Here is a 72089-nt window from a genome sequence, read left to right as displayed (position 1 = left end):
TTCCTCAATCGTGGCTTCCAGTTACGGACAATATACAAAACGCTGCAGCCATTGGTAAACACTGGAACACCACGCCTTTCATCTGCTGCAGTCCGACGTCTTCATCTTGAATTCGGCCCAATTCCTCATTAGTTCACCCTAATGCCTTGGGTAGAGCACGGGCCTCCCCACTTGACTGTGCCACGACTGCTGGGGGGTAAGAACCTGCGGAAGTCTGAAGTTTCAACCTTTTCTTTTTGTTCATCAAGATCTCCTACTGGAATTTCAAAAGTAGCCCTGGACAGACCATCGGCATTAGTGTTCTATGTAGCGAAGCGGTAGCGGATCAAGAAGTCATACTTTGCAGGGCGAGCTGCCCAACGTTGCTCCAGGGCTTCAAGCTTGGCAGTATCCAGATGGAAAAGGGGGTTGTTGTCGGTCCGTACAAAGATCTTAGCCCCTGTCAGGTAGCCCGCAAACTTGTGTGTCATGGCCCAGACCAGGGCAAGGAGTTCCAGTTGGAAGGAACTGTAGTTGTGAAGATTTCGCTCTGTATCCCGCAAGTGTTGAGGTTGATTATAATGATTCTGATTGTTGATCAATCTATCAATACTTATATGCTATTTCTAATGCTGCAGAAAAACATTGTTACCCTTATCCAATATATCAGCTTATGCTAAGTAATAAAGATGGAGTATGCTTCATGAACAAGACCTGAGAAGCAAGAAGGAAAATTTTACATTATCCAAAAAGGAGAAGTTGGAAAAGAACATCTAAAAAAATATACGAAGACGGTGCAGAATAACGGATACATCTGGAATTTTCTGTTAGAACAGGGAAATTGCAACATAATGACATATGATTAAGAGTGAATAAATGCTTAAAATAAAAAACTTACGCATTATAAAGATGCACATACTTAACCCCTTCAGGACGGAGCCCATTTTGGCCTTAAGGACCGGAGCGTTTTTTGCACATCTGACCACTGTCACTTTAAACATTAATAACTCTGGAATGCTTTTAGTTATCATTCTGATTCCGAGATTGTTTTTTCGTGACATATTCTACTTTAACATAGTGGTAAATTTTTGTCGATACTTGCATCCTTTCTTGGTGAAAAATCCGTAAATTTGATGAAAAATTTGAAAATTTAGCATTTTTCTAACTTTGAAGCTCTCTGCTTGTAAGGAAAATGGATATTACGAATAAATTTTTTTTTGGTTCACATATACAATATGTCTACTTTATGTTTGCATCATAAAATTAATGAGTTTTTACTTTTGGAAGACACCAGAGGGCTTCAACGGTCAGCAGCAATTTTCCGATTTTTCACAAAATTTTCAAACTCAGTATTTTTCCGGGACCAGTTCAGGTTTGAAGTGGATTTGAAGGGTCTTCATATTAGAAATACCCCATAAATGACCCCATTATAAAAACTACACCCCCAAAGTATTCAAAATGACATTCAGTAAGTGTTTTAACCCTTTAGGTGTTTCACACGAATAGCAGCAAAGTGAAGGAGAAAATTCACAATCTTCATTTTTTACACTTACATGTTCTTGTAGACCCAATTTTTTTATTTTTACAAGGGGTAAAAGGACAAAATTTTTACTTGTATTTGTAGCCCAATTTCTCTCGAGTAAGCACATACCTCATATGTCTATGTAAAGTGTTCGGCGGGCGCAGTAGAGGGCTCAGAAGGGAAGGAGCGACAAATGGTTTTTGGAGAGTACATTTTTCTGAAATGGTTTTTGGGGGGCATGTCACCTTTAGGAAGCCCTTATGGTGCCAGAACAGCAAAAAAAAAACACATGGCATACCATTTTGGAAACTAGACCCCTCGGGGAATGTAACATGGGATAAAGTGAACCTTAATACCCCACAGGTGTTTCACGACTTTTGCAAATGTAAAAAAGAAAAATACATTTTTACCTAAAATGCTTGTTTTCCCAAAAATTTTTAATTTTTAAAAAGGGTAATAGCAGAAAATACCCCTAAAAATTTGAAGCCCAATTTCTTCTGATTCAGAAAACACCCCATATGGGGGTGAAAAGTGCTCTGCTGGCGCACTACAGGTCTCGGAAGAGAAGGAGTCACATTTGGCTTTTTGAAAGCAAATTTTGCTCTGGGGGCATGCCGCATTTAGGAAGCCCCTATGGTGCCAGGACAGCAAAAAAAAACCCACATGGCATACCATTTTGGAAACTAGAGCCCTCGGGGAACGTAACAAGGGGTTAAGTGAACCTTTATACCCCACAGGTGTTTCACGACTTTTGCATATGTAAAAAAAAAAATTTTTTTTTTACCTAAAATGCTTGTTTTCCCAAAAATTTTACATTTTTAAAAAGGGTAAAAGCAGAAAATACCCCCCAAAATTTGTAACACAATTTCTCCCGAGTACGGCGATACCACATATGTGGCCCTAAACTGTTGCCTTGAAATACGACAGGGCTCCAAAGTGAGAGCGCCATGCGCATTTGAGGCCTAAATTAGGGACTTGCATAGGGGTGGACATAGGGGAATTCTACGCCAGTGATTCCCAAACAGGGTGCCTCCAGCTGTTGCAAAACTCCCAGCATGCCTGGACAGTCAACGGCTGTCCGACAATACTGGGAGTTGTTTTGCAACAGCTGGAGGCTCCGTTCTGGAAACAGTGGCGTACCAGACGTTTTTCATTTTTATTGGGGAGGGGAGGGGGGTTGTATAGGGGTATGTGTATATGTAGTGTTTTTTTACTTTTTATTTTATTTTTTGTGTTAGTGTAGTGTAGTGTTTTTAGGGTACAGTCGCATGGGCGGGGGTTCACAGTAGTTTCTCGCTGGCAGTTTGAGCTGCAGCAGAAAGTTTGCGGCAGCTCAAACTTGCAGCCAGATACTTACTGTATTCCTCCGCCCATGTGAGTGTACCCTGTACGTTCACATTGGGGGGGTGGAACATCCAGCTGTTGCATAACTACAACTCCCAGCATGCCCGTTGGCTGTCGGTGACTGCTGAGAGTTGTAGTTTTGCAACAACTGTAGGCACACTGGTTATGTATCACTGAGTTTGTGACCTAACTCAGTGTTTCACAACCAGTGTGCCTCCAGCTATTGCAAAACTACAACTCCCAGCATGTACGGTGCATGGTGTACGGTAACTGCTGAGAGTTGTAGTTTGCAACAGCTGGAGGCACACCGGTCGTGAAACACTGAGTTAGGTAAAAAAAAACTCTGAGTTTCACAACCAGAGTGCCTTCAGCTGTTGCAAAACTACAACTCTCAGCAGTCACCGACAGCCAACGGGCATGCTGGGAGTTGTAGTTATGCAACCAGCAGATGCCCCACTACAACTCCCAGCATGCACTTTAGCTGTTTGTGCAAGCTGGGAGTTGTAGTTATACAACAGCTGAAGGTACACTTTTCCATAGAAAAAATGTGCCTCCAGCTGTTGCAAAACCATAAGTCCCAGCATGCCCATAAGGGAATGCTGGGAGTTGTGGTGGTCTGCCTCCTGCTGTTGCATAACTACAGCTCCCAGCATGCCCTTTTTGCATGCTGGGAGCTGTTGCTAAGCAACAGCAGGAGGCTGTCGCTCACCTCCAACGATCCACGCCGGAGAGTCAGTCCCTCGTCGTCGCCGCCGCCACCGCTGCTCCTGGGGCCCCGATCCCAACATTGACGCCGGGGATCGGGGTCCCCAGCACCCGGGGTGCACGTCCCGCACCCGCTCACGTCCTCCGGAAGAGGGGCGGAGCGGGTGCAGGAGTGACACCCGCAGCAGGCGCCCTGATTGGTCGGCCGGTAATCCGAATCAGGGCGATCGTGAGGTGGCACCAGTGCCACCTCACCCCTACAGGCTCTGGCTGTAATTCCGAACAGCCAGTAATTCCGGGTCACCGGAGACCCGATTGACCCGGAATCGCCGCAGATCGCTGGACTGAATTGTCCAGCGATCTGCGGCGGTCGCCGACATGGGGGGGCATAATGACCCCCTGGGCGATATGCTGGGATGCCTGCTGAACGATTTCAGCAGGCATCCGGCTCCGGTCCCCAACCGGCTAGCGGTGGGGGCCGGAATTCCCACGGGCGTATGGATACGCCCTCGGTCCTTAAGGACTCGGGATGCAGGGTGTATCCATACTCTCTATGTCCTGAAGAGGTTAAATAACCAATCAAAATATAACACAATGATTTTGATGTGATAACTAACCTCACCTTTTTGTCAACTATAAAAAAACTATGTATTTCCATAAAATAAACAGAACTCCTTGGGACAGCTCCTCAGCCAGTGTGAGCTAAACTTCTGCTGAGAAGGAGATTTATACCAACTCTTTGTCTGGGGTTTATTTCTTGTGTCAAAACTCAGCAGATCCTTATTTGGACAGTGACAGTCACTCACATTTCAAGGCCTAACCAGCAGCCAACCCTTAACATTAGGACCGACTGGTATAGGCGATACATTTTTCATGTCCATCTTGTACCTGCAACAGAACCTTCCAGAGTCCGTAGAGACTGCCATCAGTAGATAAGAGGAATGGTTTGTCGAAATCGGCATAAGCCAAGATTGGGCCAATGTCAGGGCCTCTTTCAAGGGCTGGAAGGCCTCCTCCTGCTTCTGTCCCCAGGGGACACTTTGACTCTTGGGTCTCCCAGCTGTTCCTCTCAACAACTTATTCAGAGGTCCCGCTATATTTGCCCTAGTCCTTGATGAATTACACACAGAAATACAGGCTACTCTCCTCTATTATGATCCTATCTGATTCCTGCTAACCGGAACACGTTTCTATAACACTCTGCCTAAAAGGAGGCTGCTCTATGCCCTACCACAGCTTAGCACCGGTGCACAGTCATAGTTCTGTGATAGCCTAAGGGGTGTAGGGTATGGGGTGTGTAGCTGTGCGGGTATCAAAGGGTGCTTGTTAACCCTTGCTATTCGTGATGCCAAGGTGAGGGCTCCTCTATAAAGCTTTTCCTACTGCCGCCCTTCCCAGGAACGATAGGGAGGTAGATGATGATAGGTTTGAGGTAGATGATAATAATGGATTGTCCACAACCGGAAAGCTTCTGTAAACTGTGTTAACTTTACTGAAGATTTTCTGTACACTTCATTAACATAACAGTCTCTTATCATAACAATGCGCCCCTGAGGAAGTCACCAAGAGTGACGGAACGCGTGGGGACTAAGGGTTTTTGGGAGACACCCGCTCTCTACATGACAGTGTGATGTATACGTATTTGCTCCTTTGATTATATCATGTGACTTGGTTTTTTGATTTATTTATTGTTGCAGCTGCAGTGTATGGATTGTTTAGCATTGTTGATGTAGAAATTGCACTTTTTGCAGTAAGACTGTATACATTTTTGGACCCATAAGAGCTACTATCTGTGTACCCTATATTATACTGTGTTGGGGCCAGAAGTCACAGGGGGACTATTGCACTTTACTCTTGAGACATTTAGACATTAGACGGGTGTCTTTGTTTGTGGGGGGAGTACCAGATTAAGTCTGGGATCCTTCCCTATGGCTTTAGGTTGGTCCGAGATGTTTTGTGGACCTCCTTTTTAAATGTTTTTAATTATATATGGCTATTTTTTGTACAATAAAGATTTATTTTGATATATATACATTTTTGGTGTGCTATCATTTTCTGCTTTTTCCTTTCTATTTATGGTTGTTCTTATCATAACAACAGCTTCCTTTGGAGATTGACAATGGTTGGGACTTTAGCATTAGAAGTCTTTTAGTCTATTGCGGTGTTCCACTGGATTTAGGGGAATTAGTTGCGGTCCAGTAGTCAGGCTAGTGTTAGCGGGAATTAGAGTAAAACTCACGATTTTTGGTTCTGCTGAGGGCGTAGGTTTTGAGGCCTAGCGTGTCATTGAAAGTTGCGTAGCACACCGTCCTGTTAGTCCGGCATCCACGAGAGCAGCCACCCAAGAGAGCGATAATTGGACACAGCTCCCTTATATGGGCAGGGGCTGGACTAACGCTAATTGGTCCATACTAATGTCAATCACCATTACAGAGATTTGTGGGTAACACGTGACCCAAGGACCTCCTAAGGTCCTGCAACATACCATAGAGGTTACTTGCATGGCCACATGACCGAAGGTCCTGCGACGCTGAACAAGGTAAGTACTATACATTCCTATACAATATAGCTATAATTATTAATATATACATTTATTAACAGGAGAGGCAACCAGGGGCTGTCCCACCTGAGGAACCCTACCTGAACGTAGTTACTCTGACTTTGGGGACCTCTGCACTAGGTACTGCAATCCTGTACCGGGACACCACAGTTCTATATGTAGCTGAAGAGCTGCTTGTCTTGGTCTGGTAAGTCTGTTTTTTGGATGTGTAGTTTGCTTGTCTGATATCTTTTCCTTTCTCTCTCTCTCTGGTTTGCAGGCGCAGTCTGGAGCATCACAGTTCAGCTCTGCCTCCCCTGGCACGGTCCTGCTGCTCAGTCTCTGGATTACACAATCTATATTCCCTCTCAGGGACACTTTTTACAGTCTCTTTCCTCAGCACAGCCATAGAGAGCCCCACACCACAGACCCCCAGGAACTTCCGGCTCCTCCTCCTCTGAGACAAACTTATATCCTCTCTTAAAGCAACAGCGACATCTTGTGGCTGGAAGAAGCATGGCAGTCTGTGTGGAACATTATCACTAGAAATACAGTGCAATGTAATATGGTAATTCTAGGGGCTGAACCCTACATATCTATATCTATCTCATATCTATCTGTCTATCTATATCATATCTATCTATCTATCTCATATCTACCTGTCTATCTATCTCATATCTACCTGTCTATCTATCTCATATCTATCTATCTATCTCATATCTATCTATCTATCTATCTCATATCTATCTGTCTATCTATCTCATATCTATTTATCTATCTATATCATATCTGTCTATCTATCTCATATCTATTCAAAGCAGGCACAGCAGCACTCCGTTTAGTGAAAAAGTAATGGCTTTTATTCACCAAAAAATGAACAGCGACGTTTCGGCTTGCTCTCCAAGCCGAAACGTCGCTGTTCATTTTTTGGTGAATAAAAGCCACTACTTTTTCACAAAACGGAGTGCTGCTGTGCCTGCTTTGAATATTTAAGACGGGACCTGGGACCAAGGTCTAACCTCAGCCTGCACCCATTGACTAACTTCAGTGTGCTGCTCCACCTGCTCGTTTACTTATCTCATATCTATCTATCTATCTATCTGTCTCATATCTATCTATCTATCTATCTAATATCTATCTATCTATCTATCTATCTCATATCTATCTATCTCATATCTATCTATCTCATTTCTATCTATCCCATATCTATCTATCTCATATCTATCTATCTCATATCTATCTATCTATCTATCTCATATCTATTTATCTCATATCTATTTATCTCATATCTATCTATCTCATATCTATTTATCTCATATCTATTTATCTCATATCTATCTATCTATTTATCTCATATCTATCTATCTATCTCATATCTATCTATCTATCTCATATCTATCTATCTCATATCTATTTATCTCATATCTATTTATCTCATATCTATCTATCTCATATCTGTGACACTCACCGGAGAAGACTGGAGGTGGATCCGCTGAGCACCGCGTGGCAGATGTAGAGAGCCGCACCAGGGAGCGGAATCTAAAACGCCGCTGGTCTTTACCAGAGCCCGCCGCGAAGCAGGATGGACTTGCTGCGGCAGGCGACGTCCAGGTCGCTTCCGCTGGTATGATTCGACCACGCGGGCGGCCAAGGTGGTACTTGGCACAGAGAGGAGTCACCGGGAGGTAGGGAGCGGCCAAGCTGTCGGGCTGATGGTAGGTCGTGGGCAGGGTAAAGCTAAGGTCTGAGGCTGGAGACTGGGTGCGTAGTCAGGGACGTAGCAGAAGGTCAAGGGCTGGCGGCTAAGGTACGAAGTCGGGGAAGTAGCTTAAAGGTCAGGTAGCACAGGTAGTCAACAGTAGTGGTACGCTTTCTCTAGGGCAATAGCACAAAGATCCGGCAGGGAACAAGGGAAGTGAAATGCTTAAATAAGGTGGGACCAACTAAGTGACAAATAGAAAGGGTACTGTCCCTTTAAATCTCACAGAGTGGCGCGCACGCGCCCTGGGGGAGAGACGCGCGCGCACCAGCACTGCAGGAGGATGCACGGGAGATGCGCCGAGAGAAGCCCAAGGACGTGGCTCCCGTGCGAGCGGGACGAGGATGCTGCCCAGCGGGAGTGACAGAGGAGGAAGGTAAGTGGCGGGGAGGAGAATGCCGGGGCACGGGCACACAGGAGCGGGAGAGGAGGCGCAGACGGCCCCGCGCAGGGCACCGGGACACGGAGCGGGCCGTGACAATATCTATCTCGTATCTATCTATCTCATATCTATCTCATATCTATCTATCTCATATCTATATCATATCTATCTATCTCATATCTATATCATATCTATCTATCTATCTCATATCTATATCATATCTATCTATCTATCTCATATCTATATCATATCTATCTATCTATCTCATATCTATCTCATATCTATCTATCTCATATCTATCTATCTCATATCTATCTATCTATCTATCTATCTCATATCTATCTATCTCATATCTATCTATCTCATATCTATCTATCTATCTATCTCATATCTATCTATCTATCTCATATCTATCTCATATCTATCTCATATATGTTTCTATCTATCTCATATCTATCTATCTCATATCTATCTATCTCATATCTATCTATCTATCTCATATCTATCTATCTCATATCTATCTATCTCATATCTATCTATCTCATATCTATCTATCTCATATCTATCTCATATCTATCTCATATATGTTTCTATCTATCTCATATCTATCTATCTCATATCTATCTATCTCATATCTATCTATCTATCTCATATCTATCTATCTCATATCTATCTATCTCATATCTATCTATCTCATATCTGTCTATCTAGACTTCATATTTATCTATTTTTCCGGACAGAAATATCAGTTAGCAGATTTTATTTTATTTTTTAAATAAGAATAGAAGAATTAATTTAAGGATATGGGGCGTATGAGCAATATTTTCTGTCCGAGGTGTGGAGAAGAGTGTGGAGGCTTTCTGCATTTAACCCCTTCCCAGCCCATGACATGTACGCCATGCAGATACTGGCCGCTACTCGCAGCATCCTGCTGTGCCCGGTAAGATGGTGGCTATCACTAATATCCAGCCATCTTGCCTCGGGACCTAGGGGGCTTTCCTCCCCCCCCCCCCCCCATCACAGCGATCACTCCTATCAACTAATCAAATCTGACTAACTGATGGCAGCGTTTCGCACATAAAAATCCTGAGCAGCGCAGGGTGTGTGTCCCCATCACGGGGATCGGAACACACACACTGCTCTGCTAGGACTCCGCAGTGTTCCTTACCTGTCCCTCTTCTCCGGTGTCCCTTAACCGTCCTGAGCTGCCGGCGCTGTGCCCGCTGTGCATGCTTCACTTCCGGGTGAAGCAAGTGCAGTACATTTTTTATTTTTTTTTGTAACGAGCTGTTTAGTTGTACAACAGCTCCCCCTAGTGTCCTAAACATGCTACTGCATCTTTTGTGCACTAGACACTAGGGGGAGCTGTTGTACAGAAGTTAAAAATAAATAAATTATATGTATATATATATATAGAGAGAGAGAGAGAGAGAGAGAGAGCAGGAAAGCAGCACTCCAGGGTAAAAAGGTGCACAGGTGCCTACTGTGCCAGGTCCAGGTTGGGGATCCCTCCAAGATACCGAAAAATTGAATAAACAGTGGCACACCAAGTGTCAAAAAAAGAAAGGGGATTTATTCAAAAAAATGTGTTAGGCAACGTTTCAGCTGGCTCACCCAGCCAATCTCCTTTCTTTTTTTGACACTTGGTGTGCCACGGTTTATTCAATTTATATATATATATATATATATATATATATATATATATATATATATATATTCAAAATTTAATGGTTCCCCCCCAAAAAATTTATTTTGAACTTTTGTGGAAAAAGAAAATGCTCTTAATAATATAAGCCTTCCTTCTAATGTCGTAAAAAAGTAAAAGAATGTTTAAAAAATGATGCCAGCATAAAGTAGACATGTTGTGGATGTGAATTAATAACTACATTTATTTGTATTTCCAATTTTCCAGAGTTTTTCCACAAAAATCGCTTCGTGTATTAAAGGGGTACTCCGGTGCTTACACATCTTATCCTCTATCCAAAGGATAGGGGATAAGATGCCTGATCGCGGGAGTCCCGCAGCTGGGGACCCCTGGGATCTTGCACACGGCACCCCGTTTGTAATCATTCCCTGGAGCGTGTTCGCTCCGGGACTGATTACGGACGACCACCGGGCCGGCGGCGTGTGACGTCATGCCTCCGCCCCCGTGTGACGTCACGCTCCGCCCCTCAATGCAAGCCCACGGGAGGGGGCGTGACAGCTATCACGAACCCTCCCGTAGGCTTGCATTGAGGGGCGGAGCGTGATGTCACACGGGGGCGGAGGCATGACGTCACACGCCGCCGGCCCGGTGGTCGCCTGTAATCAGACCCGGAGCGAACACGCTCCGGGGACTGATCACAAACGGGGTGCCGCGTGCATGATGCCAGGGGTCCCCAGTGGCGGGACTCCCGCGATCAGGCATCTTATCCCCTATCCTTTGGATAGGGAAAAAGATGTGTAAGCACCGGAGTACCCCTTAAACAAAAATTTACCACTAATACAAGTACAATATGTCTTGAAAAAACAATCTCTGAATCACTTTGCCAGGTAAAAGCCGTTCAGAGTTATTAACACTTAACAGATTAGAAAAAACGGACTGGGTCATGAAGGCCAAAACTAGCTGGGACATGAAGGGGTTAATTTGGGAATGTGTACAAATAAAAAATTCTGGACAGAAGTTATCACTTGCATTTAAGAGAGATACAAATTGTAGTTCAGCCAAGGGAAACCATATTGGGTGACATTGTGAAAGAGCAGAAATTTGGTGAACTATTGAAGAATTTTATTTTTTTGGCAAGACTAACGATTTTGAGAGATTGGTATAATCCTGCTCCACCACGCAAAGACGTCAGAAGATTAAGAATTATGAAGGTTTTAGGAGCAGAGAGCCTAATGGTTTAAAAATACTTGGGCATTGTGGGCCTAATGATGGTAGTAATTTAAAATTATTATTTACTTTTTTTTCCTCTCAGATGGGCACAGGGGGGGGGGGGGGGTTGTTAATTGTTTATAATTATTGTTAAATGGAATTATATGAGTATGTACCGTATTTTTCGTCCTATAGGACGCACCGGCGTATAAGACGCACCCTATTTTTAGGTACAAAATCTAAAAAATTAAAGATTTTGAACCCAATAGTGGTCTTCAATCTGCGGACCTCCAAATGTTGCAAAACTACAACTCCCAGCATGCCCGGACAGCCAACGGCTGTCCGGGCATGCTGGGAGTTGTAGTTTTGCAACATCTGGAGGTCCGCAGATTGAAGACCACTGCACAGGAGGTAATACTCGCGTGTCCCCGCCGCTCCGGACCCGTCACCGCTGCCCTGGATGTCGCTCCATCGCTGTCGCCATGTCCCCGTCGCTCCGGAACGTCTCTGCTGCCGGCCGGGTATCCTCGCTCTCCATCGCCGTCATCACGTCGTTACGCACGCCGACGCACGTATGCGACGACGTGATGACGAGGAAGGAGAGCGCCGGCCATACAGGGGATCCCTGAACGGAGAAGACACCGAGGAGGCAGGTAAGGTCCCTCCCGGTGTCCTGTAAGCACTAACCCGGCTATTCAGTCGGGCTGTTCGGGACCGCCGCGGTGAAATCGCGGCGGTCCCGAACAGCCCGACTGAACAGGCGGGTTAGTGTCACTTTCCCTTCAGACGCGGCGGTCAGCTTTGATCGCCATGTCTGAAGGGTTAATACAGAGCATCACAGCGATCGGTGATGTCCTGTATTAGCCGCGGGTCCCGGCCGTTGAAGGCCGCAGGGACCGCCGCGATAGGGGTGTATTCGCCGTATAAGACGCACCGACTTTTTCCCCCCAGTTTTGGGGAAGAAAAAGTGCGTCTTATACCGCAAAAAATACGGTAAATTCGTAATGGAAAATAAAGAGATTCTATTTTGTAACGACATCAGTCATTTTACCCAACAATCTACGGAAAAAGGAGAGACAAAAATCATTGTGCGACAAAATTGAAGAAAAAACTCAATTTTGTAACTTTTGGGGGCTTCCGTTTCTACATAGTAAATTTTTCAGTAGAAATGACACCTTATCATTATTCTGTAGGTCCATACGGTTAAAATGATCCCCTACTTATATAGGTTTGATTTTGTCGTACTTTTGGAAAAAATCATAACTACATGCAGGAAAATTAATGCGTTTAAAATTGTCCTCTTATGACCCCTATCACTTTTTATTTTTGCGCGTATTGGGTGATATGAGGACTCATATTTTGCACCGTGATCTGAATTTTTAATCGGTATAATTTTATAATTTTTTATTTGATCAGACTTTTTTGATAGCTTTTTTTTTTTTTTATGGTATAAAAAGTGACCAAAAATACCCTATTTTGGACTTTGGAATTTTTTAGCGCGTACGCCATTGACCGTGCGGTTTAATTTACGATATATTTTTATAGTTCGGACATTAACGCATGCGGCAATACCACATGTTTATTTTTATAATGTTTTAATATTTTTTAGATGGAATTTTTGAAAAGGGGGGTGTTTTAAACTTTTATTAAAGAAGGGGTTAATGTGTGTGTTTTTTTTTTGTTTTATTAAACCTTTTTTTTTTTTTTTTTACACTTTATTAGTCCCCTTAAGGGAATTTTAGGAGGAATTATTTAGTTCCTCATACAGATCAATGTGTTTCCATAGAATTACATTGATCTGTGTGATCTGCACTCCATTGATAAAGCCAGGTCCTACCAGGCTTTATCAATGCGAGAGCCGGGACAGATCGCGCTGTGGGGGGGCGATCCACCCCATTGGACCAGCGGCGATCTAAAGGAGTTAATAGCCGGCCGCGGCGATCGCCACATGTCGGTTATTAACGCCGGCCCTTGGCTATAAGAATCAGCTGGGGGCCAGTCGGTATGACGCAGGCTCGAGTGTGGAGCCTACGTCATACCTGGTTAACAGCCATTGGATGAGTATACACGTTAACCAGTTAAAGTAACAAAGATATATGCCCATTAAATTATCTGTTTTAATGTTAAAGGGGTTCTCCACCATAAGGTAATTTTAGTAGGTACATGGCAGGCAGTAATGGACATGCTTAGGAAGGATCTGCGCTTGTCTTGGGGCTAAATGGCTATTTCATGAGATTACCATAATACTGTGGCTAGCTTTTTAATAACTAGTATTTCCTGTTTGAGTTTTCTTCTTTTGCCTACAAATCCCATAATTCCATTTTCCTCCCTCCCACACATCAGCCACCCCACCCATTGAAGTGTAAATGAGCTGCATCCATTCAAAAGACCTGTGGTTTTCTATCAGGGTTCCTACAGCTGTTGCATTAGTTGTAGATTGATCTCTGTCCCACCAAGCGATCGCTCCACCCATTGAAGCAGACAGGCTCCCTGTCATCAGCTGACTAGTGATGTCAGGTCTCGGCCGCATTGCAAGCTGGGAAAAATCAGAGACAACAGTCATTTTGTATGCTGTTAAAAATAAATATTGAGGTGAAAATCACAGAAGAAATGTGATAAAACCGTCACACACAGGTACAGACACTATATTATGAACTACACTAACTTTACAGCCCCTGTAGCATAGTCAAATAAAAAAAGAATCCTGGAATACCCCTTTAAAAAATTTTTTTTGAAGAATTAAAATAACTACAATGATATAGAGGGACATTATTATAGTTCATTAATATTACTTTGTCATGAAAGAGAAGATTCTGGGAGTTTGCACTGTGTTTGAGCATTTATTGCCCCCAACTACTTTCATAGTTTGTTCAATTCCACAACATGTAGTAAGACAAACCTGCCACATGATGGCGATAAAGTACAACTCAAACATCTCATGTGTCAAACTTGGTATAATTTAACATCTTTTCACATTAAAAATAAATATTATTGCTTTATATCGATGGTTATTTGAAATGTCAATGCCGTTTTTTTTTCTTTTGACTAGAGTTTATAAAGACATATCTGAGCTTCCTTTAGATTTCCAGCATCAAGATGATCGATAAGGTGCACCAGATACATGTATTGCACTGGAATTTGCAAACTGCATTGGCTTAGAATTGTTAGCAGACAAGACATGATAAATACAGGGAGGAAATAGTCCATGAAGGTCCCACGGTCCAGTCAGTCCCCTCTTTACATTGAAAAGGGTTTTCTCCTCTGCTCATTGTTGCCCCCTGCTGAGTAAATATCATGAGCTGCAAAGTGGAGTTGAGTGAAGTCACATCTGCCCTGAGAACCCTAGAACATATAAGGTCATCTGCATCAGCCCTTGGCCTAAGATACCTATCTTTATATTGATAATACTGCCCCCCTGAGGGCAGGAAATCAAGAAGTTAAAATCCAAAAGTGACCTTTATTGTGTCTTTTTGATCACAAGTCTTCGAACTTATAATATTTTGCAGGAAAAGACCCAATGTTAAGACGCCTGAGTGAAGGACATGCTGATGATGTTCTCCAGAACTTCCAGTGGGGGGTGAATGACATCACACGCATAAGCAATGCTCATGTCCAAACCATCGACAAACCCAACATTCATCCCATGGAAGATATCTCTGAGCAGCAGATACTGGACATATCCATGGAAGTCACTGAACCTCTCCATGTCGATGTCCATGTCCCGGGCATTCTCCTCCTTGATGATCACCTTGGTCCTAGGGCTACGGATGAAGAGCCTCTCTACAGCCTTGCGGACATTGATGGCCGACCTGATGAAGACTCGTAATGGGAAAGGCCTGAAGTGTTGTCCTAAAGTGAGAACAATGATCGTGTTTTCCCCTCCACCGATCCGGTCGATCTGTCGGGCCATGTACGCATCTTCTTTAATGGAGTAGAAGGTTTTGCTCACAAATGGAAATGTATGTTTCTTCCACTGAATGTAGATAAACTTTTCTTGGTTTATTGCTAGAAGAGTCTTCTGCCAAGATTGCATCTCATCTTCTGTGTGGTTGAAATAATCCACAACTAAAACAAACCACATAAAATAAATAGGACAAATATGAAATAGAGAGTTTGTGGTACTGCAATGGGTACCTTCATCAACCCAATGTATTAGGCATTACTAGAATTATGAATAAATATGAGATAGATAGACAGGTTGATAATCCAAAGCAAAGAATTTCAGCAGCACAACCATTAGTTAAAGTGCAAAAAGTGGGATTTTATTGACCCATATCAGATGCAACGTTTTGACGGCATCCCGCCATCTTTTTCATGCTTGAAAAAGATGGCAGGATGCCGTTGAAACATTGCATCTGGTATGGGTCAATAAAATCCCACTTTTTTGCACTTTAACTAACAGGCGTGCTGCGGAAATTCTTTGCTTTGGATTATCTATGCAGTCTGTGATTGGGACTGCACTCCTCTGCCTGCACCCCGGGACTTTCCAATTTTTGTGGTAGTGCTGCCTACCTTTGGATAGACAGGTTGATAGATATGAGAAAAATAGATAGATACATAGTATGGAAAGTGAGATTAATAGGAAAGAAAAAAAAACACAAAGGTTTTCTATTAACCAGGTTTGTGATACTGCTATTGTTATTTTCATCAACCCACTATTTTGAGCACCATTATAAATACTAATAAATATGAGATGATAATTGGATAGATAGATAGATGCAAGATAGATACTGGCTATATTGATATACGGCAAGAAAGAATGTTCTTTCTGCACTTAACCACAGAGGTTTGTGGTACCACAAGGGGTACTTTCATCAACCCACTGTAACCCACTTGGGCAACACTATAATTAGGAATAAATATAAGATAGATCGATAGATAGATATGAGATAGATAGATATGAGATAGATATGAGATGGATATGAGATAGATAGATATGAGATATAGATAGATAGATATATATGAGCTAGATAGATATGAGATAGATAGATAGAGATAGATAGATAGATATGAGATAGATAGATAGATAGATAGATAGATATGAGATAGATAGATATATATGAGATAGATATATATGAGATAGATAGATATGAGATAGATAGATATGAGATAGATATATATGAGATAGATATATATGAGATAGATAGATATGAGATAGATAGATATGGGATAGATATGAGATAGATAGATGTGGGATAGATAGAGTATATAAATAAATCTCTCCTTCAGAACAAAGGAAAATATCAAGTACCACCTATAGGTAGCTCCCCTGTCATTCAGTGTCTGATAACTTAAAGGGGTACACCGGTGGAAAAAAAATATTTTCAAATCAACTGGTGCCAGAAAGTTAAACAGATTTGTAAATGAATTCGGGTAGAAAAACAGACATAGCGCACATCTACAATCTTGTATAATGATCTGATTGCTTCTCAGCATAATATCAAAAACTAACAGGTTGTTAGTATACATATTGATCAAAAAGTACAAGCCCACTCGCCACGTCAAGGCCACCTATTCAGAGTGGGTCCCTAGCAGAAAATGGCGCAGCACCGGGCGGCGACCACCACCGCCGCAACACCAATGCCCACAGGGGGGAACGACCCACTGGCAGAGCAGCCCCAATGCCACTCAAACCAGTCTATGGGCCGCACCCCCCCCCCCCGCAGACACAGCGCCACGGCAGCAACGGACACCGCACAGCACCACACCAGTGTGAACAGGGATGTAATAGCTCACTTACCATACTCTCCCAGTCAGACTGGGAGGCAGCTAGGAAAGAAATGGCCCATGTGTAGCTAACTACTACTTATATAGGGTTGGGCTGAGGGGGTGGGGAAGAGTGCAGCACATGTTAAAACAAAAAAAAGGAGGGGATAGAAATCACAATGTGAATTCGGGTAGAAAAACAGACATGGTGCACATCTACAATCTTGTATAATGATCTGATTGCTTCTTGTTTGCATACATTTTTGATCAAAGCTATTACACCTTGTTCACACTGGTGTGGTGCTGTGCGGTGTCCGTTGCTGCCGTGGCGCCGGGTCTGCGGGGGGGGTGCGGCCCATAGACTGGTTTGAGTGGCATTGGGGCCGCTCTGCCGGTGGGTCTTTCCCCCCTGTGGGCACTGGTGTTGCGGCGGTGGTGGTCGCCGCCCAGTGCTGCGCCATTTTATGCTAGGGACGTTAGGGACCCACTCTGGATAGGTGGCCTTGACGTGGCGAGTGGGCTTTGTACTTTTTGATCAAAAATGTATAATAACAACCTGTTAGTTTTTGATATTATGCTGAGAAGCAATCAGATCATTATACAAGATTGTAGATGTGCGACCATGTCTGTCTTCTACCTGAATTCAGATTTGTAAATGACTTCCATTTAAAAATCTTAACCCTTCCAGTATTTATCAGCTGCTGTATACTTCAGATAAACTACAGAGAAATGTGTGAAGTTCTTTCCAGTCTGACTATAGTGCTCTCTACTGACACCTCTGTCCAAAACAGGAGAAGTTTTCTATGGGGGATATGGTTCTCATCTGGACAGTCCCTGACATGGACAGAGGTGTCAGCAGAGAGCACTGTGGTCAGACTGGAAAGAACGACACAATTTTCTCTGTAGCCTACAGCAGCTGATAAGTACTGGAAGGATTAAGATTTTGAAATAGCAGGATTGTACAAATCTGTATAACTTTCTGGCACCAGTTGATTTGAAAACATTTGTTTTTCCACTTGTTCCCACTGGAGTTCCCCTTTAAAGAGCCTTGTGATACAAGTAGATATTCTCAGCTACATAGAGACCCCTATCTGTAGACAGATGTTTTGGGGTCTTTGCCCCCTTGCCAGTACTCACTTTTAAGGTTCTCAGCAAAGTGCCTTATATACTGCCGGACTGTGGAGTCCCCCATGAGGAAGAGCTTTTTTCCCTTAAGGAACTCTTTCAGCTTGTCGTTCTCTGTGTATTGCCCCATCTGGCAGTGTATAGGACGCCACATATTGTAATGGAAATATCCACTCGGGATTGGGTGATAGGATCCCAGGCTACATTTCTCAATCGGTGACAATGTATCTTCTGTAGAAAAAAACAAAAACAAATACAGTGGTCGCTCAACATACGATGGTAATCCGTTCCAAATGGACCATTGTTTGTTGAAACCATCGCATGTTGAGGGATCCGTGCAATGGAAAGTATAGGACAGTGGTCTACAACCTGCGGACCTCCAGATGTTGCAAAACTACAACACCCAGCATGCCCGGACAGCCAACGGCTGTCCGGGCATGCTGGGTGTTGTAGTTTTGCAACATCTGGAGGTCCGCAGGTTGTAGACCACTGTTAGAGAAAGTTATACTCACCTGTCCCCGCCACTCCAAACCGTCACCGCTCGTCACAGCTGCCCTGGATGTCGCCGTCCCCCGCTGTCGCCGCGTCCCCGGGGTGTCCCCGACGCTCCGGCAAGGCCTCTGCTTCCCCGGCATCCTCGCTCTCCGTCGCCGCCATCACGTCGCTACGCACGCCGCTCCTATTGGATGACGGGACGGCGTGCGCATCGCCGTGATGACGACGATGGAGAGCGCCGGCGATGCAGGGGATCCCGAAGAGGACGCGCCGGAGCCCCGAGGACAGGTAAGTGATCGTCAGCGGACCACACGGAGCACCGTAAACGGCTATCCAGTGGCAGCTGAAGCAGTCTGCGCTGCAGGATAGCCGTTTATGCGATGGCCCCGACATACAAAAGCATCATATGTTGATGCTGCCTCTGAGAGTGATCGTATGTTGAAATGATGGTATGTCGGGGCCGTCGTAGGTCGGGGGGGGGGGTCACTGTATTGATTTAAAATAACAAACGGCTTGTAGTGTTACTAGAATGCTGAGGTCAATAGACACTTTTACTATGTAACCATTGCATTTGTATTCACACCCCTGTTTAGGAGTCAGAAGTAAGTTCCTGAAGTGTCTGAGTAACAGGACAACATATAATTTTCCTGCGATTACCATGTAAAGTTCTGACGTGACACCGGGTAAGGACCTCAGGGTGTTAGTCCTCTGCTGCTGGTTATACTGGTTTGGCTTCTATAAAATAGTTACACCAAAAAGAGAGATACCAGTATACTGATTGAATACAAAAATAGTGAGTAAACTTTATTCAAGTGCATTATAAAATCATACATAAAATACAGGGCACTATACAGATGAAGGCTACAGAAAAAAGGTAGTGATACTGAATCCACAATGGTAAACGATAAGGACGGAAGGGATACAGTCCGCAGATATCAAATTGCAACATGCCCATAAATAATGAAAGTAAATAATGAAACATACATATAGTAAATGTATAAGGCCGGTATATGTCCTCGATAGGACTATGAGTAAAGTGCAAATGACTAATTGTATTGCACCTAGCCCTATTCAGAGGTCAGTCAGCAGCATTACATAGTGGAAAGAAAGGGAGCATGAAAGACAGCATAAAGTATCAAATACCTGCCATACACCAATAGGGGAGATCACTACCTGTACCCCAACGCGCGTTTCGCGCATGGGCTTCGTCACGAAGCCCTGACGAAGCCCATACGCGAAACGCGCGTTGGGGTACAGGTAGTGATCTCCCCTATGTATGTTTCATTATTTACTTTCATAATTTATGTTTCATGTTGCAATTTGATATCTGCGGACTGTATCCCTGCCGTCCTTATCGTTTACCATTGTGGATTCAGTATCACTACCTTTTTTCTGTAGCCTTCATCTGTATAGTACCCTGTATTTTATGTACGATTTTATAATGCACTTGAATAAAGTTTACTCACTATTTTTGTATTCAATCAGTATACTGTAGTGTTGAGCGGCATAGGCCATATTCGAATTCGCGAATAGTCGAGAAAATATGGACGAATATTCGGCATATTCGCGGATATTCGCATATTTGTAATGTTCTCGTTTTATTTTCGCATATGCGAATATTCGCGCGTGCGAAAACTAACGTATGCGAAAATTTGCATATACAAAAATTAGTATAGGCGACAATTCGCATATAAGAAAATTAGCATATGCACATTTTCGCATATGCGAAAATATGCGCACCAGTCTCACACAGTAGTATTAGAGCTTTCTTACACCACATAAGCTGGAAGCAGAGAGGGGTGATCACTGTGATGTGTACTGTGGAAAAAAAAAACAAAAAAAATAACGAATATTCGTAATTACGAATATATAGCGCTATATTCGCGAATATTCGCGAATTCGCGAATATGCGATATTCGCGAATAAAATTTGAATTGCGAATATTCGCGAGCAACACTAGTATACTGGTATCTCTTTTTTTGGTGTAGTTAGGTTATGATAGGATCCAGTTTACGCAATTGCCTGTTAGCCAATTGTGTTTGTTCAGTGACAGTTCTATAAAATAGTCTATGATATTGTCAGGGAACATCGGTGACCTGGTCTCTTTGTAGCCACTAGTAGTGTTGCTCGCGAATATTCGCAATGCAAATTTTATTCGCGAATATCGCATATTTGCGAATTTGCGAATATTCGCGAATATAGCGCTATATATTCGTAATTACGAATATTCGTTTTGTTTTTTTTTTCACAGTACACATCACAGTGATCATCCCTCTCTGCTTCCAGCTTGTGTGGTCTAAAGAAGGCTCTAATACTACTGTGTGAGACCGGTGTGCGAATTTTCGCATATGCTAATTTTCGCATATTCGAATTTTCGCGTAAGCTAATTTTTGTGTATGAACATTTTCGCATACGTGAATGTTCGCATATGCGAAAATAAAACGAGAATATTATGAATATGCGAATATTCGCGAATATATGACGAATATTTGTCCATATATTCGCGAATATTCGCGAATTCGAATATGGCCTATGCCGCTCAACACTAGCCGCTAGAATCCACTTCTGATATGTTATTTAGTAATAAGGGCTACACAATGGCCATAGAAATGTGTAGGTGACTCAGTCGCAGGAGGACGATAGGTGATCTGAGCGTCCGCTGGTGACCCAGCCCTGGCATTATGGGGGGGGGGGTGGGTGAGGATGTGACAGCTGAGGATGGTGGGGGTGGTGGTACTGGGGGCTCAGGTGACATCTTGTGATAACTCTCAGGTAGGGAACTTGCTGATCTGAGAAGATGCAGTAAATGTCGCACGATTCATAGAATTCTAGGGGATCTCCTCCCACTATAATGAAGATTATCATTGCCACCGATTATATCCCATCATGGCTGCTGGTAGTGATCAGATTATATACTGTATGGATTGCCAAAGTGGACCCCACAGACAGCAGCATTTCCCCACCAGGGTGCCTCCAGCTTTTGCAAAACTACAACTCCCTGCATGCTGGGAGTTGTAGTTTTGCAACAGCTGGAGGTTGCGGCGGCTCAAATTGTGATGTCACAACGCTGACGCCGCCTTCACGGATCTTTTAAAGGAACGGAAGGATCCATCACCAGCATCCTCAAAATGTAAGTAAATAATTCCATGTGAAGAGAGGGGGTATAATTAAGGGGGGGGGGAGGGAGGGGGTGTGGGAGGGGTTGTAATTAAGGGGGGGAGGGAGGGGTGTAATTAAGGGGGGGGAGGGAGGGGGTGTAATTAGAGGGTGAAGGGAGGGGGGTGTAATTAAGAGGGGGTGCGGGTGGAGGGTGCCAAACAAAGGGTCCGCCCCGGGTGCCAAATGCTCTAGGTACGCCCCTGGATGACTGATATATAGTAGACGACCAGTCATTCCATGGTGCCCTTCACTTCAAATATAATGCAATTTAAAGGAGTAGTCCAGTGGTGATTCAGTGGTGAGCAACTTATCCCCTATCCTAAGGATAGGGGATAAGTTGCAGATCGCGGGGGGGCCGACCCCTGGGGCCCCCCGCGATCTCCTGTACGGAGCCCCGACAGCCCGCTGGAAGGGGGCGTGTCGACCTCCGCACGAGGCGGCGGCCGACACGCCCCCTCAATACAACGCTATGGCAGAGCCGAAGCGCTGCCTTCGGCAATCTCCGGCTCTGCCATAGAGATGTATTGAGGGGGCGTGTCGGCCGCCGCCTCGTGCGGGGGTCGACACCCGCTATCTCGGCGGAGAGCCGGGGCCCCGTACAGAGAGATCGCAGGGGGCCCCAGCGGTCGGACCCCCCGCGATCTCAAACTTATCCCCTATCCTTAGGATAGGGGATAAGTTTTTCACCACTGGACTACCCCTTTAAAGAGGTACACCTATCAGTCATAGCTGGGCTTCTCTTTACATGGGGCAAAGATCTATTTCTCTTATTAAAGAGGTTATTCCAAGACTAAAGGGGTATTCTGGCTTTATGCATCTTATCCCCTGTCCTTTTGATAGGGAATAAGATGTATAATCGCAGGGGTCCTGCCGCTGGGGGACCACACGATCTCAGTGCAGCCCCCGGCATTGTGTGCCAGGCGATGCCTCCGAGACAGGGACGTGACATCACGGCCACAACCCTAGTGACATCACGCCCCACCCCCTCCATTCATGGAGGGGGCAGGGCGTGACATCACTAAGGGCATGCTCAACCACATGCTCCACTGCTGCTCATTCTGGACTATGTTCAGAAGTCCCATTGACAGGGAACGGAGTGGTGGCCAAGCTTGAGCCTTGTCATTCCATTAATCCAGGAGATAAGTGACCTCCATTCTTTTTATCAACGGGGATCCCATCGGTCAGACCCCAACCAATCAGCTAATCATCTCTTATCCTGTGGATAGGGAAAAACCTTCAATCTTAGGATAACTGGATAACTTAGGATCAGCTGTCTCCAGAAAGTTAAACAGATTTGTAAATTACTTCTTTTAAAAAAAATCTTAATCCTTTCAGTACTTATGACCTGCTGAAGTTGAGTTGTTCTTTTCTGTCTAAGTGCTCTCTGATGACACGTATCTCGGAAACTGTCCAGAGTTGAAGAAAATCCCGATAGCAAACCTCTTCTACTCTGTGCAGTTCCCGAGACAAGCAGAGATGTCAGCAGAGAGCACTGTTGTCAGACAGAAAAGAATAACTCAACTTCAGCAGCTGATAATTATTCAGCAGGATTAAGATTTTTTGATAGAAGTAATTCACAAATCTGTTTAACTTTCTGGAGCCAGTTGATATATAAATTTTTTTTTTTCCTGGAATACCCCGTTAAGAACGACACCCCTGAAATCATGTTCCCCTGGACTTATATTGGTCTTTTTCTAGAAGACGTACCATAAGACATACTTACTGCCACAGTTCTGGACAGTCACCGGTTTTAAAGCCTTTGTTATTTCCAATCCAATGTTAGACCTAAAAAAGAAATAAATGGTTGGGTAGTAAAAGAAAAACAAGCATAGAAAAGATTTCACAGCCTTTATGATGAAACATCTATTTTTGCACTTCAGATAACATAGTTAATATACAGGGTGTGAACATTTTTGGAAGTGCCTCTAAATGCTAAGATAAGGTTACATATAGAATCCTTATATCCTTCTATTAATCATTTTGGCTAGGAGCCATATCTAAACTGTTCCTCGCCTAGGTGTGCTTTGCTTCTTTAATACATTTAGGTGGAAGTGGAATAATAACCAATCTAGAGGTGTAAAATGCTGAAACCACTGTGTTCTACCGAAGATCTGATTCTATGGTCAAGGTCATGGATGATGACCCAGGTGGTACCTACTGAAGTAATGGTGTAGGTTCATACAGTGCTGCCACCACCATACAGTGCACACATTTTAATACTGTGCTGTAATGTCAGTTTCTGTGTTTTTGCTTTTTTCTGTTTTAGGTCCGATTCAGACATTAGGTTTGTGTCTGAACAGTTTTTGTGTTAATTCTCCCCGGTTTGGGAAGAGTTAATGCTTTCAGCCTATGACAGCTTGGGTGTGGTTATTTTGACCCGAGCTCTGCTGGAACTCTATACATGGTTATTAGATCTGTACTCTGACCATGTCTTGTTTATGATGCATGATTTTTAACCATGGTTATCTGTAGTGTTGAGCGGCATAGGCCATATTCGAATTCGCGATATTTTGCGAATATATATGGACGAATATTTGTCATATATTTGCTAAATTCGCATATTTGTAATATTCGCAGCATATTTTCGTAATTAGCATATGCAAAAATTCGCATATGCTAAAATTAGCATATGGGAAAATGAGCATATACAAAAATTAGCATATGCGAAAATTCAAATATGCAAAAATTTGCATATGCGAATTTTCGCATATGCGAAAATTCGCATGCCAGTCTAACACAGTAGTATTAGAGCCTTCTTTACACCACACAAGCTGGAAGCAGAGAGGGATGATCACTGTGATGTGTACTGTGAAATTTTTTTTTATAAAAAAACCAATATTCGTAAATGCGAATATATAGTGCTCGAATCTCGAATTCGCGAATATGCGATATTCGCGAATAAAATTCGCATTGCGAATATTCGCGAGCAACACTAGTTATCTGTCCTGTTTGATTTATAGATTTTAGCCTGCTTTGTTTTAGTACTTTTGTTGGGTTTTAATATTTTGTATGTTCGTTCTGCATTTGCTTTGTGTTGCCTTCACACTGTGCGTTATGTCAGTCCTGTTTTTACCTTGTATATTTCTGCTACTCCTAGGATAGAATCTTGCTCTGAGCCTTGTGCTAATCCGTCTATCTAGGAGTGAGTGATTCTTGTGCCTGTACCCGTGTTTGCTTGTATATAGTATTTTTTTGTTTCCTCTTAGGCCAGTATCCAGATCACTTGGTGGAGAGTGCTTGCTGGCTAGGAGTCTATTTGGCTTTGGTATTGATGTCCTTCCATGCTTGGAGTGGGGTGTCTAGTGTGTTCCTTGTTCTGTGTCCAGTGTGAACAGTGCTTTTGATTTCCTAACCCGTTTTATGTTAGTATGCTATATGCTGCCTAGTTTGATTTTAGATATCTGTTCTTGTTATTGTATTCCCGTTATGTTTCTGACTTGTCCTCGACTTGTACAGTTCCATTTGTTTTAACGACTTTGATGCACATGCACTTTAGTGCAAGGAAGGGACCGGCTCCTTGTTGTCGATCCATCATTTAGGGTGGATGGGCAAGTAGGCAGGGAGAGTAGGTTATAGGGACAGCTTCAGGGCTCACTTCTCCCTGCTCACCCCTTAAATCATGGCCTCTTGAAAAAGATAGCGAAACGTGCGTTGAGGTCAGGGTACGTGCCGGAGCAGGTCGGCGACATAATGGGTGAGCGTAATGCTGTACTTATGCATATGCAACTGTGATAGAGCAATATATAGTATTGATGTTTTTGGGGTCTCTATGAGGAGTTACCTGTATTCCATTCCCAAATAGACTATTATATGGAGTTTTTCCGGTTAACCTATTACATGCCTGCAAGATATTTACTAAGTACATAATGTATGGTCCAGCAACTGGTACCTTCCCCTCCATGCACATTTGTATTGAAAGTTGTTCATATTATGCGTTATATATGTTTTTAATGGAAAGTAAATGAAGTATATGATTTTATTACACTCTGAATATTGGTATAAGCTCTTTTTGTTCTTTAAGTATACAATATATCATGGAGCGATATATGTACTACAGTAGGATCATTTGGGGATAAGGTCACAACATAAGTACAGTGATGATAATAAGAGACCCCCACCCCATCAGAACTATTGTGTATTCATTATATCAGGACATGTACAGTATCTAATGGCAATTTTATAGATACACATGGTGGCTCTACGGCCACATTCAGATGATATACGAAAAAACTGGGCACAAAACCACCACGTGTAGGTGACATCAGATGGCTTCTCCTTGATGGAGAAGACTTTCAGAGAAGCCGCCATACTGTGCTGAAATAACATAAAGGGGAAGATTTATCAAAACCTGTGGAGAGGCAAAGTTGCCAGTTGCCCATAGCAACCAATCAGCTTGCTTCTTTAATTTCTCAGAGGCCTTTGTTTGAGGCCACTGATCTGTAGGCAACAGGAAGGAACCTGGTGGATGTTATTAGTTCAGATCGGATATTGAAGTCCTGTTACGTTCACTATTGTCCAGATTTATCAAACTGCGTGAGAGGAAAAATAGAGGGATTTTCCCACAGCAACCAATCACAGCTCAGCTAACGAGCTCTGGTAAAGTGAAAGTGAAAGTTTGATAAATCTGGGCCTATGTGTCGGACTGTTGCTATGTAGGGGTATTTAATCTTTTTATTTTTATTGTTTGTCATGTGACCAAATCTAATCATCACCTGTTGATAAGAAGCTGCTCCACCTCGGTCAGATAGGAGTGGTCCCGATTGACGGAGTTCATGTGGGTCAGGGCCTCACACGGGTAATGCTTTGGCTTGACGCAGTAGAAGGCCTCTCCATCCCTCTTGTCTATATATCTGCAGATTTCCTCCTCCGTGTCCAACTCGAAGCCGCATTCACTGTTCACATACTCAGTTGCACTCGTGAAATTTCCGGTGTACTTGATATTGGCAAAACCCTGATTCTTTGCCCTCCATAAGGCAGAGACGGCCTCACTGGGGTGCATGAGTAATACCGATATGTGTACGGACCCCGCCCAGAACAAGGTGAATTTTACCATGTAGGTCCCATCTTTATTGTCTATGATGCTTCCGCTCGCGCTACTGTTTGTATCGGGGGAGTATATTCTGGCCCTCAGGTAGTCTCCACCATAGGATTTCCTGTTGCCGGAATAGTCATTGGCCGTCACTTTAACCTGAAGCTGGTCCCCAATGCAATACTTAGATTTTGGGTTGGTGATAATGGCCATGCTCTCCTGCGCACTGGTTGCCTCCACTATATCATCGATCGTCCGTTGGGGAATTCGCTTGTCAATCTTATTGTATAGGTCCTCAATTTCACCGTCTGTCGCCATTGGGCCCGGTGAACCGGGGGCAGTATTGGGCGACTGGCAGGAACACATCTGAAGCATGTTTATTTTAGGCATCTGAAATAAGAAGACAACTTGTAAAAAGCTTAACCCCCAAAATCACCAAACCCAAAAAAATGTGGACCATTGCATAAGTCACAACCCTTTCAGGCCCGTATAGAAAGGGATGCAGCTGGGCGCTACGGCTGTATGTGTAATGGTGGAGGTGGGACGTGACATAAATCAGATTCTTAAAGGTTCAAAGAGACATAAGCAGTTTAATTACAAAGCTCCTAGAAAAGTACTTCTGAAGGCTAAAAATGGCTTGACTCATAAACCCCTCCCCTCTGGTAGTCCTCTCAGCCAAAATGTGAAGCTCAGAGGAGTCACATGAGTCACCGTTGCCCCGATCTCTAAGAAACAAGCAAAACCTTAATATACGTAATTCAGGATAGCGGGATCCCATGTCCTCCAGTCTCCCGAGGAGGATAAAGGGAAAATCAACCCCTGGAAATGTTTAGGTTTTTTAACCTAAATAAATTCTAATTCTGCTCATATTATTGGTAATAGCTTTGTTTTTTGAAAATAAAATTTGTACATTGAGTCCATGTACTGTAGATGCTCGGATGTCACATAACAAGAATGGTAAAATCTAAAGTGCTAACACTGGTGACCCGATCCCGGTTGAAATCATTTCCTGTAATGTCACCATATCCAATGACATCATTTCCTACCATGGAGGGCCCATTAAATCAATAGGGTTATGTTTACTTTTTTCTGTATGTACCTGCATTTTATTTTGGTTAAAAACCAGCCAAAGGACCGACGTTATGACTGCCACCACCAGCGCCGATTTTAAGGAAATCTTCATTTTCCACTGTCCCGAAATCTCCTGGAAAACAAGTTGTGTAAGAGTAACAAGGTGACACTAAGTGCTTAGATGTGTATGGTACGAGATCATGACTGAATGTATTGGCCAGTGTGGTGACTCCATTTTATTCTTTGACTTTTGATTTAGGTTGCGTACAAAGGCGGAGAAGACCCATAGAACAATAAGAGTGGCCAGCCTCAGCCCTTCCTCTAACTTTAAAGGGGTAATCCAGGAAAAAACTTTGTTTATATACATCAACTGGCTACAGAAAGTTAAACAGATTTATACATTATTTCTATTAAAAAATCTAAATCCTTTCAGTACTTATGAGTTGCTGAAGTTGAGTTGATCTTTTCTGTCTAAGTGCTCTCTGATGACACCTGTCTTGGGAACTGTCCAGAGTAGAATCAAAATTCCCATAAACAAACCTCTTCTACTATGTGCAGTTCCCGAGACAAGCAGAGATGTCAGCAGAGAGAACTGTTGCCAGACCGAAAAGAACAACTCAACTTCAGCAGCTGATAATTATTGGAAGGATTAAGATTTTTTAAATAGAAGTCATTTACAAATCTGTTAAACTTTTTGGAGCCAGTTGATATAGAATACCCCTTTAATGTTCACCATACCATCATGTATTGGGAACCATCAAAATAAAATTACATCGGGGTATGGGTATTTATGCATTTCCCTGTTAGTGGTTCTAGAGTTTACTATGAAGCCTTGTAGACCAACCATCGAGGGCAACTGGGAAATTTTGGCTTAGTGAATACATAACCCCACAGCTCTATGTTAATCCCACTACAGGGCCAATGGTGGATCCCAAGGACAACTTTTGACCCTTGACCATTAGTATCCGTGGACCCATTATGGCATAAGAATCATACTGTGGGCCCATGGGTATCTTACCCACCTGAGTCCCACATCAAGCAATAGTGAGATGTGTTGAAGAATTTAGTCCATTCTATTACCTGCTCAATCTTTTGAGGGTTCACATAGGATGGGAGCATCTTTAGTCCACAATGGCCGTAGTCAGGGAAATTGGGGATGAACTTTGAGGGGAAAAAGAGAGAAGATTTATTAAAATAATCCAACAAATCAAATGATCTATCAGGTTATATGTGAATTACAAGAAATACGCCCTAGTGGCATGTAATGGCTCCAATGTCTCCTCCATATGGGCTTGTATTCTGTTGGACCTTTAGGGCCCATTAAAGGGGTATTCCGGGCAAAAACATTTTATCCCCTATCCAAAGGATAGGGGATAAGATGTCTGATCGCAGGGGGCCCGCTGCTGGGACCCCTCGCGATCTCCCTGCAGCACCTATGCGGGCGCTGAATCTCCAGTTTCGGAAACCTCCAGGTTTCCGGGACTGGGGACGTGACGTGACGCCATGCCCCCTCCATTCATGTCTATGGGAGGGGGCGTGACGTCCGTCACGCCCCCTCCCATAGACATGAATGGAGGGGGCGTGGCGTGACGTCATGTCCCCAGTCCCGGAAACCAGGAGGTTTCTGAAACTAGAGACGCAGTCCTCACATAGAATGCGGGTGCTGCATGGAGATCGCGGGGGGTCCCAGCAGCGGGCCCCCCCGCGATCAGACATCTTATCCCCTATTCTTTGGATAGGGGATAAAATGTTTTTGCCCGGAATACTCCTTTAACACTCCAGAATTCTGTGCAGCAGCCTCCCATTGTTTTCAGTAGGATTCCCTGCACCATTCACACTACGGACTTTCCGCCGTGAAAATTCATGATTCACAGTCTCTGCCGACAGAATGAACATGTTCATTCATTTGGCGTAATCCGCTCTGAAATGCATTGCTGTTTATGGAGATGGCGGATTTCCAAGCAGTCCTGATTCAGTCGGCGCCCGCTTCAGACAAAATCTCTGCTTTAGAATGTCTCCAGTAGAGAGTGTGAATGGGGCCTTATTGTGTCCATTGTTATTGAAGTCCATTATAGTGTAGCAGCCCGAGCCTCCAACCTTTTGCTCTACACTAAACGATTCCAACCAAGTTTTGGGATCTCCAGCACTGCTACCTCATTTTCTCATGGTGGCAGCATGAAAGCTAGGACCCCTCCCATCGGAGCCCTAAAAAAATTCCGAGACACCTCCCAGCAAAGCTCAGTATAAGGACCACCCTAACCACTCTCCGGTGACTACCATAGTATTTATAACAGCGAGGTACAGCAATGACGTTCAAGACACGACTATACACCGCCATAGATGCACCCGGTATCCATAAGGAAATACAATAGCGGTAAATATGATGTACTGTGCAAGTTAACTATTTATTCCTCAGCGTCAAATAAATAAAGTCAAGAAGAGACGAGCCGAGACCACAGCTTATGTGGGAAATATGAAATCACGTCCCCGGCTCTCCTCCTGTGTGTCACGTCCCCCCCTCCCCACCCCCCTCATCGCCTTCGCTCGCAGCAGCCCCCGCCCCCGCTCTCCCACCCACTGTTAGCCGTTACAAGAGTACAACTCCCAGCATGCCCTGTCAGTGAGGACATGCTGGGAGTTGTAGTTTCAACAGCTGGTAGTGGCGGGCGGGTGGTCAGGGAACGGCGCTTGCCGACTGCAAGGAATATGAAACTACACTGTAACGTCATATTTCCCAGCCTAAGCTGTAATTGGCTGGCCAGTCTCGTCTCGGCCAATTACAGCTCAGGACGGGAATTTTTTTTTTTTGTGTGCCTTAAACGTTAATTTTGTGCGGGCTCAACAGGAAACAATGGGGCCCAACAGATGCCATTGACTTTTATTGGGTCGTCGGGCAATGTTGTTTTTTCTGGTGGGAGTAGCAGGAGGAAAAAACGTTGCATGATGTATTGTATCTCCCGCTATTCTCCCCGGCGGTCGGCGCGCTGCCGCGTCACAAAGGCAGTGAAAGAAGCTTAGTTGGATATCATTTCAATTGTATGGACCACGCAAATGTTTTTTCACAACTGTGATTTTAGATCAGAAAAGTCACCGAGGAGAGGAGGTGGGTTACAAAGCGTTGTTCTGAAGTCATTTAACCCCTTAAGGACTCAGGGTTTTTCCGTTTTTGCACTTTCGTTTTTTCCTCCTTACCTTTTAAAAATCATAACCCTTTCAATTTTCCACCTAAAGATCCATATTATGGCTTATTTTTTGCGTCGCCAATTCTACTTTGCAGGGACATTAGTAATTTTACCCAAAAATGCACGGCGAAACAGAAAAAAAAATCATTGTGCGACAAAATCGAAAAAAAACACGCCATTTTGTAACTTTTGGGGGCTTCCGTTTCTACGCAGTGCATATTTCGGTAAAAATTACACCTTATCATTATTCTGTAGGTCCATACGGTTAAAATGATCCCCTACTTATATAGGTTTGATTTTGTCGCACTTCTGGAAAAAATCATAACTACATGCAGGAAAATTTATACATTTAAAAATGTCATCTTCTGACCCCTATAACTTTTTTATTTTTCCACGCATGGGGCGGTATGAGGACTCATTTTTTGTGCCGTGATCTGAAGTTTTTATTGGTATGATCGGACTTTTTGATCACTTTTTATTCATTTTTTAATGGTATAAAAAGTGACCAAAATACGCTTTTTTGGACTTTGGGATTTTTTTGCGCGTACGCCAATGACCGTGCGGTTTAATTAATGATATATTTTTATAGTTCGGACATTTACGCACGCGGCGATACCACATATGTTTTTTTTTTTTTTTTTTTACACTGTTTTATTTTTTTTATGGGAAAAGGGGGGTGATTCAAACTTTTATTAGGGAAGGGGTTAAATGACCTTTATTAACACTTTTTTTTAACTTTTTTTTTGCAGTGTTATAGGTTCCATAGGGACCTATAACACTGCACACACTGATCTCTTATACTGATCATTGTTATCCCATAGGGACCTATAACACTGCACACACTGATCTCTTATACTGATCATTGTTATCCCATAGGGACCTATAACACTGCACACACTGATCTCTTATACTGATCATTGTTATCCCATAGGGACCTATAACACTGCACACACTGATCTCTCATCCTGATCACAGGCGTGTATTAACACGCCTGTGATAAGTGTTATCGGCGCTTGACTGCTCCTGCCTGGATCTCAGGCACGGAGCAGTCATTCGTCGATCGGACACCGAGGAGGCAGGTAAGGGCCCTCCTGGTGTCCGGTCAGCTGTTCGGGACGCCGCGATTTCACCGCGGCAGTCCCGAACAGCCCGACTGAGCAGCCGGGTCACTTTCCCTTTCACTTTAGAAGCGGTGGTCAGCTTTGACCGCCGCTTCTAAAGGGTTAATACCGCACATCGCCGCGATCGGCGATGTGTGGTATTAGCCGCGGGTCCCGGCAGTTGATGAGCGCCGGGACCGACGCGATATGATGCAGGATCGCGTCGCAATCCCGCTTCATATCGCGGGAGCCGGCGCAGGACGCAAGTATACGTCCTGCGTCGTTAAGGGGTTAATGGTTTTTGCTTATGTGTGCTAGATAAATGGTATCCAAAAGAGATTTATTGGTGTTTGCTTATGTGAGCCAAATTTATCAACCCTGTGTGATAGTATAATAAATATGTCATACATAAGCAAAACCAAAAGCAAGAAAAAAAAACGACAGAATGCGCTTATAAAAGCAACGATGATAAATGAGCGTTATAAAAGGCAAAACAACACGAAAAAGCCGTCACGGATCAAGTATTAATGGAATTACATTTTTTTTTCAATCGTTTGGAGTGCTGCAGTGAATATTTTCTGTAGATAGATACATACATATGAGATAGATAAATAGATAGATATGATATACAGTAGATAGACAGACAGACAGACAGACAGATAGATAGATAGATAGATACATACATACATATGAGATAGATAAATAGATAGATATGATATACAGTAGATAGACAGATAGATAGACAGACAAATAGATATGAGATAGATAGATGTGAGATAGATAGATAGATAGATAGATAGATATGAGATAGATGGATAGATATGAGATAGATAGATATGAGATAGATATGAGATAGATAGATAGATATGAGATAGATAGATAGATATGAGATAGATAGATATGAGATAGATAGATAGATATGAGATAGATAGATAGATAGATATGAGATAGATAGATAGGAGATAGATAGATATGAGATAGATAGATAGATAGATATGAGATAGATAGATATGAGATAGATATGAGATAGATAGATAGGAGATAGATAGATATGAGATAGCTAGATAGATAGATATGAGATAGATATGAGATAGATAGATAGGAGATAGATAGATATGAGATAGATAGATATGAGATAGATATGAGATAGATAGATAGATATGAGATAGATAGATATGAGATAGATAGATAGATATGAGATAGATAGATAGATATGAGATAGGCTGTTACGTTTTTAGGGATAGTTATAGATACGGTGGCTATGGAATAGGGTTGCTCGCAAATATTCGCAATTCGAATATTATTCGCGAATATCGCATATTCGCGAATTTCGCGAATATAGCGCTATATATTCGTAATTACGAATTTTCGTTTTTGTTTTTGTTTTTTTTTCACAGTACACATCACAGTGATCATCCCTCTCTGCTTCCAGCTTATGTGGTGTAAAGAAGGCTGTAATACTACTGTGTGAGACCGGTGTGCGAATTTTCGCATATGCGAATTTCTGTTTATGCTAATTTTTTGTATATGCTAATTTTCGTATACGCGAATTTCTGTTTATGCTAATTTTTGTATATGCTAATTTTCGTATACGCGAATTTCTGTTTATGCTAATTTTTTGTATATGCTAATTTTCGTATACGCGAATTTCTGTTTATGCTAATTTTTGTATATGCTAATTTTCGTATACGCGAATTTCTGTTTATGCTAATTTTTGGTATATGCTAATTTTCGTATACACGAATTTCTGTTTATGCTAATTTTTGTATATGCTAATTTTCGCATACGCGAATTTTTCGCATTTGCGAAAATAAAACGAGAATATTACGAATATGCGAATATTCGCGAATATATGACGAATATTCGTCCATATATTCGCGAATTCGAATATGGCCTATGCCGCTCAACACTACTATGGAATGCAGGTTGCCTGTAGACAAGCTCGGGGAGTTGAAACTGGCGGTGGAACATGGGCATCGGGCTAGGAAGCTGAGGTTGCGGGAGGTCCAGTTGCTCTTAGGGAGGTTGAATTTTGCCTGTAGGATCATGCTTATGGGGAGGGTGTTCTGCCGCCGCTTGTCAGCGGCCATGGCTGGGGTGGTGCGGCCGCACCATTTCATTCGCCTTTCCGCAGACTTGCAGGAGGATTTGGGGGTTTGGAGCGACTTTTTAAGCCAGTACAACGGCCGGTCGCTCATCATGGACAAGCCGGTTTCTAATGGGGACCTGGATCTCTTTATGGACACTGCGGGTAGTTGCAGGTTCGAAGCTTACTTGGGGGGGGTGAATGATGTGTGGGTTCTTGGCCTGAGGCTTGGAGGACGGCCGGGCTGACGAGGAACTTGCCACTGTTGGAGCTATTTCCCATTATTGTTGCTGTGGAGATTTGGGGCGAATCGTTGAGAGGTAGAAAGGTGTGTTTCCACTGCGACAATATGGGGGTGGTCCAAGCCATTAACGGACAGACGGCGAATTCTCTGCCTGTGGTTAGTCTGCTGCGTAGGCTAGTTTTGAAGGGGCTCGAGCTTTGTTGCTCTGCATGTTCCTGGGGCTGCTAATGAGGTCGCTGATGCTCTCTCTTGTTTTCAGTGGGAGCGTTTTCGAGAGTTGGCACCAGAGGCTGCGGAGGGGTCGGTCCCTTGTTCCGACTGGATGTGGAATCTGGTGTAGCGTTGGCCATGGGTCTGGTCAGCCGGTCCGTGATTGGGGATACCTGGGCGGCATACCGTCGCTGGTGGGTGGATTGGGAAGCATTGGTTGAGCGTTTGGGCCTGGGGAGGGCCGATTCGGAGTGGGAGGCGGCAGTTCTTTTTTATGTGGGCAGGGCATTTTGCGAAGGGGTCTCCCCTTCTGGGCTGGGTCGACGGCTGTCGACCCTTGCCTTTTGGTTTAAAGCGAAGGGGCTTCCGGACGCTACGAAATGCTTTCTGGTTCGGCAGGCTCTTAAGGGTTTCCGGAAAGGGGTCGCTCATAGGGATACCAGAAAGCCGGTATCTTTTTTGTTGTTGGTAGAATTGGGGCAGCGTTTGGATGGGGTGAGTACTTCTCGTTATGAGGTCATTTTGTTTAGGTTGGCTTTCATCCTGGCGTTTTTTGGGGCGTTTCGGATTTCGGAGCTGGTGGCTCCCAGTAAATCTCGGTTGGAGGGACTTCTTTTCGTGGACGTCCGGATTGTGGATGAGGTGTTGGAATGCCTGCTGCGCCGTTCCAAAATGGACCAGGCGGGTAGAGGCAGAGTGGTGAGGTTGGCCTCGTTGGAAGGGTCTCTAGTTTTAGGTCCTCTTTTAGTGCATGCTGATGTTTTTTTTTTGTCCCGCTTCCAATTCACGGCGGTCTTTCGCAAGTGTTTGCGAGAGGCTGGCTATGGGGTGGAGGAATACAGTTCACATTCCTTTCGGATTGGCGCTGCGACCAAGGCGGCTCGGTGGGGCTTGGTGGCCCGATTTGATTAAGCGTATTGGGAGATGGGACCATTTTAAACTGTGTGTGCGGCCTCATTTGTTATGATTGTTGTTTTGTTCTGTGGCTGGTATCTGTTTTTCTTTTCTTTCAGATTCGTTGAGGTGCTTGGTCTGAATCATGGGGCACTCTTACGTGTCCAGGGGGGAGTCAAGAGCTGCCGTCCAGCCTGCTGGTCGGCAACTGGGGTTTCCTCGGGAGGAGGTGGAGGTACAGTGGTTGGGGCAGGGCGGTATGCGGTGGCCAGAGCTATTGCCTTGTGTCCACTACTATGCTAGGATGGATAGGGACCCTGACGTCGTGGTGGTCCACCTTGGGGGCAACGAACTGGGTTTTCGGTCATCTAGGGTGTTGCTGCGGGACATGAAGCTGGATCTGCTTCGTTTATGGTCAGCCATGCCGGGGCTGATATTGGTCTGGTCTGACATGATGCCCAGGAAGAACTGGAGAAGAGCTAGATCGGTGGCTGGACTGAACAGGGCTAGGGCCAAAGTTAATAGGGCGATTGGACAGTTTGTGGCCCGGGATGGTGGTATAGTAGTTTGGCACAGGGAGCTGGAGAAGGGTGAGCCTGAGTTCATGGACTCGGACGGGGTGCACCTTAATGTGTTTGGTATGGATCTCTGGTTACTGGAAATCAAGGAGGCGGTAGGTCGCGCAGTGTCTGTTTGGCGGAACGTAGTCGGGTAAGGGGTCACCCGCCTGCGTTGTGGAAGGGGCAGGAGAAGGACCTAGAGGCATCACTGTACGTTGGTAATTTGGAAGGTAATATGGGGCGTGGAGGTACACGCCTCGGTGGTACGGTGTCTGTGGCTAGGGGGGCCCAGAGAGGATACGGGGCTCTGAAGGGGGTGCTCCCAGGCCAGGTGTTGGACGGCTGGGAGCAAAAGTAGGAGCCTCTCAGGAAGTTAATGGATGGATTTGGAAACTGGAGTGGACGGTGCCTCTGGGTCCTCTTCTATGTTATTTATGTTTCAAATGGGGTTGTTCAAGTTTTACATTGTTGTATAATGTTCATACAGAGTTATTTATAAAAGTTACAATGTTTTAATTGTTGAAAATAAATTGGGCTGCTGTGGCCTTTGCACCAAGAAATGTGTGTTTGTCTTTAATGGTGGGGATGGTTGGTAAAAGGGGTAGAGTGCTGAGACCAGCAGCTGTAATCTCCCATAGACCCGCAGGTCCTTAAGCCGGCATGAAGTAAGGTGTGTGTGTGTGGTTTCACTATTATGCTTTTTACACCATGTCTTATACTTCAGTCACCTTCAAAGCTGCACTCACTATTCTGCTGTTACACCATGTCTTATACTTCAGTCACCTTCAAAGCTGCACTTACTATTCTGCTGTTACATCATGCCTTATCTTCTAGTTACCTTAAGAGCTGCAGCCACACTTCTGCTGTTACATCATGACTTATCCTGTCACCTTCAGAGCTGCAGCCACTATTCTGCTGTCACATCATGTCTTATCCTCCAGTCAGCTCCAGAGCAGCACTCTTTATTCTGCTCTTGCAACATATCTTATAACCTCCAGAGCTGGACTTACTATTCTGCTGCCTTATACTGCAGTCACCTCCAGAGCTGCATCGGCTGTCTGGGGGCAATGGGAGTGTGATTGCTGTAGTCACATTCCTATCACTCTCAGACAGGGGGGGCGGGATTGTTCTGTCCACACCGATGTACACGTACAGCCCTGTACTCACTGTTGTGCTGCCTACACTTGCAGCCTGTACTCATTGCCGTGCTGCCTACACTTACAGCCTGTACTCACTGCTGTGCTGCCTACACTTACAGCCTGTACTCACTGCCGTGCTGCCTACACTTACAGCCTGTACTCACTGCTGTGCTGCCTACACTTACAGCCTGTACTCACTGCCGTGCTGCCTACACTTACAGCCTGTACTCACTGCTGTGCTGCCTACACTTGCAGCCTGTACTCATTGCCGTGCTGCCTACACTTACAGCCTGTACTCACTGCTGTGCTGCCTACACTTACAGCCTGTACTCACTGCTGGGCTGCATACACTTGTAGCCTGTACTCACTGCTGTGCTGCCTACACTTACAGCCTGTACTCACTGCTGTGCTGCCTACACTTACAGCCTGTACTCACTGCTGGGCTGCATACACTTACAGCCTGTACTCACTGCTGTGCTGCCTACACTTACAGCCTGTACTCACTGCCGTGCTGCCTACACTTACAGCCTGTACTCATTGCTGTGCTGCCTACACTTACAGCCTGTACTCATTGCTGTGCTGCCTACACTTGCAGCCTGTACTCATTGCTGTGCTGCCTACACTTGCAGCCTGTACTCACTGCTGTGCTGCCTACACTTACAGCCTGTACTCACTGCTGGGCTGCCTACACTTGCAGCCTGTACTCACTGCTGTGCTGACTACACTTACAGCCTGTACTCACTGCCGTGCTGCCTACAGTTACAGACTGTACTCACTGCCGTGCTGCGTACACTTACAGCCTGTACTCATTGCTGTGCTGCCTACACTTACAGCCTGTACTCATTGCTGTGCTGCCTACACTTGCAGCCTGTACTCACTGCTGTGCTGCCTACACTTACAGCCTGTACTCACTGCTGGGCTGCCTACACTTGTAGCCTGTACTCACTGCTGTGCTGCCTACACTTGCAGCCTGTACTCACTGCTGTGCTGCCTACACTTGCAGCCTGTATTCACTGCTGTGCTGCCTACACTTGCAGCCTGTATTCACAGCCGAGCTGCCTACACTTGCAGCCTGTACTCACCGATGTGCTGCCTACACTTGCAGCCTGTACTCACTGCTGTGCTGCCTACACTTGCAGCCTGTACTCACTGCTGTGCTGCCTACACTTGCAGCCTGTACTCACTGCCGTGCTGCCTACACTTGCAGCCTGTACTCACTGCTGTGCTGCCTACACTTGCAGCCTGTATTGGCCTGTAGCCAAATTTCAGGTATCAGAGGAAGCCTTCCTCTCTAGTGCCTGAAGTCTGTCTGCGCTGACTCCACCTCCCCTGTTGGTGTATGTCAGTGAGGCAGAGCCAGCATTGCGATCTCCCTTCTGGACGGCAAATACTGGAGCCATGATGGAGCTAGCTAGGAACAGAGACGGATGCACAGACCTAGCTTAATCCTTCCAGTACTTATCAGCTGCTGTATGCTCCAGAGAAAGTTATTTTCTTTTTGAATTTCCTTTCTGTCTGACCACAGTGCTCTCTGCTGACACCTCTGTCCATGTCAGGAACTGTCCAGAGCAGGAGAGGTTTCCTATAGGGATTTGCTCCTGCTATGGACTGTTCCTGACATGGACAGAGGTGTCAGCAGAGAGCACTGTGGTCAAACTAAAAATAATTCCAGAAAGAAATGCAACTTCCTGTAGAGCATACAGCAGCTGATAAGTACTGGAAGGATTACAATTTTTAAATAGAAGTAATTTACAAATCTGTATAACTTTATGGAGCCAGTTGATTTAAAAAAAAAAAAATAGTTTTCCACCGGAGTACCCCTTAATGACCAGCCAGTGTCGAGGTCATTAATGGCAGACCTCATCTCTACAACAAGGAAACCGGTGAGACAGGACTTGGGCGAACTTTAATATGATGTGAAGCAAATTGGCCACAGGGTGGACAACATTCCGATCAACATACTTTACGGCCACGCCGCTTGACAAGACCATGCCTTCCCTCCCCCCCTCATTACAGAGGCACTAGTCTATATACCCCATCACCCCCATCAGACTGTACAGAGGGAAAACTATATTGTATGTGGGTGTCTATAAAGGGTATATTGTAGGGCCCGGGCCCCATGTGGTGTCAGTCAACCCCTGGATAGATACATAGATATGAGATAGATACATAGATAGATATCAGATAGATAGATATACAGTGGGGATCAAAAGTTTGGGCACCCCAGGCAAAAATGTTAATTAATGTGCATAAAGAAGCCAAGGAAAGATGTAAATCTCCAAAAGGCATCAAATTACAGATTAGACATTCTTATAATATGTCACCAAAAGTTACATTTTATTTCCATCATTTACACTTTCAAAATAACAGAAAACAGAAAAATGGCGTCTGCAAAAGTTTGGGCACCTGCAGAGTTAATATCTTGTACTGCCCCCTTTGGCAAGTATCACAGCTTGTAAACGCTTTTTGTAGCCAGCCAAGAGTCTTTCAATTCTTGTTTGAGGTATCTTTGCCCATTCTTCCTTACAAAAGTCTTCCAGTTCTTTGAGATTTCTGGGCTGCCTGTCACGCACTGCTCTTTTAAAGGTCTATCCATAGATTTCATTTATGTTGAGGTCAGGAGATTGTGAAGGCCATGGCAAAACCTTCAGTTTATGCCTCTTAATGTAATCAAGTTAGCATACAAAATTTGCTGAAATTTTATGGAATCAATTTTTCCTTCTACTCGTGAGATGTTCCCTGTGCCACTGGCTGCAATACAACCCCAAAGCATGATTGATCCACCCCATGCTTAAAGGAGTACTCTGAGGCAAAACTATTAAGCACCATTATAAAGCATATCTCTAAGTTCACTTCCCGCCTAATGCCAGCCCCCACTATTGCGGTGCGGTCCCATATCTGAATATGCATAACCCACCTCGTTTCCCCAGCAGTGATTCGCTGCGTGTAGTAAGCGCCTCTCATTCGTTCCTCCTATCACTGTTCGAGCGGCGTGCCAGCCAACTCCAGGGAACGCTGCTTCTCCGGCACAAAAGCTACAGCTATTTGAGCTGTTAGCTACTTTTGTGCGCCGGCTGCAGCGATTAGGAGGAGCTGATTGGAGGAGGCAGAGTGGGAGGAGATGGCGTAGTGGCAGGGGGTGGGTAAAGCAACAAGGGGAGGCAGCAAGGGGCGTTATACATTATAATTTCAGGGGTGGGGAACAGGAGTAAGGGAGGTCTTGCGAGCGGAAGAAGTGTAGTAAGCATGATGGGAAAACGTCATTCCTGACGTCACGGCCATGCTTACAGTACCCGGAAGTAAGCGAAATTACCGGGGAGAATTACAGGAGAACGGCTAGACCGATTTGGGCGACCAGGACCTCAAATGAAAGGTATTCCAGGACACTTCACTATGGTGTCAGATTTTTGGGTATCAGAGTACTCCTTTAACAGTTGGACAGAGGTTCTTTTCATTAGATTCTGTTCCCCTTCTTCTCCAAACGTACCTTTGCTCATTCCGGCCAAAAAGTTCAATTTTAACCTCATCGGTAGTGTTGCTCGCGAATATTCGCAATTCGAATTTTATTCGCGAATATCGCATATTCGCGAATTCGCGAATATTCGCGAATATAGCGCTATATATTCGTAATTACGAATATTCTTTTTTTATTTTATTTTTATTTTTTTTCACAGTACACATCACAGTGATCATCCCTCTCTGCTTCCAGCTTATGTGGTGTAAGAAGGCTCTAATACTACTGTGTGAGACTGGTGTGCGAATGTTCGCATATGCGAAAATTAGCACATGCAAATTTTCGCATATGCTAATTTTCGCTTATGTTGATTTTTGTATATGCAAATTTTCGTATATGTTAATTTTCGCACACGCGAATATACGCATATGCGAAAATAAAACGAGAACACGAATATTCGTCCATATATTCGCGAATATTCGCGAATTCGAATATGGCCTATGCCGCTCAACACTACTCATCGGTCCACAGAACTTGTTTCCAAAATGCATCAGGCTTGTCTATATGTTCATTTGCAAAGTTCAAACGCTGATTTTTGTGGTGAGGACGTAGAAGAGGTTTTCTTCTGATGACTCTTCCATGAAGACCATATTTGTACAAGTATCTCTGTATAGTGGAATAGTGTACCACAACTCCAGTGTCTGCCAGATCTTTCTGGAGGGATTGTGTAGTCAAACGTGGGTTTTGAATTGTTTTTTCACACAATCCTGCGAGCTGTTCTGTCAGATATTTTCCTTGGTCTTCCAGATCTTGCTTTAACTTCCACTGTTCCTGATGACTGCCATTTCTTAATTACATTCCGAACAGAAGATATTGACATCTGAAAACGTTTTGCTATCTTCTTATAGCCTTCTCCAGCTTTGTGAGCGTCAACTATTTTCAGTTTCAGATTTCTAGACAACTGCTTAGAAGAACCCATGGTGCTGATTGTTGGGGCAAGGTCAGATGATTCTGGGCATTTAAAACCTTTGAGATTGGCATCACCCGGTCTTCCCAGATGATGATTGAGAACAATCCATGACACTGGCAGGTCTCAGCTTTGTAAAGGGGGCAGTGCATGCTATAAATTCTGCAGGGTGCCCAAACTTTTGCAGACGCCATTTTTTTGTTTTCTGTTATTTTGAAAGTGTAAATGATGGAAATAAAATGTAACTTTTGGTGACATATTATAAGAATGTCTAATCTGTAATTTGATGCTTTTGGAGATTTTTCCATCTTTCCTTGGATTCTTTATGCACAATAATACAAATTTTTACCTGGGGTGCCCAAACTTTTGATCCCCACTGTATAGATAGATAGATAGATAGATAGATAGATAGATATGAGATAGATAGATAGGTAGACATGTAGATAGATAGAAATGAGATAGATAGATATGAGATAGATAGATATGAGATAGATAGATATGAGATAGATATGAGATAGATAGATAGATAGATACGAGATAGATAGATAGATATGAAATAGATAGATATGAGATAGATAGATAGATATGAAATAGATAGATATGAGATAGATATGAGATAGATAGATAGATATGAAATAGATAGATATGAGATAGATATGAGATAGATAGATAGATAGACATATAGATAGATAGATATGAGATAGATAGATATGAGATAGATAGATAGATATGAGATAGATATGAGATAGATAGATAGATATGAGATAGATATGAGATAGATAGATATGAGATAGATATGAGATAGATAGATATGAGATAGATAGATATGAGATAGATATGAAATAGATAGATAGATATGAGATAGATAGATATGAGATAGATAGATATGAGATAGATAGATATGAGATAGATATGAGATAGATAGATATGAGATAGATATGAGATAGATAGATAGATACGAGATAGATAGATAGATATGAAATAGATAGATATGAAATAGATAGATAGATAGATAGATAGATAGATAGATATGAAATAGATAGATATGAGATAGATATGAGATAGATAGATAGATATGAAATAGATAGATATGAGATAGATATGAGATAGATAGATAGATAGATAGATAGACATATAGATAGATAGATATGAGATAGATAGATATGAGATAGATAGATAGATAGATAGATATGAGATAGATAGATATGAGATAGATATGAGATAGATAGATAGATAGATATGAGATAGATAGATATGAGATAGATAGATATGAGATAGATAGATAGATATGAGATAGATATGAGATAGATAGATAGATAGATATGAGATAGATATGAGATAGATAGATATGAGATAGATATGAGATAGATAGATATGAGATAGATATGAGATAGATAGATAGATAGATATGAGATAGATATGAGATAGATAGATATGAGATAGATAGATATGAGATAGATAGATAGATAGATAGATATGAAATAGATAGACGTAATAAAACATAAGTAGCTTCTCCAGTTTTGTTGCCCACACTATGCATGGTCTCTGTTCACACCTATATAATAGTAATCATTTCTGACTTACCTCTGTTTTTGGCGCAGTTCTCCGCTCATCCTGTCATGTTCACCTCCTGCCCTGTCCGTACCTGTGCTCTGTGTCTGGACACATGGGGATTATACTCAGTGACTGGGACTTTCTGGTCCGACCTGTTCACACAGCAGGAATCACCGCCTACGAGTCCTGGAGATCACAGGACGCTTCATTCATTACAGGAGAGAAGATACTTATAATAAAAGGAAGTCAAACACCTGCATCAGGTGAGCAATCCACCTTCATAGGGGTCTCCTCTCCTTAAAGGGGTACTCTGCCCCTAGACATCTTATCCCCATTCCAATCGTTTAGAGCGTCGGGTGTAGCGCCGGAGGCTTGTGACATCACGGCCGCGCCCCCTCAATGCAAGTCTATGTCACGCCCCCTCCCATAGACTTGCTATTGAGGGGGCGTGGCCGTGATGTCACAAGCCTCCGCCCCGCATTGCCAGTCATCCGGCACAGAGCGAACTTGTGCACCGGATGTCTGGGGTGCCGCAGCCAAGATTGCGGGGGTCCCTTTGGATAGGGGATAAGATGTCTAGGGGCGGAGTACCCTTTAGCTTCTAGGGGTCAGTATTACCTGCACCTTATCACCATCCCCAATTGTCACAGTCACATGCATGAAGAGGGGTACTCTGTGGGGTGAAAATGAAGGGCCTGAGAGGACGATTACCCGGAGATAAAACCCTGCATTAAGTCATTACCCCCTCCATCAAGATCCACCCCCCATTACACAAAAGAAGACAACAATTATTATATTATTATCCCACACAGAGGACAATTGCCATAACTGGTTGCTGGAAGCATATTGAAGCCTGACGCAAAAAAAAATGGGATCCCAGGCTATTAAAACACTTTTAACTTATATGTTTGTACCAAAATATTGCCAGACAATGCTTCATACTACTTAAATACACAGTAATGCCCAAATACAACTTTATTTGTTGCTCAAATAATACCTGTATACAGTGCCTAAAACGTAAAAGGGTTAGTGGTAAAGTCCCTGGTGGCCTAGAGCTGGGGTTAGTGGTAAAGTCCCTGGTGGCGTAGAGCTGGGATTAGTGGGGGAAGTCCCTGGTGGCCTAGAGCCGGGGTTAGTGGTAAAGTCCCTGGTGGCGTAGAGCTGGGATTAGTGGGGAAGTCCCTGGTGGCCTAGAGCTGGGGTTAGTGGTAAAGTCCCTGGTGGCCTAGAGCTGGGGTTAGTGGTAAAGTCCCTGGTGGCCTAGAGCTGGATTAGTGGGGAAGTTCCTAATAGTCTACAGCTGCTGATTTATTGGTTATGAGTAATAATCAAAATGAGTATATAAAGACAAAGGTTATACATATATGTATCTTAAATCAATATGACACATATAGAACATTATTTAAAGGAAAACTGTCACTAAACCCAAACAAACCCCCCCTCCCCCCGGCCCTAAACAGAGGTACTGGCTGGTAGTGCGGGGACGCTGATCAATATGATGTCTACTATGCCCCGTTCCATCCAGCCTGTTCGCCCGTTATTCTTCATTTTTCAACATATGCAAATCATCTTCTAACTGGCACGGGTGGGGTTACTGCCTTCATCTGGCACTGTGACGTCAGCACCGCTTGTCCGCAGCACTGACCAGCTTATGCATATTCATGCCCTCCCTCCGACATCTCCTCTCCTCCCCGCTCTGTACAGGACTCCACTCCGCATGTGCCGGCTCCTGTGTACACCACGGAAGCGGCTTCAGCGCAGTGGAGTCACGTACAGAGCGGGGAGGAGAGGGAGATGCCGAGGGAGGGCATGAATATGCATAAGCTGGTCAGTGCTGCGGACAAGCGGTGCTGACATCACAGTGCCAGATGAAGGCAGTAACCCCGCCCATGCCAGTTAGAATATGATTTGCATATATTGAAAAATGAAGATAACGAGGCGATACGGCTGGGACGGATCGGGGCATGGTAGGCATCATATTGATCAGCGTCCCCCGCACTACCAGCCAGTACCTCTGGTTAGTCCAGGGGGAGGGGGTTTAGTGACAGTTTCCTTTAAGTATTATTTAATATATAAGCGAAATGACTACATATATGAAGCATGTAAAATAAGAAATGCATAGAACATCTATAGAAGCACACTAAGCTTATACAGATAGTAGCTATATAGAGGCTACAGAATTACAATAGCTACAAGCGACGGAGTTGTACACACATCAGTCTACCACATGGTCAGCAAATCAAATCTATGGCACCACTCCCGAGAGAATGTTATACCAAGATGAATACAGAACGGACATCCCCCCCCCCCCCCCCCCCCCCCCCCTACTCTTTTGAGATAGGAAATACAAGTGACGGGATCGGTAACACTATTGGGGATATAATTGACACAAACCTTAACACGAGCCCGTCTGCAACAATTTAGATGGAGCCGATTGCCGGGAGCTCATGATGTCGTAGCCCCACCCGCCCTCATGACATCACGCCCCCGCCCCCTCAATGCAAGTCTATGGGAGGGGGGCGTGGCAGCTTGCCACGCCCCCTCTCCCATAGACTTGCATTGAGGGGGCGGGATGTGACATTCATGAAGGGGCGGGGCTACGACGTCACGAGCTCCCGGGCGCCGTGGCTCCAGAGCTTTTCAACAGTTTGTTCCAAACGCTGAGCAGCGGAGTACCCCTTTAAACTCTGATTCTTACCCTCTAAGAAGTTAACTTGTTGTTTCCAGTTGCATGTAACAAAGTAGCTATTGTATATAGAAGCAAAGAAAAGAGGAAAAGACATAACATAACATTATAATGTTACCGGGTATCTTTCCATGACACACCGCAAGCACCTGGAACGGTCTCTCAGGGTCTTCATCTTGGCATGCGCTGGGGGCAGACTTCTTACTTACCTCATGACTAGTGTTGCTCGCGAATATTCGCAATTCGAATATTATTCGCGAATATATCGCATATTCGCGAATTCGCGAATTTTCGCGAATATAGCGCTATATATTCCGTAAATTACAGAATATTCGTTTTTTTTTTTTTTTTTTTTTCTTCACAGTACACATCACAGTGATCACACCCTCTCTGCTTCCAGCTTGTGTGGTTGTAAAGAAGGCTGTAATACTACTGTGTGAGACTGGCGTGCGAAAATTCGCATATGCTAATTTTTCGCATATGCGAATTTCCACACATGCTAATTTTCGCATGCGCGTATTTTCGCATACGCGAAAATAAAACGAGAATATAACGAATATGCGAATATTCGCGAATATATGACGAATATTCGTCCATATATTCGCGAATATTCGCGAATTCGAATATGGCCTATGCCGCTCAACACTACTCATGACCTCTTTAATGATCTCTTGCTGTCAATCAAGTAGATCCCGTGGTACCCAATGGGTATAAATGGCCTCCCGAGGACAGAGGAAGACTGGGAGCACTGTGCCAAATTCCCCTGCAGATGGCGCTATGCAGTACCCATCTACAGGAAAATTACCAGTGACCACACAGATATAATTAATACATGGGACCTCTACCAGTATGTCGACAAGTCTCATATATTTTGGCTTTGTTAGATGATAGCGGCCACTTGGTCTTATTTACCGTGCGATTTGCCCGTAACCTTCAGATTGTTTTGGAACTTTCTCATTATCGTCCTTTTTTTTTATTGTAGAAATAAGAATATGCTGGAATAGACATCAGCATATTGCAAGTAACTCAAATTTTAAAGCTAATCCTTGAAAGAAGCAGTTTACACTTCATATAAAGATGTCGGAGGAAAAATGGCGTCTCACATGTTGGATTTAGCCCAATCTGTCTGAGACTCCTGTCCATCATCAGACCCCGACCACATGGCCGTTCTTGGAATCTAGTGTTGAGCGGCATAGGCCATATTCGAATTCGCGAATATTCGCGAATATATGGACGAATATTCGTCATATTCGCGAATATTCGCATATTCGTAATATTCTCGTTTTATTTTCGCATGTGCGAATATTCACGTGTGCGGAAAATTAACATGCGAAAATTTGCATAAACAGAAATTAAAATGAGCGTAAATTCGCATATGCGAAAATTAGCATACACGAATTTCCGCATATGCGAATTTCCGCACGCCAGTCTCACACAGTAGTATTACAGCCTTCTTTACACCACACAAGCTGGAAGCAGAGAGGGGTGATCACTGTTAAGTGTACTGTGAAGAAAAAAAAAACAACGAATATTCGTAATTACGAATATATAGCGCTATATTCCCGAAATTCGCGAATTCGCGAATATGCGATATTCGCGAATAATATTCGAATTGCGAATATTCGCGAGCAACACTATTGGAATCCTTGAATTGGGACCTGTGTTTTGGTTTTCCCGATAACACTTGGATCTTTATACCTATCCCTTGGAGTCCACCCAGTACATTAGCATTCTTTGGGAGACTACACCTATAAATTATAATCTGTGCCAACAAGTTGCTATAAAAGACAATGAGGCCGATAAAATTATCATTTAAACACAAGAATCGGGTGACGTCAGGATCTTCAAATAAACCAAAATGACTGTAAAGAAGACGTGCCATGTAATTCATACCACTGACCTCATTTTATATATAAACATCTAGAACAGTGTTTCCCAACCAGTGTGCCTCCAGCTGTTGCAAAAGTACAACTCCCAGCCTGCATTGTATCTAAAGGGATAATGGCGGACATCAGCGTGATCATTGCTGACAACAGCCGTCACTTATTGTATTACAAAATGCAGCGCAGGACGTCAATGTATGTCATAGGTCGTTAAAGGGGTGCTCCGGTGGAAAACTTATTATTATTATTTTTTTTAAATCAACTAATGCCAGAAAGTTAAACAGATTTGTAAATTACTTCTATTAAACAATCTTAATCCTTCCTGTACTTATTAGCGGCTGTATACTACAGAGGAAATTCTTTTCTTTTTGGATTTCTTTCCTGTCAAGACCACAGTGCTCTCTGCTGACACCTGTGTCTATGTCAGGAACTGTCCAGAGCAGGAGAAAATCCCCATAGCAACCATATGCTTATCTGGACAGTTCCTAAAATGGACAGAGGTGTCAGCAGAGAGCACTGTGGTCCTGACAGAAAAGAAATCCCAAATGAAAAGAAATTCCTCTGTAGTATACAGCCGTTAATAGAACTGGAAGGATTAAGAATTTCTAATAGACATGCAAACTGTAGAAAAGGACAGGCGTCCTGCACTCACCGCGTAAGATCTGGTTATTCAGTTCCCATCTCGGGCCGCTCCTCCGGTAGGGAAATCAGGACAGTGTGGGGCTGTGGGGATTTCCTTACCGGAGAAGCGGCCCGAGATGGGAGCTGAATAACCAGATCTTACGCGGTGAGTGCAGGACGCCTGTCCTTTTCTACAGTTTGATATTATTGATTCCTGTTTATTGTCCTAGCACCGCCGTGTATGGTTGTATCTGGTTTCCTGCCTGAAGTGAGTAACTCCATCTCGTGATTGTGAGGGTTTCGGTGCCACTGTTCGGTGTCTTTTTTTGGTTGGATTATTTTCTAAAAGACATGCTGAGCCTCCTCCATACGCTGAGTCTTTTCATGTGTTGAGCATGCTCCATATGCTGATCCTGCTCCATATGCTAAATCTGCTCCATATGCTTAATCTGCTCCATATGCTAAATCTGCTCCATATGCTGATCCTGCTCCATATGCTGATCCTGCTCCATATGCTAAATCTGCTCCATATGCTTAATCTGCTCCATATGCTAAATCTGCTCCATATGCTGATCCTGCTCCATATGCTGATCCTGCTCCATATGCTGATCCTGCTCCATATGCTTAATCTGCTCCATATGCTAAATCTGCTCCATATGCTAAATCTGCTCCATATGCTGATCCTGCTCCATATGCTGATCCTGCTCCATATGCTGATCCTGCTCCATATGCTAAGCCTGCTCCATATGCTGATCCTGCTCCATATGCTAAATCTGCTCCATATGCTGATCCTGCTCCATATCCTGATCCTGCTCCATATGCTGATCCTGCTCCATATGCTAAGCCTGCTCCATATGCTAAGCCTGCTCCATATGCTAAGCCTGCTCCATATGCTAAGCCTGCTCCATATGCTGATCCTGCTCCATATGCTAAGCCTGCTCCATGTGCTGATCCTGCCCCATATGCTAAATCTGCTCCATATGCTGATCCTGCTCCATATGCTGATCCTGCTCCATATGCTAAGCCTGCTCCATATGCTAAGCCTGCTCCATATGTTGATCCTGCTCCATATGCTAAGCCTGCTCCATATGCTGATCCTGCTCCATATGCTAAGCCTGCTCCATATGCTGATCCTGCTCCATATGCTAAGCCTGCTCCATATGCTGATCCTGCTCCATATGCTGATCCTGCCCCATATGCTAAATCTGCTCCATATGCTGATCCTGCTCCATATGCTGATCCTGCTCCATATGCTAAGCCTGCTCCATATGCTAAGCCTGCTTCATATACTGAGACTGTTCTACATGCTAAGCCTGCTCCATATGCTGATCCTGCTCCATATGCTGATCCTGCTCCATATGCTAAGCCTGCTCCATATGCTGATCCTGCTCCATATGCTAAGCCTGCTCCATATGCTAAGCCTGCTCCATATGTTGATCCTGCTCCATATGCTAAGCCTGCTCCATATGCTGATCCTGCTCCATATGCTAAGCCTGCTCCATATGCTGATCCTGCTCCATATGCTAAGCCTGCTCCATATGCTGATCCTGCTCCATATGCTGATCCTGCCCCATATGCTAAATCTGCTCCATATGCTGATCCTGCTCCATATGCTGATCCTGCTCCATATGCTAAGCCTGCTCCATATGCTAAGCCTGCTTCATATACTGAGACTGTTCTACATGCTAAGCCTGCTCCATATGCTGATCCTGCTCCATATGCTGATCCTGCTCCATATGCTAAGCCTGCTCCATATGCTGATCCTGCTCCATATGCTGATCCTGCTCCATATGCTAAGCCTGCTCCATATGCTAAGCCTGCTTCATATACTGAGACTGTTCTACATGCTAAGCCTGCTCCATATGCTGATCCTGCTCCATATGCTGATCCTGCTCCATATGCTAAGCCTGCTCCATATGCTGATCCTGCTCCATATGCTAAGCCTGCTCCATATGCTAAGCCTGCTTCATATACTGAGACTGTTCTACATGCTAAGCCTGCTCCATATTTTGAGCCATCTCTACATTCTTTTTTTTATATAACTGTTTATTTTTTATATTTTATAAACAATTTTTCATTTTAACAGTAAGGGAATCAAACAAGAAAAAACAGACATTGAAAACAACTAAAAAGAAAATATGTCGGTATTATCTGAATCTGAACCAATAAATTGTTAGTCCTCTAATTGTATAATTCACTCAGATATGTCTTGTAATCATAACTTTCAGTTTCATGAACGTACATATCTAATTACAATAAGGAATAAGATTTGGCAGATCAGTATATGATACAGCAAGGTTACCATGTGATGATGCCTTTCAAAATTACTAACAGTATTCATGCAACCGAACCATTATTCTCTATAACGGTAACAAAGAACATATTGTATACACAAATAGAAGTGTAATCCTCTCTATCATTTATAACAAGATTTATAATGGACTGGGGATAAAAGAATTATAAGATCACATATTTTGGCTAAAATATGGTTCAGGGAATGGAGAAAAAAAATAGGGGTAAAGATAACAGTAGAAAAATTATAGTTAGAAAGACAGACAAATTAAGAAACATAAGATACTATAATGAAAAGCAGATGCGCGCATATGATCTACTGTTCACCAATGATTTTACTTAGAGTTTTTCTATAATGGCGCCATTCCATCAGGCTTTTCCATGCGTTAGAATAGGTTTCCATGTTTTGCATGTCTATTTTGATTTATGTATCATGCCCTTACAGTATGTGCCCCTGTTTACTGTAGCCCCTCCCCCTTATGTTTGGCGCCCATTTTAAGTGTATATATACCATGTAAGCCCCACCATTTGTTATCACTGATCTGAAGAAGGGGGCGCTGTCCCCCGAAACGCGTTATCCTGCCTGCATCCCTGCTTGCTATGATTCTGCACCAATAAAGAAGCTATACCTTGCAAAATACTTCTGCCCCAGACTTTTCATCTTCATCTTACCTGGACAACAGCAGCGCCCTTTGAAAGGGTTTTTTTCTTCCTCGCTACTGCATATCTTTCCAGGACTGGCTAGTCCTGTCCTGTACCCTGGGCTTAGCAGCTGCATCCGGTGGACTATCATCTATACCACTAACGCCATTGTGGGTCTACATGCAAGTTTTTTGCTCGCTCAAGGTGAGCATCCATTACCTACTCTTCGACTAACCCCCCCCCCCCCACCTGTCATCAACGGTATCACACTAGGCGCCTTCCCGTCGGTCTTTTCTTCTTTTGCTCTTTTCAGATTTCTGTTGTTAAAGGCATTGTCCAGGATAATAAAAAAAATCTGCTGCTTTCTTGCAAAAACAGCAACATTCCTGTCCTCAGGTTGTGTCTGGTATTGCAGTTCGGCTCCATTGAAGTGAATGGGACTGAGCTGCAGTATTACACATGACCTGCTGACAAGAGTGGTGCTGTTTTTGCAATAAAAGAAACATCATTTTTATAATTCTGGACAACCCCTTTAATATATTATTTATGGCACCTTCAGGCAACCCCGTGTCGATATCCAGGTGTCGCTCTATTTACTATAACACACCTTCTCTGTCCTTTTACGACCAATCACAATGCTGTATATGTTAATTCCACTCAAACAAGTTTATTACATTTTTTTTATAGGGTACAAATGGGCATGTCACCTGCCATGATATTTTATGATTTTTTTTTTTATAGGGAACACATGGGCATATGACCTGAGAATTGAGGTAAGAGCAAACATCCTTAATGTTAACAAGACTTTTCCAGGACGCAAACACGTTCTGTGATCAGCGCTGCTTGCCCATATTTACTACAATTGAGGCACAGACAGTTGTAGTGGTGCCAAGGTGAAGGGGTGCCAAGGTGCACAAGGCAGCACCCTGGCACTTTTTTGTTGGCAGCCCGGGTGAGGTAAGTTGCTCATATGATGTGTAGATCAAATTTTTTTTTAATCCTCAATCAGTGGACAATGTGATTCAAGATAACACATAAAATATATATATATAAAAAAAAAAAGTATGAAAATATTTTAAAATAAAATATATATTACATTTTCAGACTATAAGAAGCACTTTTTGGCAAGAAAACATCTTGCTATAAAAATGGTCGCTGTCAGGGTGGTCTGACTGACTGCTTTCCTTGGGATCAGACAAAGTGCTCTGTGTCTGATCACCTTGAGAACTGAGCAGCCGATAGCAGTCATTTACAATAGACATGGTAAAAGCAGACACAGCGGCCACCTTTATTTTAATAAAGTTTGTATCTATTCCACACCATACTAGATAATGCATTAATTACATTATACATGTATGTGTATCTACTGTGGGAGATCAGCTCCATAGAACCAGTCCATAAGTGTCCAAATAGTAGTCAGGGACAGGTACATTGAAGAAAACTTTGAACAGGTCTTCTCCTGTCTTTATTTTTAGGTAAAAAAAAAACTAATACAGCCTTTTACTTTAACCCCTTAAGGACCGGGGGAGGTTTCCGTTTTAGCATTTTCGTTTTTTGCTCCTTGCCTTTAAAAAAATCATAACTCTTTCAATTTTGCACCTAAAAATCCATATGATTGCTTATTTTTTGCGCCACCAATTCTACATTGCAGTGACATCAGTCATTTTGCCCAAAAATCTACGGTGAAACGGAAAAAAAAATCATTGTGAGACAAAATTAAAAAAAAAAAAAACGCTGTTTTGTAACTTTTGGGGGCTTCCGTTTCTACGTAGTACATTTTTCGGTAAAAATGACACCTTATCTTTATTCTGTAGGTCCATACGATTAAAATGATCCCCTACTTATATAGGTTTGATTTTGTCGGACTTCTGGAAAAAATCATAACTACATGCAGGAAAATTTATACGTTTAAAATTGTCATCTTCTGACCCCTATAACTTTTTTATTTTTCCACGTATGGGGCAGTATGGGGGCTTATTTTTTGCGCCGTAATCTGAAGTTTTTAATGGTACCATTTTGCATTGATAGGACTTATTGATCGCTTTTTATTCATTTTTTCATGATGTAAAAAGTGACCAAAAATGCACTATTTTGGACTTGGAATTTTTTTTGCGCGTACGCCATTGACCGTGCGGTTTAATTAATGACATATTTTTGTGATTTGGACATTTCCGCACGCGGCGATACCACATATGTTTATTTTTATTTACATTGTGTTTTTTTTATGGGAGAAGGGGGGTGATTCAAACATTTAATAGGGGAGGGGTTAAATGATCTTTATTCACTTATTTTTTTGTCACTTTTTTTTGCAGTGTTATAGCTCCCATAGGGACCTATAACACTGCACACACTGATCTCTTATACTGATCATTGTTATCCCATAGGAGACTATAACACTGCACACACTGATCTCTTATACTTATCATTGTTATCCCATAGGGACCTATAACACTGCACACACTGATCTTTTACATTGATCAATGGTTTCTCATAAGAAACCAGTAATCAATGATTCTGCCTTTTGACTGCTCATGCCTGGATCTCAGGCACTGAGCAGTCATTTGGCGATCGGACAGCGAGGAGGCAGGTAGGGACCCTACGGCTGTCCTGTAAGCTGTTCTAGATGCCGTGATTTTGCCGCGGCTATCCCGAACAGCCCACTGAGCTAACCGGCATGGTTTCACTTTCACTTTAGACGCGGCGTGGCCCCGCGTTATAGATCGGGAGCGGACACATGACGTTCCAGTACGTCATGTGTCCTTAAGGGGTTAAGCACAAACAAATACAAAATACCAAACTAACTACCAAATTCTTCCTTCTCTGAACAGGTGGCTTACTACCAGCCACCCAACAAAACTGTCACAAAAAATCCCCTTTTGCGACCTCAGGACTCCTACTCTCATTAAAGGTTCCTGACTTCCCCTCAGTATAGACTTGGTTGCACCTTTTGTAAGCCCAGTATTAATCAGTTTCAGCACCTGTGCTGACTTGGGGCCAATGTGGGCTGGCCCAGGAAAGGGAAGAAAGGCCCCGCTACCAAACCTGTAATCCCATAAAAATCTAGACCCGATAACAGGACTTGTTAAAAGACTTTCTTAGTTTTGCCAGGGAGATCAAACTATTTCTGGAGTCCCTATATCTTAACCAGCATTCTCTGGAAGGCATATGTGCCCCTTTTTTCTAAACAGATGTAAATTTATTCACATGTATTTGTCTAATTTGGGCTCGTTTTCCCATAAAAATACGGATTGCTGTAGAACTCATCACTCAGACATGTCTCGGGCAGATATGAAGATAACTATAGGTGGGGTCTGACTAGACACTCCGAGACTTGACACAAGAAGGCTTAAAGGGGTACTCCGCTGCTCAGCATTTGGAACAAACTGTTTCGAATGCTGGAGCTGGCGCCGGGAGCTTGTGACATCATAGCCCTGCCCCCTCAAAGCAATTCTATGGGAGGGGGCGTGTCAGCCACCACGCCTCCCTACCATAGACTTGCATTGAGGGGGTGGCATGTGACATCATGAGGGGGCGCGGGCTATGATGTCACAAGCTCCTGGCGCCGGCTCCGGCATTCAGAACAGTTTGTTCCCCCTTTAAAAGTGTTTTCCCCAATGCTCTAAAAAAAGTATTTCAGGGGCTACTTTTTCTCTTAGTGAAAGATTGGTGACTGCTAGACATGTATCTAAGACGTACCCAAAGGTATTCTGACCCCTGACAGTTTCCATGTCCACCATCCAGACACAAGAGGCACCTTCATCCCACACCACAGACTGATCCTTACTCTCCCTACTCTTCATTGCACTCCCTGTCTCTTTATTACATCCCTGTCTTTTTATTACAACCCTGCCTGTTCATTTCACCTCACAGTCTCTTCATTACACTCTCCTGTCTCTTCATTACACTCTCCCGTCTCTTCATTACACTCTCCTGTCTCTTCATTACACTCCCCTGTCTCTTCATTACACACCCCTGTCTCTTCATTACACTCTCCTGTCTCTTCATTACACTCCCCTGTCTCTTCATTACACACCCCTGTCTCTTCATTACACTCTCCTGTCTCTTCATTACACTCCCCTGTCTCTTCATTACACTCCCCTGTCTCTTCATTACACTCCCCTGTCTCTTCATTACACTCTCCTGTCTCTTCATTACACTCCCCTGTCTCTTCATTACACTCTCCTGTCTCTTCATTACACTCCCCTGTCTCTTCATTACACTCCCCTGTCTCTTAATTACACTCTCCTGTCTCTTCATTACACTCTCCTGTCTCTTCATTACACTCTCCTGTCTCTTCATTACACTCCCCTGTCTCTTCATTACACTCCCCTGTCTCTTAATTACACTCTCCTGTCTCTTCATTACATTCTCCTGTCTCTTCATTACACTCTCCTGTCTCTTCATTACACTCTCCTGTCTCTTCATTACACTCTCCTGTCTCTTCATTACACTTCCCTGTCTCTTTATTACACCCCCCTGTCTCTTTTTAAACACCCCCATGTCTCCTCATTTAACATTCCTGTCTCTTTATTTCACCTCACTGTCTCTTCATTACACCTCCCTATCTCTTCTGACACTCCCCTGTCTCTTCATTACACCCCACTGTCTCTTCATTATTCTCTCTTTTCTCTTTATTTCACCACACTGTCTCTTCATTACACCTTCCTTTCTCTTCATGACACTCCCCTGTCTCTCCAATACACTTTCCTGTCTCTTTATTACACCCCCATGTCTCTTCATTTAACATTCCTGTCTCTTCATTCCACCTCCCTATCCCTTCATTACACTCCCCTGTCTCTTAATTTCATCTCACTGTCTCTTCATTACATCTTCCTTTCTCTTCATGACACTACCCTGTCTCTTCATTACACCTCACTGTCTCTTCATTACTCTACCTTGTCTCCTCTATAAACCCCTCATCTCTTCATTACAACCACTGTCTCTTAATAACTCCACTGTCTCTTCCTAACATTCCCATGTCTCTTCATTACACTCTCCTGTCTCTTCATAACATCCCCATGTCTCTTCATTACACTCTCCTGTCTCTTCATTACACTCTCCTGTCTCTTCATATCATCCCCATGTCTCTTCATTACACTCTACTGTCTCTTAATAACTCCACTGTCTCTTCATAACATTCCCATGTCTCTTCATTACACTCTCCTGTCTCTTCATAACATTCCCATGTCTCTTCATTACACTCTCCTGTCTCTTCATTACACTCTCCTGTCTCTTCATTACACTCTACTGTCTCTTAATAACTCCACTGTCTCTTCATAACATTCCCATGTCTCTTCATTACACTCTACTGTCTCTTCATTACACTCTCCTGTCTCTTCATTACACTCTACTGTCTCTCCACTTTACCTTCTGTTTCTTCATCACACCGTGATCATAAAAACGTGGACTATGGGCTTGCACGACATCGTCTTTAGCAATGAACCCAGGTTCTCTTTGGGATCCGACAACGGTCGTGTTTGAAGGAGTTTGAAGGCTTCATGGTGAGCGCTTCAGCTCTGCCTTTGCTGTGAAGCACCACACTGCCCCCTACTGGTGTGATGATCTGCGGAGCCATTGCGTACAACAGTCCCTAGTAGTGATATGAAGGACAATAACAGTGATATGTGCAGGAGGACATCCTATGGCCACACGGGTCACCTCTCACGGTTGGGCCTTCAAAATGGCCAAAATCTTGGTCACTGATTACCAAGTTGTACAAGTTTGATGACCCAGCAAATTACCATATGAAGTCTACTTACACGTGTCATCTTCAGTCACATTTCTGTCCATGGTTTATCCAGGAGTCGGAGTCTTTTGAAATGCTGGTGTGTGTTTCCAAAATATTGACAAATCTCGATTCTAGACCCTCTGGTCACGACATTTCCCCCCCCCCCTGGCTGAGAAATGTTTCCATCTGCTGTGTCGAGTAGAACGCAACGTATCTGTGAGAACCTTGAGGCACATGATATCAGGCGGACGCTCTTCACAGTTCATCGAGCCGGCTATTCGGAATCCATTGTTTGTAAATTCCCATTGTTTTATGTGTAAATAAACATCTGAGTGAACAAATTGCCCGGTTGTAACCTCGACGCTTGAAGTGTCGGCCATGGAGAACAGTCTCAGTGTATGAACCACCAGTCTCCAAATGATACCTCCATATTGGGCCCTACACTGAGGTTCGACGTGGTTTTGTGTTAACCCAAAATGTTGTTTAAACCCTTCCATTTGTTAAAGGGGTATTCCGGCCTTATACATCTTATCCCCTATCTAAAGGATAGGGGATAAGATGTATGATCACAGGGGTCCCGCCGCTGGGGGCCCCCCACGATCTCTGTGCAGCCCCCGGCATTCTGTACCCGGCACTGCCTCCAAGACAAGGACGTGATGTCACAGCCATGCCCCCTAGCGATGTCATGCCACGCCCTCTCCATTCATGTCTATGGGAGGGAGCGTGGCGCCAGCCACGCCCCCTCCCATAGACATGAATGGAGAGGGCGTGGCCTGATGTCACTAGGGGGCATGGTCATGACAACATGTCCCTGTCTTGGAGGCAGTGCCCGATAAAGAATGCCGGAGGCTGCACAGAGAGGTATTGATGATCATGAAGTGCGAGCCCGCTAGCCACGTCTGGGCCACCTGTAAGTAGCGGGTCCATAATCCCGAGCATAAAATGGCGCCGAACTGAGCGACAACCACCACCGATGAAATACCAGGGCCAACAGGGGGAACGGCCCACGGGCAGAACAGCCCCAATGCCGCAACACAGACACCGCCCCACAGCAGCAATGGCTGCCGCAAAGCACCGCACCAGAGTGACCTGAAGACAAAATACACTTCCCATGTCCTGTATAAATACAATACAAGGGTGGGCAGGGAAGACTACGGTGCGTATTGTCTTGGTGTATACACTAGACCTTTTATTTCTTCTAGAGGGAACTTGGACTAATCCCCATGAAGTGAAATGTGATTGGTCTATTCCCGTGTCGCTTCTCTGGAGACCTCGTGCGCACAATAGACAATACAATAGTAAAGCTTCAGAGTGTAAAAAACAACTATAGAAACAAAATTGGTCCCTGAGGTACATGTATCTCTAATATTCTCCGTCCCATTCTTCATGATGAGGCACAACATATATAGTATATCCCATAAGTGACTCCACCCCTCACATTATATATACAGTATATCCCATAAGTGACTCCACCCCTCACATAATATATATAGTATATCCCATAAGTGACTCCACCCCTCACATTATATATACAGTATATCCCATAAGTGACTCCACCCCTCACATTATATATATAGTATATCCCATAAGTGACTCCACCCCTCACATTATATATATATACAGTATATCCCATAAGTGACTCCACCCCTCACATTATATATACAGTATATACCATAAGTGACTCCACCCCTCACATTATATATACAGTATATCCCATAAGTGAGTCCATCCCTCACATTATATACAGTATCTCCCATAAGTGAGTCCACCCCTCACATTATATATACAGTATCTCCCATAAGTGACTCCACCCCTCACATTATATATACAGTATATCCCATAAGTGAGTCCACCCCTCACATTATATATATATACAGTATATCTCATAAGTGACTCCACCCCTCACATTATACATACAGTATATCCCATAAGTGAGTCCACCCCTCACATTATATATACAGTATCTTCCATAAGTGACTCCACCCCTCACATTATATATACAGTATATCCCATAAGTGACTCCACCCCTCACATTATATACACAGTATCTCCCATAAGTGAGTCCACCCCTCACATTATATACAGTATATCCCATAAGTGACTCCACCCCTCACATTATATATACAGTATATACCATAAGTGACTCCACCCCTCACGTTATATATACAGTATATCCCATAAGTGACTCCACCCCTCACATTATATATACAGTATATCACATAAGTGAGTCCACCCCTCACATTATATATACAGTATCTCCCATAAGTGAGTCCACCCCTCACATTATATATACAGTATCTCCCATAAGTGACTCCACCCCTCACATTATATATACAGTATCACCCATAAGTGACTCCACCCCTCACATTATATATACAGTATCTCCCATAAGAGAGTCCACCCCTCACATTATATATACAGTATATCCCATAAGTGACTCCACCCCTCACATTATATATACAGTATATCCCATAAGTGAGTCCACCCCTCACATTATATATACAGTATCTCCCATAAGTGACTCCACCCCTCACATTATATATACAGTATCACCCATAAGTGACTCCACCCCTCACATTATATATACAGTATCTCCCATAAGAGAGTCCACCCCTCACATTATATATACAGTATATCCCATAAGTGACTCCACCCCTCACATTATATATACAGTATATCCCATAAGTGACTCCACCCCTCACATTATATATACAGTATATCCCATAAGAGAGTCCACCCCTCACATTATATATACAGTATATCCCATAAGTGACTCCACCCCTCACATTATATATACAGTATCTCCCATAAGTGAGTCCACCCCTCACATTATATATACAGTATCTCCCATAAGTGAGTCCACCCCTCACATTATATACAGTATATCCCATAAGTGACTCCACCCCTCACATTATATATACAGTATCTCCCATAAGTGACTCCACCCCTCACATTATATATACAGTATCTCCCATAAGTGACTCCACCCCTCACATTTTATATACAGTATATCTCATAAGTGAGTCCACCCCTCACATTATATATACAGTATATCCCATAAGTGAGTCCACCCCTCACATTATATATACAGTAAATCCCACAAGTGAGTCCACCCCTCACATTATTTATACAGTATATCCCATAAGTGACTCCACCCCTCACATTATATATATATATATACAGTATATCTCATAAGTGACTCCACCCCTCACATTATATATACAGTATATTCCATAAGTGACTCCACCCCTCACATTATATATACAGTATATCCCATAAGTGAGTCCACCCCTCACATTATATATACAGTATATCCCATAAGTGAGTCCACCCCTCACATTATATATACAGTATATTCCATAAGTGACTCCACCCCTCACATTATATATACAGTATATCCCATAAGTGACTCCACCCCTCACATTATATATACAGTATATTCCATAAGTGACTCCACTCCTCACATTATATATACAGTATATTCCATAAGTGACTCCACCCCTCACATTATATATACAGTATCTCCCATAAGTGAGTCCACCCCTCACATAATATACAGTATATCCCATAAGTGACTCCACCCCTCACATTATATATACAGTATCTCCCATAAGTTACTCCACCCCTCACATTATATATACAGTATATCCCATAAGTTACTCCACCCCTCACATTATATACAGTATATCCCATAAGTGAGTCCACCCCTCACATTATATATACAGCATATCCCATAAGTGACTCCACCCCTCACATTATATATACAGTATCACCCATAAGTGACTTCACCCCTCACATTATATATACAGTATATCCCATAAGTGACTCCACCCCTCACATTATATATACAGTATCTCCCATAAGAGAGTCCACCCCTCACATTATATATACAGTATATCCCATAAGTGACTCCACCCCTCACATTATATATACAGTATCTCCCATAAGTGAGTCCACCCCTCACATTATATACAGTATATCCCATAAGTGACTCCACCCCTCACATTATATATACAGTATCTCCCATAAGTGAGTCCACCCCTCACATTATATATACAGTATATCCCATAAGTGAGTCCACCCCTCACATTATATATACAGTATATCCCATAAGTGACTCCACCCCTCACATTATATATACAGTATATCCCATAAGAGAGTCCACCCCTCACATTATATATACAGTATATCCCGTAAGTGACTACACCCCTCACATTATATACAGTATATCCCATAAGTGAGTCCACCCCTCACATTATATATACAGTATATCCCATAGGTGAGTCCACCCCTCACATTATATACAGTATATCCCATAAGTGAGTTCACCCCTCACATCATATACAGTATATCCCATAAGTGACTCCACCCCTCACATTATATATACAGTATATCCCATAAGTGAGTCCACCCCTCACATTATATATACAGTATATCCCATAGGTGAGTCCACCCCTCACATTATATATACAGTATCTCCCATAAGTGAGTCCACCCCTCACATTATATACAGTATGTCCCATAAGTGACTCCACCCCTCACATAATATACAGTATCTCCCATAAGTGACTCCGCCCCTCACATTATATATACAGTATATCCCATAAGTGACTCCACCCCTCACATAATATACAGTATCTCCCATAAGTGACTCCGCCCCTCACATTATATATACAGTATTTCCTATAAGTGACTCCGCCCCTCACATTATATATATACAGTATATCCCATAAGTGATTCAACCCCTCACATTATATATACAGTATCTCCCATAAATGACTCCACCCCTCACATTATATACAGTATATCCCATAAGTGACTCCACCCCTCACATTATATACAGTATATCCCATAAGTGACTCCACCCCTCACATTATATATACAGTATCTCCCATAAATGAGTCCACCCCTCACATTATATACAGTATATCCCATAAGTGACTCCACCCCTCACATTATATATACAGTATCTCCCATAAGTGAGTCCACCTCTCACATTATATATACAGTTTATCCCATAAGTGACTCCACCCCTCACATTATATACAGTATCTCCCATAAGTGAGTCCACCCCTCACGTTATATATACAGTATATCCCATAAGAGAGTCCACCCCTCACATTATATATACAGTATATCCCATAAGTGACTCCACCCCTTACATTATATATACAGTATATCCCATAGGTGAGTCCACCCCTCACATCATATACATTATCTCCCATAAGTGAGTCCACCCCTCACATTATATATACAGTATATCCCATAAGTGAGTCCACCCCTCACATTATATACAGTATATCCCATAAGAGAGTCCACCCCTCACATTATATACAGTATATCCCATAAGTGACTCCACCTCTCACATTATATATACAGTATATCCCATAAGAGAGTCCACCCCTCACATTATATACAGTATATCCCATAAGTGACTCCACCCCTCACAGTATATATACAGTATCTCCCATAGGTGAGTCCAGCCCTCACATCATATACATTATCTCCCATAAGTGAGTCCACCCCTCACATTATATATACAGTATATCCCATAAGTGACTCCACCCCTCACATTATATATACAGTATATCCCATAAGAGAGTCCACCCCTCACATTATATACAGTATCTCCCATAGGTGAGTCCACCCCTCACATTATATATACAGTATATCCCATAAGTGACTCCACCCCTCACATTATATATATACAGTATATCCCATAAGAGAGTCCATCCCTCACATTATATATATACAGTATATCCCATAAGTGAGTCCACCCCTCACATTATATATACAGTATCTCCCATAAGTGAGTCCACCCCTCACATTATATATACAGTATATCCCATAAGTGACGCCACCCCTCACATTATATATACAGTATATCCCATAAGAGAGTCCACCCCTCACATTATATACAGTATCTCCCATAAGTGAGTCCACCCCTCACATTATATACAGTATATCCCATAAGTGACTCCACCCCTCACATTATATATACAGTATATCCCATAAGTGACTCCACCCCTCACATTATATATACAGTATCTCCCATAAGTGAGTCCACCCCTCACATTATATATACAGTATATCCCATGAGTCCACCCCTCACATTATATATACAGTATATCCCATAAGTGACTCCACCCCTCACATTATATATACAGTATCTCCCATAAGTGAGTCCACCCCTCACATTATATATACATTATCTCCCATAAGTGACTCCACCCCTCACATTATATATACAGTATATCCCATAAGTGACTCCGCCCCTCACATTATATATACATTATCTCCCATAAGTGAGTCCACCCCTCACATTATATATACAGTATATCCCATAAGTGACTCCACCCCTCACATTATATACAGTATCTCCCATAAGTGAGTCCACCCCTCACATTATATATACAGTATATCCCATAAGTGACTCCACCCCTCACATTATATATACAGTATCTCCCAAAAGTGAGTCCACCCCTCACATTATATATACAGTATATCCCAAAAGTGACTCCGCCCCTCACATTATATATACAGTATATCCCATAAGTGAGTCCACCCCTCACATTATATATACAGTATATCCCATAAGTGAGTCCACCCCTCACATTATATACAGTATCTCCCATAAGTGACTCCACCCCTCACATTATATATACAGTATATCCCATAAGTGACTCCACCCCTCACATTATATATACAGTATCTCCCATAAGTGACTCCACCCCTCACATAATATATACAGTATATCCCATAAGAGAGTCCACCCCTCACATTATATACAGTATCTCCCATAAGTGAGTCCACCCCTCACATTATATATACAGTATATCCCATAAGTGAGTCCACCCCTCACATTATATATACAGTATATCCCATAAGTGACTCCACCCCTCACATTATATATACAGTATATCCCATAAGTGACTCCACCCCTCACATTATATATACAGTATCTCCCATAAGTGAGTCCACCCCTCACATTATATATACAGTATATCCCATAAGTGAGTCCACCCCTCACATTATATATACAGTATCTCCCATAAGTGACTCCACCCCTCACATTATATATACAGTATATCCCATAAGTGAGTCCACCCCTCACATTATATATACAGTATATCCCATAAGTGAGTCCACCCCTCACATTATATATACAGTATATCCCATAAGTGAGTCCACCCCTCACATTATATACAGTATCTCCCATAAGTGAGTCCACCCCTCACATTATATATACAGTATATCCCATAAGTGAGTCCACCCCTCACATTATATATACAGTATATCCCATAAGTGACTCCACCCCTTACATTATATACTGTATATCCCATAAGTGAGTCCACCCCTCACATTATATATACAGTATATCCCATAAGTGACTCCACTCCTCACAATATATATACAGTATATCCCATAAGTGACTCCACCCCTCACATTATATATACAGTATCTCCCATAAGTGACTCCACCCCTCACATTATATATACAGTATCTCCCATAAGTGAGTCCACCCCTCACATTATATATACAGTATATCTCATAAGTGACTCCACCCCTCACATTATATATACAGTATATCCTATAAGTGACTCCACCCCTCACATTATATATACAGTATATCCCATAAGTGAGTCCACCCCTCACATTATATACAGTATCTCCCATAAGTGACTCCACCCCTCACATTATATATATAGTATCTCCCATAAGTGAGTCAACCCCTCACATTATATATACAGTATATCCCATAAGTGACTCCACCCCTCACATTATATATACAGTATCTCCCATAAGTGAGTCCACCCCTCACATTATATACAGTATCTCCCATAAGTGAGTCCGCCCCTCACATTATATATACAGTATATACCATAAGTGAGTCCACCCCTCACATTATATATACAGTATCTCCCATAAGAGAGTCCACCCCTCACATTATATATACAGTATATCCCATAAGTGAGTCCGCCCCTCACATTATATATACAGTATCTCCCATAAGTGAGTCCGCCCCTCACATTATATATACAGTATATCCCATAGGTGAGTCCACCCCTCACATTATATATACAGTATATCCCATAAGTGATTCCACCCCTCACATTATATATACAGTATATCCCATAAGTGACTCCACCCCTCACATTATATACAGTATCTCCCATAAGTGAGTCCACCCCTCACATTATATATACAGTATATTCCATAAGTGACTCCACCCCTCACATTATATATAAAGTATATCCTATAAGTGACTCCACCCCTCACATTATATACAGTATCTCCCATAAGTGACTCCACCGCTCACATTATATATACAGTATATCCCATAAGTGACTCCACCCATCACATTATATACAGTATATCCCATAAGTGAGTCCACCCTTCACATTATATATACAGTATATCCCATAAGTGAGTCCACCCCTCACATTATATATACAGTATATCCCATAAGTGACTCCACCCCTCACATTATATACAGTATATCCCATAAGTGAGTCCACCCCTCACATTATATATACAGTATATCCCATAAGTGAGTCCACCCCTCACATTATATATACAGTATATCCCATAAGTGAGTCCACCCCTCACATTATATATACAGTATATCCCATAAGTGACTCCACCCCTCACATTATATACAGTATATCCCATAAGTGAGTCCACCCCTCACATTATATATACAGTATATCCCATAAGTGAGTCCACCCCTCACATTATATACAGTATATCCCATAAGAGAGTCCACCCCTCACATTATATATACAGTATATCCCATAAGTGAGTCCACCCCTCACATTATATATACAGTATATCCCATAAGTGAGTCCACCCCTCACAATATATATACAGTATATCCCATAAGTGAGTCCACCCCTCACATTATATACAGTATATCCCATAAGTGACTCCACCCCTCACGTTATATATACAGTATATCCCATAAGTGAGTCCACCCCTCACATTATATATACAGTATATCCCATAAGTGACTCCACCCCTCACGTTATATATACAGTATATCCCATAAGAGAGTCCACCCCTCACATTATATATACAGTATATCCCATAAGTGAGTCCACCCCTCACATTATATATACAGTATATCCCATAAGTGACTCCACCCCTCACATTATATACAGTATATCCCATAAGTGACTCCACCCCTCACGTTATATATATATATCCCATAAGTGAGTCCACCCCTCACATTATATATACAGTATATCCCATAAGTGACTCCACCCCTCACATTATATACAGTATCTCCCATAAGTGACTCCACCCCTTACATTATATATATACAGTATATCCCATAAGTGACTCCACCCCTCACATTATATATATACAGTATATCCCATAAGTGAGTCCACCCCTCACATTATATACAGTATATCCCATAAGTGACTCCACCCCTCACATTATATATAGTATATCCCATAAGTGAGTCCACCCCTCACATTATATATACAGTATATCCCATAAGTGAGTCCACCCCTCACATTATATATACAGTATATCCCATAAGTGAGTTCACCCCTCACATTATATACAGTATATCCCATAAGTGAGTCCACCCCTCACATTATATATACAGTATATCCCATAAGTGAGTCCACCCCTCACATTATATACAGTATCTCCCATAAGTGACTCCACCCCTCACATTATATATATACAGTGTATCCCATAAGTGACTCCACCCCTCACATTATATATAAAGTATATCCCATAAGTGACTCCACCCATCACATTATATAAACAGTATCTCCCATAAGTGACTCCACCCCTCACATTATATATACAGTATCTCCCATAAGTGACTCCACCCCTCACATTATATATATACAGTATCTCCCATAAGTGACTCCACCCCTCACATTATATATACAGTATATCCCATAAGTGAGTCCACCCCTCACATTATATATACAGTATATCTCATAAGTGACTCCACCCCTCACATTATATATACAGTATATCCCATAAGTGACTCCACCCCTCACATTATATACAGTATATCCCATAAGTGACTCCACCCCTCACATTATATATACAGTATATCCCATAAGTGAGTCCACCCCTCACATTATATATACAGTATCTCCCATAAGTGACTCCACCACTCACATTATATACAGTATATCCCATAAGTGAGTCCACCCCTCACATTATATATACAGTATATCCCATAAGTGAGTCCACCCCTCACATTATATACAGTATATCCCATAAGTGACTCCACCACTCACATTATATACAGTATATCCCATAAGTGAGTCCACCCCTCACATTATATACAGTATATCCCATAAGTGAGTCCACCCCTCACATTATATATACAGTATATCCCATAAGTGATTCCACCCCTCACATTATATATACAGTATATCCCATAAGTGAGTCCACCCCTCACATTATATATACAGTATATCCCATAAGTGAGTCCACCCCTCACATTATATATACAGTATATCCTATAAGTGACTCCACCCCTCACATTATATATACAGTATCTCCCATAAGTGACTCCACCCCTCACATTATATACAGTATCTCCCATAAGTGAGTCCACCCCTCACATTATATATACAGTATATCCCATAAGTGACTCCACCCCTCACATTATATATACAGTATATCCCATAAGTGACTCCACCCCTCACATTATATATACAGTATCTCCCATAAGTGACTCCACCCCTCACATTATATATACAGTATATCCCATAAGTGAGTCCACCCCTCACATTATATATACAGTATATCCCATAAGTGAGTCCACCCCTCACATTATATATACAGTATATCCCATAAGTGAGTCCACCCCTCACATTATATATACAGTATCTCCCATAAGTGAGTCCACCCCTCACATTATATACAGTATATCCCATAAGTGAGTCCACCCCTCACATTATATATACAGTATATCCCATAAGTGAGTCCACCCCTCACATTATATATACAGTATCTCCCATAAGTGACTCCACCCCTCACATTATATATACAGTATATTTCATAAGTGAGTCCACCCCTCACATTATATATACAGTATATCCCATAAGTGAGTCCACCCCTCACATTATATATACAGTATATCCCATAAGTGAGTCCACCCCTCACATTATATATACAGTATATCCCATAAGTGAGTCCACCCCTCACATTATATATACAGTATCTCCCATAAGTGACTCCACCCCTCACATTATATATAGTATATCCCATAAGTGAGTCCACCCCTCACATTATATATACAGTACAGTGGTCCCTCAACATATGATATTAATTGGTTCCAGGAGAACCATCATATGTTGAAACCATCATATGTCGAGTACATATGTCTATGTAAAAATGGTAATTGGTTCTCGGGCCTTGGAACCATTGTATGTTGAATACATATCTCTATGGGAAACTGCTAATTGGTTCTGGGATGACCATTGTATGTGGAGTGTATGGGGAGTGTTTAACAAACCAGGGTGCCTCCAGCTGTTGCACAACTACAACTCCCAGCATGCATGTACAGCCATTGACTGTCTGGGCATGCTGGGAGTTATAGTTTTGCAACAGCTGGAGGCACACTGATAGGGAAACATTGATGTATGGGGTGTATAGTGTGTATATGTATTGTATGTGATGTGTGACATCACATACAGTACTGTACAGTTCTTTAAATACCTTCAGGGGGGACAGAATGTCCTCCATTACGATCCTGCCGACTACAGCTCTATAGGAAAGGAAGGGGAGGGCAGCCAGCAGCTCATTGGATGCCTGCAGCAAGATCCTCCAGGCTATTGGCTATGGCTGCACTGGGGGGCGGGGCTTACACGGAGCTCACAGTGGAAGCCTGTATGAGTTAGCAGGACAGCATGTGAGTAACAGGAGGCAGAACGGGGCACACGGGGCACATTAAACAACTATCTGTCAGTTGCTGAAGTTGTCAGCGCTGTCAGATAGCTGTTTGTATGATGGCCCCGACACACAGCAGCATCATATGTCGAGGCTGCCTTCAACATACGATGGGCTCTGAGAGGCCATCATATGTTGAAATGATCATATGTCGGGGCCATCATAAGTCGGGGGGGTCACTGTATCTCCCATAAGAGAGTCCACCCCTCACATTATATATACAGTATATCCCATAAGTGAGTCCACCTCTCACATTATATATACAGTATATCCCATAAGAGAGTCCACCCCTCACATTATATATACACTATATCCCATAAGTGACTCCACCCCTCACATTATATATACAGTATATCCCATAAGTGAGTCCACCCCTCACATTATATATACAGTATATCCCATAAGTGACTCCACCCCTCACATTATATATACAGTATCTCCCATAAGTGAGTCCACCCCTCACATTATTTATACAGTATCACCATAAGTGACTCCACCCCTCACATTATATATACAGTATATCCCATAAGTGAGTCCACCCCTCACATTATATATACAGTATATCCCATAAGTGACTCCACCCCTCACATTATATACAGTATATCCCATAAGTGAGCCCACCCCTCACATTATATACAGTATATTCCATAAGTGAGTCCACCCCTCACATTATATATACAGTATATCCCATAAGTGAGTCCACCCCTCACATTATATATACAGTATCTCCCATAAGTGAGTCCACCCCTCACATTATATATACAGTATCTCCCATAAGTGAGTCCACCCCTCACATTATATACAGTATATCCCATAAGTGAGTCCACCCCTCACATTATATATACAGTATATCCCATAATTGAGTCCACCCCTCACATTATATATACAGTATCTCCCATAAGTGAGTCCACCCCTCACATTATATATACAGTATATCCCATAAGGGAGTCCACCCCTCACATTATATATACAGTATATCTCATAAGTGACTACACCCCTCACATTATATATACAGTATATCCCATAAGTGACTCCACCCCTCACATTATATATACAGTATCTCCCATAAGTGACTCCACCCCTCACATTATATATACAGTATCTCCCATAAGTGAGTCCACCCCTCACATTATATACAGTATATCCCATAAGTGACTACACCCCTCACATTATATATACAGTATATCTCATAAGTGAGTCCGCCCCTCACATTATATACATTATATCCCATAAGTGACTCCACCCCTCACATTATATATACAGTATCTCCCATAAGTGAGTCCACCCCTCACATTATATATACAGTATCTCCCATAAGTGAGTCCACCCCTCACATTATATATACAGTATATCCCATAAGGGAGTCCACCCCTCACATTATATATACAGTATATCTCATAAGTGACTACACCCCTCACATTATATATACAGTATATCCCATAAGTGACTCCACCCCTCACATTATATATACAGTATCTCCCATAAGTGACTCCACCCCTCACATTATATATACAGTATATCCCATAAGTGACTACACCCCTCACATTATATATACAGTATATCTCATAAGTGAGTCCGCCCCTCACATTATATACAGTATATCCCATAAGTGACTCCACCCCTCACATTATATATACAGTATATCCCATAAGTGACTCCACCCCTCACATTATATATACAGTATCTCCCATAAGTGACTCCACCCCTCACATTATATATACAGTATATCTCATAAGTGAGTCCACCACTCACATTATATATACAGTATATCCCATAAGTGACTCCACCCCTCACATTATATATACAGTATCTCCCATAAGTGACTCCACCCCTCACATTATATATACAGTATATCTCATAAGTGAGTCCGCCCCTCACATTATATACATTATATCGCATAAGTGACTCCACCCCTCACATTATATATACAGTATATCTCATAAGTGCTGGATCACCAGCAGCTTCCTTTGTCTAACTCTATGTTCACAGCAGAAAATTACATTCAGTCTGCTCACCATGGCGTTTCCATCACCCACCTGTAGGAAGGTGGCAGCAACATTGTCGAAATCAGTAGTAAATAAACAATCAAAGATCCAAATTCTAGTAGTTCCTGTGCAATCGATGATATCTTCTCGGGTCTTTGCAATGGTTCTATGTTGGATGGTAAGAATTCTAAACCGGGCTGTCAACCAGTTAGCATACCATCATACAGAACGTCTTGTATGGTTGGCTCATACATGCTTGACAACCGTCTAAAGACTCTAACAACATTCTTATCATAATCAAATACTCTGAATTCTGTGCGAGCCACCTTTGTTTTATAAAAAGCAATCAATATGTTCGTGCCTAAACCTCAAACCTAGACTTTGGAACCTTGTGGGATGAAGTTGTGACAATCGATCAATTGATGTAGATCGTTCTTTAACAGTGGATTTTTCACAATCTTGGTCAGCACATCATGTGACGGGGTATTTGGCATTAACCAATTTATAGCTTTTTTTTTTTTTTTAAAGTAAATTTTATTAACATTTACAATAATGTGCAGTCATATATATCGACAGACAAATGTCAGACAGCAAATGGCAGAACGGTCACATGGCAATCAATCAACAATGAGAACGCTGAAAGTCCAGGCTGGGCTCTAGCCATGAATACAATCAAAACAAAAATTCAACGTCTCATAGGGTGACAAGCATCAGAGCAGTTGCGTGACCTCTGCAGCAACAGACAGGGGGGGCAATTTATTGCTTTTATCTGTTCCTGGGACGCTGGTGGTGTAAGCAGTTAAAAGGGGTACTCCACCCCTAGACGTCTTATACCCTTTCCAAAGGGGACAAGATGGGGGCTGCGGCACCCCGGGCTTCAGGGGGATGCGGAACCCCAGGCATCCGGTACACAGAGCAAACTTTGCTCCATGTCAGATGACTGGCGAAGCAGGGCAGAGGCTCATGATGTCACAGCCACGCCTCCGGCGCTGCATCCGACATTCTAAACAAGCCCCAGAAACAGCAGGGAAATCGCGGGGGTCCCCAGCTTCGGGACCCCCACAATCAGACATCTTACATCTTATCCCCTATCCTTTGGCTAGGGGATAAGATGTCTAGGGGCCTAGTACCCCTTTAAGTAGGGAAAAGTAGATCGCCTTCACCCTCCCCTTTCATGCTTGTTTGCAACATGTTTCAAAACAGAGGTCCAACGCTCCACTAGATGGTCTGAATTTTCCCCAAAGGGGATTTTTTCTTTTGCT

At 43.0% G+C, this 72089-nt stretch overlaps 1 protein-coding gene across 4 annotated transcripts; it reads right to left on the bottom strand.

The window, feature by feature from the left end:
• Nucleotides 1–13925: 13925 nt before the first annotated feature.
• On the bottom strand, nt 13926–71009 carry LOC130284083 (NXPE family member 1-like). Of its 4 annotated transcripts, XM_056534067.1 has the most exons (8): nt 70879–71009; nt 43090–43245; nt 28750–28830; nt 27698–27802; nt 26282–26988; nt 23293–23354; nt 17928–18146; nt 13926–15149 (listed from the first exon to the last, which is right to left on the bottom strand). In XM_056534067.1, exons 3-8 carry the CDS (start codon nt 28786–28788, stop codon nt 14605–14607), a joined length of 1677 nt encoding a protein of 558 aa, XP_056390042.1. In that variant the 5' UTR covers nt 28789–28830; nt 43090–43245; nt 70879–71009; the 3' UTR covers nt 13926–14604. The 4 variants fall into 4 exon arrangements, with proteins under 4 accessions (XP_056390042.1, XP_056390046.1, XP_056390044.1 ...); XM_056534071.1 differs by lacking the exon at nt 17928–18146 and having other exon boundaries at nt 13926–15125; XM_056534069.1 differs by lacking the exon at nt 27698–27802.
• Nucleotides 71010–72089: the final 1080 nt, after the last annotated feature.

The sequence above is a fragment of the Hyla sarda genome, chromosome 8 (assembly GCF_029499605.1).
Source record: "Hyla sarda isolate aHylSar1 chromosome 8, aHylSar1.hap1, whole genome shotgun sequence".
Taxonomy (NCBI): Eukaryota; Metazoa; Chordata; class Amphibia; order Anura; family Hylidae; genus Hyla; species Hyla sarda.
Note: the sequence above shows the minus strand (reverse complement) of the source record. Positions and strands in the feature narration are given on the sequence as shown.

Coding starts and splice junctions, on each gene's coding strand:
- LOC130284083 (XM_056534067.1), bottom strand. CDS start 28,788: ATGCTCCCATCCTATGTGAACCCTCAAAAGATTGAGCAG. Junction 26,989..27,697: donor TTAACCAAAATAAAATGCAG/GTACATACAGAA, acceptor TTCTTATTTCAG/ATGCCTAAAATAAACATGCT. Junction 18,147..23,292: donor GACTGTCCAGAACTGTGGCA/GTAAGTATGTCT, acceptor TTTTTTCTACAG/AAGATACATTGTCACCGATT.